The 65486-nt window shown below is 55.8% G+C and overlaps 1 long non-coding RNA gene across 1 annotated transcript; it reads right to left on the bottom strand.

The window, feature by feature from the left end:
• Nucleotides 1–4762: 4762 nt before the first annotated feature.
• LOC117310329 (uncharacterized) lies at nucleotides 4763–42878 on the bottom strand. The gene is made up of 6 exons (XR_004524499.2): nucleotides 42707–42878; nucleotides 33864–33937; nucleotides 26754–26827; nucleotides 19639–19712; nucleotides 12526–12599; nucleotides 4763–5489 (listed from the first exon to the last, which is right to left on the bottom strand). It is a non-coding gene; the product is annotated as an uncharacterized lncRNA (long non-coding RNA).
• Between the last annotated feature and the right edge of the window lie 22608 nt (nucleotides 42879–65486).

Here is a 65486-nt window from a genome sequence, read left to right as displayed (position 1 = left end):
TAGACCCTCTCGGGCCTGCTCCTGAGCCCTTAAGCCAGTTCACGTAGCGGGATGAGAACAGCAGAGAGGCAACCACGCGGGAAGACGAGGAACCCAGGTCCCTGTGCCACCTCTGGCTCTGAATCAATGTCCTGAGAGAGCCAGGGTTCTGCCCGACACGACCCAGGTGGATGCCCGTCCCCAGGTGTGCAGACATGACAGGGTCCCGGTCGCCAGGACCTGTGGGCCAGGCAACGTGGACTCCAGACCCCTCCCAGAGGGGTGTGGAGATGGACCCACCGAGGCACGGATTCCTTGGGAGGTCTTTACCTGTGCGCTCCTACTGCCAAGGAGAAGCCCCAAAAGGAAGAGACACCGCCTCCCCCAACACCCCAGTAGGTCCCCCCCCCCCCCACTCGGAAGGCTTGGGTGGCTCTTGGGCCTCCCTGGGCCTTTTTCCCTGGGCCTTTTTTGATCCGCAAAGGGCGGAGGGAGAGGCCACGCTCGCGAAGGCGCTGGGCATTTCTGGAGCAACAGTGCCATCAAGCGGAAGCTTTTTCAGCACGGCCTCCAGCCCCTGCCTGTGCATACCGTGGGGAAGGCCCGTGACGGGGAGGAGGGCTGGCTTCGGAGCACTGGGAGCATTCCGGGCCGAACCTGGCCGCCCGGCACGCCTCCGCGGTAGGTGTGGAAAGCCACACGCGGTGGGGTTCGGGGCCGGGCTCGCCCACGAGGAGCCCCTGGCTGCCAGGCCCGCCGCGCTCCCCACCCTCGGGGCCGTGGCCTCGGCAGCCGCCATGTTCAGGAACAGGGAGCTGAAGTTCCCACCCCAGGGCATCTGGCCCCTGGATCCTGGCCCTCCCTGCAGGAGCGAGGCCGGCCAGTGGGGTCCCTGGGGTCTCAGGGCCACCGGGGACCCAGGACCCGCTGCCGGTTGCCCCGGCGGAGGCCCCGGGCCCAGCCACCGTGGACCACGGGGAAAGGGGAGGAGGTGGCCGCCCGGTCCCCTGTCGGGGGCAGCACCCTGCAGACAGCCCGGAGAACGTGTCCTCGTTAGTGCTTGCTCCCAGACGCAGACGAGGAAGAGCAATGCAGGGGCGCTGTGCACGTTCCACCCTCTCGCAGTTGGATCTGGGTTTCGGTTTCTGTACTTCTTGCTCCCGCCATGGAGAGTCCCGATCCCAGGCCCCGCCGCATCCCGTGAGGCCCTTCCTGTGCCGCAGGACACAGGGTACCCAGGACCCACTGGCGATGGGACGCCAAGTGGGCCACGATCGATCGGTACGCAGAGAGGGACGGCACCGTCCGCAGCGAGGGGATCCAGGTCCGTTTTCCGCACCCGAGCTCACCTCGGGAACAGGAACTCTGCGGCCGGGGGACGCCCTATTCCTCGGCCTCCCTCCCCGTGGACGACCCGGGGGTCCTCTCGTTTGGGGAAGACTCCTGGGAGTTTTCACAAGCGGCTCCACGTTCTGCAGGTGCCGCCGTTGGCCCCGGCCAGAGGGGCACGCTGAGAGCACCTGCGGCGGGCCACCAGTCAGAGCGCCTAGCTACCTCAGGACCCTAGCTACCTCAGGACCCGGCCCCAAGGAAAGGCTCTGCCCACGTAAGATAGCCTGACAACGTGTCGGGCGACTCACAGGCGCGAAAGGAGAGGGGCGCGGGGAGGGTTTCGGCGCCCTTCCAGGAGGGGTACGTGTGGAGGGAGGGAGGGGTCCAGCCTGGAGACTTGCTCCCAGTCGGAAGCCCTCCCCCACACCGCACCCCGCCCCGGGACCGGACCCCCACACACACACCAGCCCACCACGCACCCCCGCCCCGGCAGATAAGAGCTGGGCCAAAGGGCAGGAACGGGCCACCGCACAGCTTGCTCCAGAAGCGGCCTATCGGGTCGGCCGGGGACTCGAAGGCACCGCCGCGTGCCCAGGAGTGTGCACCTCGTTCCCGGCCTTGGCAGACAAGCTGGACGAGTGGTGGTCATGGGGGAGAGGGTGGTCAAGGGGGGCGGGGGAGGCGTTCCTCTCAGTCCATCAGAGGTGAGCTTCAGGCAGCTTCTTCAGACCCCTTCCCCTTGATTCCCTGGCTGGCTGCAGGTGCAAGCACAGGGCCGAGACCCGGAGGGCCAGGCCGCAATGCAAGCCGGGGCCTTTCCTTCTCATCGCTGAACTGAGGCTCAGGGCCTCGTGGGGAGAAAGCTGAAGCCTGCTGCAAATGCACGGCCCGGGGGTCCACTCGGCGGGGCTCTGCTCAGCTCCTCTCCTCTCCTCTCGTGTCCTGCCCTCTCCTCTCCGGGAGCCCCGTCCGGGAGCCCTCGGGACAGGCCAGGTCAGGCCTGGGCCACCATCCCGGAGACCGCGCGAGACGGCAGCGCAGCCACCGACTGACTGGACTCTTCGGCTCAGGTGAAGGCCTCCTCCTGCGGTGGCTCCTGCGTCCCGCGAGCGCCGTCCCCTTCTGGACTCGGACTGCCAGCTCTCGCTGGGCCTCGGCCGCCCTCGGCACCGGGTAGCCAGGCTCCACGTGTCGTCTCTGAGCTGGACACAAGAAGGTCGGTGGGCCCGCCTCGGCCGCTGCCGCCAAGGGCGGCGGGACTCCCGTTGCCCGCGGTGGTCTCTGGCTGGGCCGCACCGCGGCCCAGAGAGGCTTCCGGGGCCCTGGGCCCGCCTAGGCCGAACCTCCTCTGGCGCCGAAGGGAAGGGGGACACGCGGCCAAATGCCCGCAGAACCGCGGCCCCGGCCTCCTTCGGAGCAGCTTCCTCCAGTCCCGCCCAGACGTGGCGGCCACCAGGGTCCACCGAGACTCCACTTCCTGTAGCCCCACACGCCAGGCGGCCGGGCTGTGCGCCTTGTGCCACTGCCCGTCTCTGGAGCGTCCTACTGGCACCGCCGGGCCTTGGGCCACGCTTCCCCCCCCTTCCCAGGCGGAGCCCTTGACTTCCCGGGGCCACTGTCCAGTGTTCCCGACTTCGATCCTTCGTCACTCCTCCCCAGGAAGGGACGGGTACAGGGTTCGCGGGATCGGCGGACCCGTTCCTCTTTGATGGCACTACTGCACCACGAATGCCAACCTGCCCTGCCCCTTCCCCTCCCCCAGGCCCTCTCCCTCTGCCCTTTGCCGAGGGAAAAACGAAATGCCAACCTCTGCCCAACCTGCCAAAGGCAGGATGGCTCATCAACCCGGCCACTTCAGAGGGGCGCGCCTCAAACTCTGGCCCTGCATCCTGCGGGGCCTCGTCTCTGTGGGGTCCTCTTAGCCTGCCGTTACGACTCCCCATCCAGGCACCCAGCCGTTGGACCGGCAGCTGTGTCTGTAGCAGCCCACATTTGCCTAACGCCTCGGGAAACACTCTGAGCGTGAGCACAGAGATCCAGTCACGTCTGGCCGGTGCCCGGCGAGGCACCTTCTCACCAGTCACCGAGGGGCAAGCAGCCCGAACGAAGCAAAGGGCCGGCAGCCCACAGGCACAGACGCGGTGCGGGACGAGCTCGGCCTCCTAGGCCAAGACGATGGACTTCCCCCGAGGACCTGGCTCTTCTCCCGCGGCGGCCCGGGGGCGGGAGGGTGGCAGTGGGGTTTGGTGTCCAGGCGTGGACGGTGGCACGCACGGGTCCGTCGGGAGGGCCGCCGGGCGCTGCCCCAGAGACGCCGGAGCGGGTCAGTCTCCTGACACCGCCCAGGGGAAGGCCAGGGATGGGAAGACACCCCCGGGGTGGGTGTGTGGGTGGGTGTAGGCTCCCGCCAACTCGCTGTGCTTTACACCTCGGAGCGACTGGGAGCCACCGCGGACTCCTCTTTAGTTTCTTTGCGGTGCACTGGCGAATGTGGTTTAGACACAGGTTCCTGCCCTTAAGCACCCTCTCAGCGCCTGCCTGGTCGCACTGACTTGGGTGGAGGGCGGGGTGGGCCACTGGGGGCACTGCCGCCACCGGCCCCACCCATGTTGGCTGAAGGAACACACTCTGGATGCCAAGTGCTCCGCGGACACGAGGCCTTGGAAAGAGAAGAGAGCTCTGGTCCACCGCCGCCTCGGGAAGCACCACGCCTCCTCCGTGCTGAAAAGAACCAGAGGGACGGGACGGGACGGGACGGGACGGGATCGCATCTTCTCTCCTTTTCCCTGGCTTTTGTCTCAGCACGCCTTCCTCTCTTTCTCTGACTCCGAATCTGCTGCGCCTCCGGGCCTTGGCAATTCTTTCAAGCCGCGGTACTGAGGTGCGTCGAGGAAAGAAAAGCCGCAAGAGCCCCGCCGTGCTGAGTGCACGTCTTCCGGGACCCACGCCCCACGCCGGAGGACTTGACTCGACGCCCAGATATTACCGTGAAGGGCTCTTGGGATGGCCAAACAGGGTCCTCTGGAAGGCAGTGTCACCCCAGAAATGCCACGCTGCCCTTGCTGCTCGAACCCTGCCTCCGCCCTTCGCTAACCACGGAACGTCAGCCGCGCCGCCGACCCCTCGCTAAACCACGGCGCCACACGCTCACCAGCCCGCCTGGAGAAGCCTTCAATTACTCTGAGCCAGGGTAGGAGGCGTCCTCCTCCCGGCAAGACTGTTTCAACAGAAGACAGGAAGGAGAAGGGAGAAACAGAGACAGAAAGAAAACACCTCCGGCTGCCGGTCACGCACCCACTCAGGCGACATGTCCCACACGGAAGAAGGGGACGTACACCTCCCGGAAGGCCCCACACTGTCAAGTTCCTTGGTTTGTCAAGAGGCAGACTTGGGGAGTGCAAGGAGCCCTACAGAGGGCTGCCCCGTGCCAAACCTCCACGCCGCCCAGCGGGCGCCCCCTCTTCATCATCCCGCAAGGGCACGTCCCCGAGTCCTTCCTGGCTTGGTGGAGGGCCACGGCGGAGAGAGCCGGGCCCAAGAGCGATCAGGAGAGGACGGGAGGAACGGCTATCACGGGCTCCACTCAGAGCACAGGAGGCAAAAAGCCCACGAGGCCTGGCTCCCCCTCAAAGGGTCTCCCCACCGCCGGCCCCCACGTCGGGCTGGGCTGGCACTGCTGCTTCTCGGGCGTGAGGTGGGGCGCCGAGTGATCACGTCACGGGCGGTTGGCTTCACGGAGGCTGGAGCCCAGACCGGGCCCTGGTGCCGGTGCAAGCGGCCCGGGCCCGATCCCTTTCCACTCTCCCCGCCCCCGCAGGGCACGGACCTCAAATGCTACGTACCGATCACCTAGGGTAACCGTACACAGATGCTCGTCCACGCACCTCTTCCTTCCGGCCCCCCAGTCAGGATCTGACTCGAGAGCCTTTCCTACCGTGGCCAGGAACTCCGGCACAGTACACCAGTGTCCCCGTGCCACGATCCCACCTGGGAGTCCCTCCTTCTTGAGCCTTGCTGAACTAGCAGAATCACTGACTTTTTCCTCTGATGAAATAGACTATCTCGGACGGGGGAAGGGGAGAGAACAAAAGAGCACGCACTCACCCAGAACACCAGCGCCTGGAGATGACCGACGTCCCCGGTTTCCCTCTTCCTCCTTTCCTCCCGCTCTGCCTCCTCTGCAACGAGAGAGAACCGAACGCCCATCACTCAGTGTGGGACCACCACGGTGCCGGTGAACGGGGGGCTGGGGGGGTCCGCGTACACCCCCGCCCGCGCAACCTCGAGAGAGAGTGCCTCCGGTTCCTACTCGAGTGTACCGGCACCCCCGGGCCAACCAAAAACTTCCGAACGAGGCGCAAGCGTGAAGAATCAACTCCACGCGTCCTTCGGAAATGGCACGGATGCCAGCCGGGGCAGGGGGGTCGTTAGACAGAAGCAGTTTGTACACAAAGAAGCGCGTCCAGTGAAAACCTTGATCCCGTCATTCCCCCTAAATCTCCTTCCGGCGGGAAGCACAGCCATCACACCCTGGCGTTGACAGGCGCGGAGCTTGTCTCCTCGGCTCTGCACACGTGGGACTATGGCGGGACACCCCCAGGTATCTTGGCAAGCCCGCGCGCGTCCTCCACAACTTCCCAGCAGTTCCTAGGACGCGTGGGTAAAGGGGCACCCACTCGTCTCCCCTCTGGCCACACAAAGGTCCACCGCACGTACTTTCCGGGCATAAAGGGCACGTGCTCTGGGACGTGGCCCACGTGAGATCTACCCTGCTCCTCTCCTCTGGGTGGACGCCGACGCCGGAGAACGTACCCTGGTCACGCTCACCCACACCCTGGTAACGACGGACTCGGTGGCCCGCGCCTCAGAGCCACTTCCGTGGGAGACAGAAGAGGAGAGGAAGGAACAAGGCGGAAGCCTAGCGTCCAAAGAGGAGGAGCACGTGAGACACCCTACGCTCCTGCCTCCGGGCACAGACAAGGGCACCCTACCCTGGGCAGCTGTCCGAAAAGAAACGGAGGGGACCTAGCAGGACGCGACGTCGACTCCGCACAGACGCGCCGACGCCACGGCACGCCTATAGCGCCGTGAGAGCAGCCGAAAAGGCAGAAGACTACCTATCGCTACCTGAGCCTGCTGGGGCCGGGGAGCAGGCGACATGCACACAGCCCTCTGCGGCCCGCTGCCCCCACCTGCATTCAACCCCGGGAGCACACATACGCACGCAGAAATGACGCGTGCTTCCCTCCGCAGACGGGGACAACTTGGGAGCGGCCATCGAGCAACGGCCAGGGCTTTGGCTTTGACCGGGAGAAAGTTCTATCCACAGCGGCACCCCCGAGGCGGTTACAGGGAGAAAGTACGAGAGAAGGGACCTTTTGTACACGCTCTGTAGGCGCACGTACACGAGCTTACGCACGACGCACACGTGATACGCACGCGCGCCCACGCACACGTTCGTGTACCTGCGTGCTTACGAATGAACGAGTGGAGCAGGGAACGAGTGAATGAACCGACGAACGAGTCCGGGGGGGTTTGAGGCGAGAGTACAGACACATTCCCATGGAGAGCTCCCCAGAAGGGTCTACTGAACTGATGGCCCTCCCCAGGGTCATCTGTCTGTGCGGATGGAGGGGAGCCGCTGGGATGTACACCTGTCCCAGCAACTCCAAACCACCTCCCTGCACCCCCGACCCCGGGCACTCCGTGGCAGAGTGACCGCCTGACGCCCCTGGAGGTGAGCAGGGGCAATGTGCCCCAGCTCCCTTGGGTCCCCGTCAGTGCCTCCCGCTGCCACAGTGGCCTAGACCCTCTCGGGCCTGCTCCTGAGCCCTTAAGCCAGTTCACGTAGCGGGATGAGAACAGCAGAGAGGCAACCACGCGGGAAGACGAGGAACCCAGGTCCCTGTGCCACCTCTGGCTCTGAATCAATGTCCTGAGAGAGCCAGGGTTCTGCCCGACACGACCCAGGTGGATGCCCGTCCCCAGGTGTGCAGACATGACAGGGTCCCGGTCGCCAGGACCTGTGGGCCAGGCAACGTGGACTCCAGACCCCTCCCAGAGGGGTGTGGAGATGGACCCACCGAGGCACGGATTCCTTGGGAGGTCTTTACCTGTGCGCTCCTACTGCCAAGGAGAAGCCCCAAAAGGAAGAGACACCGCCTCCCCCAACACCCCAGTAGGTCCCCCCCCCCCCACTCGGAAGGCTTGGGTGGCTCTTGGGCCTCCCTGGGCCTTTTTCCCTGGGCCTTTTTTGATCCGCAAAGGGCGGAGGGAGAGGCCACGCTCGCGAAGGCGCTGGGCATTTCTGGAGCAACAGTGCCATCAAGCGGAAGCTTTTTCAGCACGGCCTCCAGCCCCTGCCTGTGCATACCGTGGGGAAGGCCCGTGACGGGGAGGAGGGCTGGCTTCGGAGCACTGGGAGCATTCCCGGGCCGAACCTGGCCGCCCGGCACGCCTCCGCGGTAGGTGTGGAAGCCACACGCGGTGGGGTTCGGGGCCGGGCTCGCCCACCGAGGAGCCCCTGGCTGCCAGGCCCGCCGCGCTCCCCACCCTCGGGGCCGTGGCCTCGGCAGCCGCCATGTTCAGGAACAGGGAGCTGAAGTTCCCACCCCAGGGCATCTGGCCCCTGGATCCTGGCCCTCCCTGCAGGAGCGAGGCCGGCCAGTGGGGTCCCTGGGGTCTCAGGGCCACCGGGGACCCAGGACCCGCTGCCGGTGCCCCGGCGGAGGCCCCGGGCCCAGCCACCGTGGACCACGGGGAAAGGGGAGGAGGTGGCCGCCCGGTCCCCTGTCGGGGGCAGCACCCTGCAGACAGCCCGGAGAACGTGTCCTCGTTAGTGCTTGCTCCCAGACGCAGACGAGGAAGAGCAATGCAGGGGCGCTGTGCACGTTCCACCCTCTCGCAGTTGGATCTGGGTTTCGGTTTCTGTACTTCTTGCTCCCGCCATGGAGAGTCCCGATCCCAGGCCCCGCCGCATCCCGTGAGGCCCTTCCTGTGCCGCAGGACACAGGGTACCCAGGACCCACTGGCGATGGGACGCCAAGTGGGCCACGATCGATCGGTACGCAGAGAGGGACGGCACCGTCCGCAGCGAGGGGATCCAGGTCCGTTTTCCGCACCCGAGCTCACCTCGGGAACAGGAACTCTGCGGCCGGGGGACGCCCTATTCCTCGGCCTCCCTCCCCGTGGACGACCCGGGGGTCCTCTCGTTTGGGGAAGACTCCTGGGAGTTTTCACAAGCGGCTCCACGTTCTGCAGGTGCCGCCGTTGGCCCCGGCCAGAGGGGCACGCTGAGAGCACCTGCGGCGGGCCACCAGTCAGAGCGCCTAGCTACCTCAGGACCCTAGCTACCTCAGGACCCGGCCCCAAGGAAAGGCTCTGCCCACGTAAGATAGCCTGACAACGTGTCGGGCGACTCACAGGCGCGAAAGGAGAGGGGCGCGGGGAGGGTTTCGGCGCCCTTCCAGGAGGGGTACGTGTGGAGGGAGGGAGGGGTCCAGCCTGGAGACTTGCTCCCAGTCGGAAGCCCTCCCCCACACCGCACCCCGCCCCGGGACCGGACCCCCACACACACACCAGCCCACCACGCACCCCCGCCCCGGCAGATAAGAGCTGGGCCAAAGGGCAGGAACGGGCCACCGCACAGCTTGCTCCAGAAGCGGCCTATCGGGTCGGCCGGGGACTCGAAGGCACCGCCGCGTGCCCAGGAGTGTGCACCTCGTTCCCGGCCTTGGCAGACAAGCTGGACGAGTGGTGGTCATGGGGGAGAGGGTGGTCAAGGGGGGCGGGGGAGGCGTTCCTCTCAGTCCATCAGAGGTGAGCTTCAGGCAGCTTCTTCAGACCCCTTCCCCTTGATTCCCTGGCTGGGCTGCAGGTGCAAGCACAGGGCCGAGACCCGGAGGGCCAGGCCGCAATGCAAGCCGGGGCCTTTCCTTCTCATCGCTGAACTGAGGCTCAGGGCCTCGTGGGGAGAAAGCTGAAGCCTGCTGCAAATGCACGGCCCGGGGGTCCACTCGGCGGGGCTCTGCTCAGCTCCTCTCCTCTCCTCTCGTGTCCTGCCCTCTCCTCTCCGGGAGCCCCGTCCGGGAGCCCTCGGGACAGGCCAGGTCAGGCCTGGGCCACCATCCCGGAGACCGCGCGAGACGGCAGCGCAGCCACCGACTGACTGGACTCTTCGGCTCAGGTGAAGGCCTCCTCCTGCGGTGGCTCCTGCGTCCCGCGAGCGCCGTCCCCTTCTGGACTCGGACTGCCAGCTCTCGCTGGGCCTCGGCCGCCCTCGGCACCGGGTAGCCAGGCTCCACGTGTCGTCTCTGAGCTGGACACAAGAAGGTCGGTGGGCCCGCCTCGGCCGCTGCCGCCAAGGGCGGCGGGACTCCCGTTGCCCGCGGTGGTCTCTGGCTGGGCCGCACCGCGGCCCAGAGAGGCTTCCGGGGCCCTGGGCCCGCCTAGGCCGAACCTCCTCTGGCGCCGAAGGGAAGGGGGACACGCGGCCAAATGCCCGCAGAACCGCGGCCCGGCCTCCTTCGGAGCAGCTTCCTCCAGTCCCGCCCAGACGTGGCGGCCACCAGGGTCCACCGAGACTCCACTTCCTGTAGCCCCACACGCCAGGCGGCCGGGCTGTGCGCCTTGTGCCACTGCCCGTCTCTGGAGCGTCCACGGCACCGCCGGGCCTTGGGCCACGCTTCCCCCCCCTTCCCAGGCGGAGCCCTTGACTTCCCGGGGCCACTGTCCAGTGTTCCCGACTTCGATCCTTCGTCACTCCTCCCCAGGAAGGGACGGGTACAGGGTTCGCGGGATCGGCGGACCCGTTCCTCTTGATGGCACTACTGCACCACGAATGCCAACCTGCCCTGCCCCTTCCCCTCCCCCAGGCCCTCTCCCTCTGCCCTTTGCCGAGGGAAAAACGAAATGCCAACCTCTGCCCAACCTGCCAAAGGCAGGATGGCTCATCAACCCGGCCACTTCAGAGGGGCGCGCCTCAAACTCTGGCCCTGCATCCTGCGGGGCCTCGTCTCTGTGGGGTCCTCTTAGCCTGCCGTTACGACTCCCCATCCAGGCACCCAGCCGTTGGACCGGCAGCTGTGTCTGTAGCAGCCCACATTTGCCTAACGCCTCGGGAAACACTCTGAGCGTGAGCACAGAGATCCAGTCACGTCTGGCCGGTGCCCGGCGAGGCACCTTCTCACCAGTCACCGAGGGGCAAGCAGCCCGAACGAAGCAAAGGGCCGGCAGCCCACAGGCACAGACGCGGTGCGGGACGAGCTCGGCCTCCTAGGCCAAGACGATGGACTTCCCCCGAGGACCTGGCTCTTCTCCCGCGGCGGCCCGGGGGCGGGAGGGTGGCAGTGGGGTTTGGTGTCCAGGCGTGGACGGTGGCACGCACGGGTCCGTCGGGAGGGCCGCCGGGCGCTGCCCCAGAGACGCCGGAGCGGGTCAGTCTCCTGACACCGCCCAGGGGAAGGCCAGGGATGGGAAGACACCCCCGGGGTGGGTGTGTGGGTGGGTGTAGGCTCCCGCCAACTCGCTGTGCTTTACACCTCGGAGCGACTGGGAGCCACCGCGGACTCCTCTTTAGTTTCTTTGCGGTGCACTGGCGAATGTGGTTTAGACACAGGTTCCTGCCCTTAAGCACCCTCTCAGCGCCTGCCTGGTCGCACTGACTTGGGTGGAGGGCGGGGTGGGCCACTGGGGCACTGCCGCCACCGGCCCCACCCATGTTGGCTGAAGGAACACACTCTGGATGCCAAGTGCTCCGCGGACACGAGGCCTTGGAAAGAGAAGAGAGCTCTGGTCCACCGCCGCCTCGGGAAGCACCACGCCTCCTCCGTGCTGAAAAGAACCAGAGGGACGGGACGGGACGGGACGGGACGGGATCGCATCTTCTCTCCTTTTCCCTGGCTTTTGTCTCAGCACGCCTTCCTCTCTTTCTCTGACTCCGAATCTGCTGCGCCTCCGGGCCTTGGCAATTCTTTCAAGCCGCGGTACTGAGGTGCGTCGAGGAAAGAAAAGCCGCAAGAGCCCCGCCGTGCTGAGTGCACGTCTTCCGGGACCCACGCCCCACGCCGGAGGACTTGACTCGACGCCCAGATATTACCGTGAAGGGCTCTTGGGATGGCCAAACAGGGTCCTCTGGAAGGCAGTGTCACCCCAGAAATGCCACGCTGCCCTTGCTGCTCGAACCCTGCCTCCGCCCTTCGCTAACCACGGAACGTCAGCCGCGCCGCCGACCCCTCGCTAAACCACGGCGCCACACGCTCACCAGCCCGCCTGGAGAAGCCTTCAATTACTCTGAGCCAGGGTAGGAGGCGTCCTCCTCCCGGCAAGACTGTTTCAACAGAAGACAGGAAGGAGAAGGGAGAAACAGAGACAGAAAGAAAACACCTCCGGCTGCCGGTCACGCACCCACTCAGGCGACATGTCCCACACGGAAGAAGGGGACGTACACCTCCCGGAAGGCCCCACACTGTCAAGTTCCTTGGTTTGTCAAGAGGCAGACTTGGGGAGTGCAAGGAGCCCTACAGAGGGCTGCCCCGTGCCAAACCTCCACGCCGCCCAGCGGGCGCCCCCTCTTCATCATCCCGCAAGGGCACGTCCCCGAGTCCTTCCTGGCTTGGTGGAGGGCCACGGCGGAGAGAGCCGGGCCCAAGAGCGATCAGGAGAGGACGGGAGGAACGGCTATCACGGGCTCCACTCAGAGCACAGGAGGCAAAAAGCCCACGAGGCCTGGCTCCCCCTCAAAGGGTCTCCCCACCGCCGGCCCCCACGTCGGGCTGGGCTGGCACTGCTGCTTCTCGGGCGTGAGGTGGGGCGCCGAGTGATCACGTCACGGGCGGTTGGCTTCACGGAGGCTGGAGCCCAGACCGGGCCCTGGTGCCGGTGCAAGCGGCCCGGGCCCGATCCCTTTCCACTCTCCCCGCCCCCGCAGGGCACGGACCTCAAATGCTACGTACCGATCACCTAGGGTAACCGTACACAGATGCTCGTCCACGCACCTCTTCCTTCCGGCCCCCCAGTCAGGATCTGACTCGAGAGCCTTTCCTACCGTGGCCAGGAACTCCGGCACAGTACACCAGTGTCCCCGTGCCACGATCCCACCTGGGAGTCCCTCCTTCTTGAGCCTTGCTGAACTAGCAGAATCACTGACTTTTTCCTCTGATGAAATAGACTATCTCGGACGGGGGAAGGGGAGAGAACAAAAGAGCACGCACTCACCCAGAACACCAGCGCCTGGAGATGACCGACGTCCCCGGTTTCCCTCTTCCTCCTTTCCTCCCGCTCTGCCTCCTCTGCAACGAGAGAGAACCGAACGCCCATCACTCAGTGTGGGACCACCACGGTGCCGGTGAACGGGGGGCTGGGGGGGTCCGCGTACACCCCCGCCCGCGCAACCTCGAGAGAGAGTGCCTCCGGTTCCTACTCGAGTGTACCGGCACCCCCGGGCCAACCAAAAACTTCCGAACGAGGCGCAAGCGTGAAGAATCAACTCCACGCGTCCTTCGGAAATGGCACGGATGCCAGCCGGGGCAGGGGGGTCGTTAGACAGAAGCAGTTTGTACACAAAGAAGCGCGTCCAGTGAAAACCTTGATCCCGTCATTCCCCCTAAATCTCCTTCCGGCGGGAAGCACAGCCATCACACCCTGGCGTTGACAGGCGCGGAGCTTGTCTCCTCGGCTCTGCACACGTGGGACTATGGCGGGACACCCCCAGGTATCTTGGCAAGCCCGCGCGCGTCCTCCACAACTTCCCAGCAGTTCCTAGGACGCGTGGGTAAAGGGGCACCCACTCGTCTCCCCTCTGGCCACACAAAGGTCCACCGCACGTACTTTCCGGGCATAAAGGGCACGTGCTCTGGGACGTGGCCCACGTGAGATCTACCCTGCTCCTCTCCTCTGGGTGGACGCCGACGCCGGAGAACGTACCCTGGTCACGCTCACCCACACCCTGGTAACGACGGACTCGGTGGCCCGCGCCTCAGAGCCACTTCCGTGGGAGACAGAAGAGGAGAGGAAGGAACAAGGCGGAAGCCTAGCGTCCAAAGAGGAGGAGCACGTGAGACACCCTACGCTCCTGCCTCCGGGCACAGACAAGGGCACCCTACCCTGGGCAGCTGTCCGAAAAGAAACGGAGGGGACCTAGCAGGACACGACGTCGACTCCGCACAGACGCGCCGACGCCACGGCACGCCTATAGCGCCGTGAGAGCAGCCGAAAAGGCAGAAGACTACCTATCGCTACCTGAGCCTGCTGGGGCCGGGGAGCAGGCGACATGCACACAGCCCTCTGCGGCCCGCTGCCCCCACCTGCATTCAACCCCGGGAGCACACATACGCACGCAGAAATGACGCGTGCTTCCCTCCGCAGACGGGGACAACTTGGGAGCGGCCATCGAGCAACGGCCAGGGCTTTGGCTTTGACCGGGAGAAAGTTCTATCCACAGCGGCACCCCCGAGGCGGTTACAGGGAGAAAGTACGAGAGAAGGGACCTTTTGTACACGCTCTGTAGGCGCACGTACACGAGCTTACGCACGACGCACACGTGATACGCACGCGCGCCCACGCACACGTTCGTGTACCTGCGTGCTTACGAATGAACGAGTGGAGCAGGGAACGACGTGAATGAACCGACGAACGAGTCCGGGGGGGTTTGAGGCGAGAGTACAGACACATTCCCATGGAGAGCTCCCCAGAAGGGTCTACTGAACTGATGGCCCTCCCCAGGGTCATCTGTCTGTGCGGATGGAGGGGAGCCGCTGGGATGTACACCTGTCCCAGCAACTCCAAACCACCTCCCTGCACCCCCGACCCCGGGCACTCCGTGGCAGAGTGACCGCCTGACGCCCCTGGAGGTGAGCAGGGGCAATGTGCCCCAGCTCCCTTGGGTCCCCGTCAGTGCCTCCCGCTGCCACAGTGGCCTAGACCCTCTCGGGCCTGCTCCTGAGCCCTTAAGCCAGTTCACGTAGCGGGATGAGAACAGCAGAGAGGCAACCACGCGGGAAGACGAGGAACCAGGTCCCTGTGCCACCTCTGGCTCTGAATCAATGTCCTGAGAGAGCCAGGGTTCTGCCCGACACGACCCAGGTGGATGCCCGTCCCCAGGTGTGCAGACATGACAGGGTCCCGGTCGCCAGGACCTGTGGGCCAGGCAACGTGGACTCCAGACCCCTCCCAGAGGGGTGTGGAGATGGACCCACCGAGGCACGGATTCCTTGGGAGGTCTTTACCTGTGCGCTCCTACTGCCAAGGAGAAGCCCCAAAAGGAAGAGACACCGCCTCCCCCAACACCCCAGTAGGTCCCCCCCCCCCCACTCGGAAGGCTTGGGTGGCTCTTGGGCCTCCCTGGGCCTTTTTCCCTGGGCCTTTTTTTGATCCGCAAAGGGCGGAGGGAGAGGCCACGCTCGCGAAGGCGCTGGGCATTTCTGGAGCAACAGTGCCATCAAGCGGAAGCTTTTTCAGCACGGCCTCCAGCCCCTGCCTGTGCATACCGTGGGGAAGGCCCGTGACGGGGAGGAGGGCTGGCTTCGGAGCACTGGGAGCATTCCCGGGCCGAACCTGGCCGCCCGGCACGCCTCCGCGGTAGGTGTGGAAGCCACACGCGGTGGGGTTCGGGGCCGGGCTCGCCCACCGAGGAGCCCCTGGCTGCCAGGCCCGCCGCGCTCCCCACCCTCGGGGCCGTGGCCTCGGCAGCCGCCATGTTCAGGAACAGGGAGCTGAAGTTCCCACCCCAGGGCATCTGGCCCCTGGATCCTGGCCCTCCCTGCAGGAGCGAGGCCGGCCAGTGGGGTCCCTGGGGTCTCAGGGCCACCGGGGACCCAGGACCCGCTGCCGGTGCCCCGGCGGAGGCCCCGGGCCCAGCCACCGTGGACCACGGGGAAAGGGGAGGAGGTGGCCGCCCGGTCCCCTGTCGGGGGCAGCACCCTGCAGACAGCCCGGAGAACGTGTCCTCGTTAGTGCTTGCTCCCAGACGCAGACGAGGAAGAGCAATGCAGGGGCGCTGTGCACGTTCCACCCTCTCGCAGTTGGATCTGGGTTTCGGTTTCTGTACTTCTTGCTCCCGCCATGGAGAGTCCCGATCCCAGGCCCCGCCGCATCCCGTGAGGCCCTTCCTGTGCCGCAGGACACAGGGTACCCAGGACCCACTGGCGATGGGACGCCAAGTGGGCCACGATCGATCGGTACGCAGAGAGGGACGGCACCGTCCGCAGCGAGGGGATCCAGGTCCGTTTTCCGCACCCGAGCTCACCTCGGGAACAGGAACTCTGCGGCCGGGGGACGCCCTATTCCTCGGCCTCCCTCCCCGTGGACGACCCGGGGGTCCTCTCGTTTGGGGAAGACTCCTGGGAGTTTTCACAAGCGGCTCCACGTTCTGCAGGTGCCGCCGTTGGCCCCGGCCAGAGGGGCACGCTGAGAGCACCTGCGGCGGGCCACCAGTCAGAGCGCCTAGCTACCTCAGGACCCTAGCTACCTCAGGACCCGGCCCCAAGGAAAGGCTCTGCCCACGTAAGATAGCCTGACAACGTGTCGGGCGACTCACAGGCGCGAAAGGAGAGGGGCGCGGGGAGGGTTTCGGCGCCCTTCCAGGAGGGGTACGTGTGGAGGGAGGGAGGGGTCCAGCCTGGAGACTTGCTCCCAGTCGGAAGCCCTCCCCCACACCGCACCCCGCCCCGGGACCGGACCCCCACACACACACCAGCCCACCACGCACCCCCGCCCCGGCAGATAAGAGCTGGGCCAAAGGGCAGGAACGGGCCACCGCACAGCTTGCTCCAGAAGCGGCCTATCGGGTCGGCCGGGGACTCGAAGGCACCGCCGCGTGCCCAGGAGTGTGCACCTCGTTCCCGGCCTTGGCAGACAAGCTGGACGAGTGGTGGTCATGGGGGAGAGGGTGGTCAAGGGGGGCGGGGGAGGCGTTCCTCTCAGTCCATCAGAGGTGAGCTTCAGGCAGCTTCTTCAGACCCCTTCCCCTTGATTCCCTGGCTGGGCTGCAGGTGCAAGCACAGGGCCGAGACCCGGAGGGCCAGGCCGCAATGCAAGCCGGGGCCTTTCCTTCTCATCGCTGAACTGAGGCTCAGGGCCTCGTGGGGAGAAAGCTGAAGCCTGCTGCAAATGCACGGCCCGGGGGTCCACTCGGCGGGGCTCTGCTCAGCTCCTCTCCTCTCCTCTCGTGTCCTGCCCTCTCCTCTCCGGGAGCCCCGTCCGGGAGCCCTCGGGACAGGCCAGGTCAGGCCTGGGCCACCATCCCGGAGACCGCGCGAGACGGCAGCGCAGCCACCGACTGACTGGACTCTTCGGCTCAGGTGAAGGCCTCCTCCTGCGGTGGCTCCTGCGTCCCGCGAGCGCCGTCCCCTTCTGGACTCGGACTGCCAGCTCTCGCTGGGCCTCGGCCGCCCTCGGCACCGGGTAGCCAGGCTCCACGTGTCGTCTCTGAGCTGGACACAAGAAGGTCGGTGGGCCCGCCTCGGCCGCTGCCGCCAAGGGCGGCGGGACTCCCGTTGCCCGCGGTGGTCTCTGGCTGGGCCGCACCGCGGCCCAGAGAGGCTTCCGGGGCCCTGGGCCCGCCTAGGCCGAACCTCCTCTGGCGCCGAAGGGAAGGGGGACACGCGGCCAAATGCCCGCAGAACCGCGGCCCGGCCTCCTTCGGAGCAGCTTCCTCCAGTCCCGCCCAGACGTGGCGGCCACCAGGGTCCACCGAGACTCCACTTCCTGTAGCCCCACACGCCAGGCGGCCGGGCTGTGCGCCTTGTGCCACTGCCCGTCTCTGGAGCGTCCACGGCACCGCCGGGCCTTGGGCCACGCTTCCCCCCCCTTCCCAGGCGGAGCCCTTGACTTCCCGGGGCCACTGTCCAGTGTTCCCGACTTCGATCCTTCGTCACTCCTCCCCAGGAAGGGACGGGTACAGGGTTCGCGGGATCGGCGGACCCGTTCCTCTTGATGGCACTACTGCACCACGAATGCCAACCTGCCCTGCCCCTTCCCCTCCCCCAGGCCCTCTCCCTCTGCCCTTTGCCGAGGGAAAAACGAAATGCCAACCTCTGCCCAACCTGCCAAAGGCAGGATGGCTCATCAACCCGGCCACTTCAGAGGGGCGCGCCTCAAACTCTGGCCCTGCATCCTGCGGGGCCTCGTCTCTGTGGGGTCCTCTTAGCCTGCCGTTACGACTCCCCATCCAGGCACCCAGCCGTTGGACCGGCAGCTGTGTCTGTAGCAGCCCACATTTGCCTAACGCCTCGGGAAACACTCTGAGCGTGAGCACAGAGATCCAGTCACGTCTGGCCGGTGCCCGGCGAGGCACCTTCTCACCAGTCACCGAGGGGCAAGCAGCCCGAACGAAGCAAAGGGCCGGCAGCCCACAGGCACAGACGCGGTGCGGGACGAGCTCGGCCTCCTAGGCCAAGACGATGGACTTCCCCCGAGGACCTGGCTCTTCTCCCGCGGCGGCCCGGGGGCGGGAGGGTGGCAGTGGGGTTTGGTGTCCAGGCGTGGACGGTGGCACGCACGGGTCCGTCGGGAGGGCCGCCGGGCGCTGCCCCAGAGACGCCGGAGCGGGTCAGTCTCCTGACACCGCCCAGGGGAAGGCCAGGGATGGGAAGACACCCCCGGGGTGGGTGTGTGGGTGGGTGTAGGCTCCCGCCAACTCGCTGTGCTTTACACCTCGGAGCGACTGGGAGCCACCGCGGACTCCTCTTTAGTTTCTTTGCGGTGCACTGGCGAATGTGGTTTAGACACAGGTTCCTGCCCTTAAGCACCCTCTCAGCGCCTGCCTGGTCGCACTGACTTGGGTGGAGGGCGGGGTGGGCCACTGGGGGCACTGCCGCCACCGGCCCCACCCATGTTGGCTGAAGGAACACACTCTGGATGCCAAGTGCTCCGCGGACACGAGGCCTTGGAAAGAGAAGAGAGCTCTGGTCCACCGCCGCCTCGGGAAGCACCACGCCTCCTCCGTGCTGAAAAGAACCAGAGGGACGGGACGGGACGGGACGGGACGGGATCGCATCTTCTCTCCTTTTCCCTGGCTTTTGTCTCAGCACGCCTTCCTCTCTTTCTCTGACTCCGAATCTGCTGCGCCTCCGGGCCTTGGCAATTCTTTCAAGCCGCGGTACTGAGGTGCGTCGAGGAAAGAAAAGCCGCAAGAGCCCCGCCGTGCTGAGTGCACGTCTTCCGGGACCCACGCCCCACGCCGGAGGACTTGACTCGACGCCCAGATATTACCGTGAAGGGCTCTTGGGATGGCCAAACAGGGTCCTCTGGAAGGCAGTGTCACCCCAGAAATGCCACGCTGCCCTTGCTGCTCGAACCCTGCCTCCGCCCTTCGCTAACCACGGAACGTCAGCCGCGCCGCCGACCCCTCGCTAAACCACGGCGCCACACGCTCACCAGCCCGCCTGGAGAAGCCTTCAATTACTCTGAGCCAGGGTAGGAGGCGTCCTCCTCCCGGCAAGACTGTTTCAACAGAAGACAGGAAGGAGAAGGGAGAAACAGAGACAGAAAGAAAACACCTCCGGCTGCCGGTCACGCACCCACTCAGGCGACATGTCCCACACGGAAGAAGGGGACGTACACCTCCCGGAAGGCCCCACACTGTCAAGTTCCTTGGTTTGTCAAGAGGCAGACTTGGGGAGTGCAAGGAGCCCTACAGAGGGCTGCCCCGTGCCAAACCTCCACGCCGCCCAGCGGGCGCCCCCCTCTTCATCATCCCGCAAGGGCACGTCCCCGAGTCCTTCCTGGCTTGGTGGAGGGCCACGGCGGAGAGAGCCGGGCCCAAGAGCGATCAGGAGAGGACGGGAGGAACGGCTATCACGGGCTCCACTCAGAGCACAGGAGGCAAAAAGCCCACGAGGCCTGGCTCCCCCTCAAAGGGTCTCCCCACCGCCGGCCCCCACGTCGGGCTGGGCTGGCACTGCTGCTTCTCGGGCGTGAGGTGGGGCGCCGAGTGATCACGTCACGGGCGGTTGGCTTCACGGAGGCTGGAGCCCAGACCGGGCCCTGGTGCCGGTGCAAGCGGCCCGGGCCCGATCCCTTTCCACTCTCCCCGCCCCCGCAGGGCACGGACCTCAAATGCTACGTACCGATCACCTAGGGTAACCGTACACAGATGCTCGTCCACGCACCTCTTCCTTCCGGCCCCCCAGTCAGGATCTGACTCGAGAGCCTTTCCTACCGTGGCCAGGAACTCCGGCACAGTACACCAGTGTCCCCGTGCCACGATCCCACCTGGGAGTCCCTCCTTCTTGAGCCTTGCTGAACTAGCAGAATCACTGACTTTTTCCTCTGATGAAATAGACTATCTCGGACGGGGGAAGGGGAGAGAACAAAAGAGCACGCACTCACCCAGAACACCAGCGCCTGGAGATGACCGACGTCCCCGGTTTCCCTCTTCCTCCTTTCCTCCCGCTCTGCCTCCTCTGCAACGAGAGAGAACCGAACGCCCATCACTCAGTGTGGGACCACCACGGTGCCGGTGAACGGGGGGCTGGGGGGGTCCGCGTACACCCCCGCCCGCGCAACCTCGAGAGAGAGTGCCTCCGGTTCCTACTCGAGTGTACCGGCACCCCCGGGCCAACCAAAAACTTCCGAACGAGGCGCAAGCGTGAAGAATCAACTCCACGCGTCCTTCGGAAATGGCACGGATGCCAGCCGGGGCAGGGGGGTCGTTAGACAGAAGCAGTTTGTACACAAAGAAGCGCGTCCAGTGAAAACCTTGATCCCGTCATTCCCCCTAAATCTCCTTCCGGCGGGAAGCACAGCCATCACACCCTGGCGTTGACAGGCGCGGAGCTTGTCTCCTCGGCTCTGCACACGTGGGACTATGGCGGGACACCCCCAGGTATCTTGGCAAGCCCGCGCGCGTCCTCCACAACTTCCCAGCAGTTCCTAGGACGCGTGGGTAAAGGGGCACCCACTCGTCTCCCCTCTGGCCACACAAAGGTCCACCGCACGTACTTTCCGGGCATAAAGGGCACGTGCTCTGGGACGTGGCCCACGTGAGATCTACCCTGCTCCTCTCCTCTGGGTGGACGCCGACGCCGGAGAACGTACCCTGGTCACGCTCACCCACACCCTGGTAACGACGGACTCGGTGGCCCGCGCCTCAGAGCCACTTCCGTGGGAGACAGAAGAGGAGAGGAAGGAACAAGGCGGAAGCCTAGCGTCCAAAGAGGAGGAGCACGTGAGACACCCTACGCTCCTGCCTCCGGGCACAGACAAGGGCACCCTACCCTGGGCAGCTGTCCGAAAAGAAACGGAGGGGACCTAGCAGGACACGACGTCGACTCCGCACAGACGCGCCGACGCCACGGCACGCCTATAGCGCCGTGAGAGCAGCCGAAAAGGCAGAAGACTACCTATCGCTACCTGAGCCTGCTGGGGCCGGGGAGCAGGCGACATGCACACAGCCCTCTGCGGCCCGCTGCCCCCACCTGCATTCAACCCCGGGAGCACACATACGCACGCAGAAATGACGCGTGCTTCCCTCCGCAGACGGGGACAACTTGGGAGCGGCCATCGAGCAACGGCCAGGGCTTTGGCTTTGACCGGGAGAAAGTTCTATCCACAGCGGCACCCCCGAGGCGGTTACAGGGAGAAAGTACGAGAGAAGGGACCTTTTGTACACGCTCTGTAGGCGCACGTACACGAGCTTACGCACGACGCACACGTGATACGCACGCGCGCCCACGCACACGTTCGTGTACCTGCGTGCTTACGAATGAACGAGTGGAGCAGGGAACGAGTGAATGAACCGACGAACGAGTCCGGGGGGGTTTGAGGCGAGAGTACAGACACACTTCCCATGGAGAGCTCCCCAGAAGGGTCTACTGAACTGATGGCCCTCCCCAGGGTCATCTGTCTGTGCGGATGGAGGGGAGCCGCTGGGATGTACACCTGTCCCAGCAACTCCAAACCACCTCCCTGCACCCCCGACCCCGGGCACTCCGTGGCAGAGTGACCGCCTGACGCCCCTGGAGGTGAGCAGGGGCAATGTGCCCCAGCTCCCTTGGGTCCCCGTCAGTGCCTCCCGCTGCCACAGTGGCCTAGACCCTCTCGGGCCTGCTCCTGAGCCCTTAAGCCAGTTCACGTAGCGGGATGAGAACAGCAGAGAGGCAACCACGCGGGAAGACGAGGAACCCAGGTCCCTGTGCCACCTCTGGCTCTGAATCAATGTCCTGAGAGAGCCAGGGTTCTGCCCGACACGACCCAGGTGGATGCCCGTCCCCAGGTGTGCAGACATGACAGGGTCCCGGTCGCCAGGACCTGTGGGCCAGGCAACGTGGACTCCAGACCCCTCCCAGAGGGGTGTGGAGATGGACCCACCGAGGCACGGATTCCTTGGGAGGTCTTTACCTGTGCGCTCCTACTGCCAAGGAGAAGCCCCAAAAGGAAGAGACACCGCCTCCCCCAACACCCCAGTAGGTCCCCCCCCCCCACTCGGAAGGCTTGGGTGGCTCTTGGGCCTCCCTGGGCCTTTTTCCCTGGGCCTTTTTTGATCCGCAAAGGGCGGAGGGAGAGGCCACGCTCGCGAAGGCGCTGGGCATTTCTGGAGCAACAGTGCCATCAAGCGGAAGCTTTTTCAGCACGGCCTCCAGCCCCTGCCTGTGCATACCGTGGGGAAGGCCCGTGACGGGGAGGAGGGCTGGCTTCGGAGCACTGGGAGCATTCCCGGGCCGAACCTGGCCGCCCGGCACGCCTCCGCGGTAGGTGTGGAAGCCACACGCGGTGGGGTTCGGGGCCGGGCTCGCCCACCGAGGAGCCCCTGGCTGCCAGGCCCGCCGCGCTCCCCACCCTCGGGGCCGTGGCCTCGGCAGCCGCCATGTTCAGGAACAGGGAGCTGAAGCTTCCCACCCCAGGGCATCTGGCCCCTGGATCCTGGCCCTCCCTGCAGGAGCGAGGCCGGCCAGTGGGGTCCCTGGGGTCTCAGGGCCACCGGGGACCCAGGACCCGCTGCCGGTGCCCCGGCGGAGGCCCCGGGCCCAGCCACCGTGGACCACGGGGAAAGGGGAGGAGGTGGCCGCCCGGTCCCCTGTCGGGGGCAGCACCCTGCAGACAGCCCGGAGAACGTGTCCTCGTTAGTGCTTGCTCCCAGACGCAGACGAGGAAGAGCAATGCAGGGGCGCTGTGCACGTTCCACCCTCTCGCAGTTGGATCTGGGTTTCGGTTTCTGTACTTCTTGCTCCCGCCATGGAGAGTCCCGATCCCAGGCCCCGCCGCATCCCGTGAGGCCCTTCCTGTGCCGCAGGACACAGGGTACCCAGGACCCACTGGCGATGGGACGCCAAGTGGGCCACGATCGATCGGTACGCAGAGAGGGACGGCACCGTCCGCAGCGAGGGGATCCAGGTCCGTTTTCCGCACCCGAGCTCACCTCGGGAACAGGAACTCTGCGGCCGGGGGACGCCCTATTCCTCGGCCTCCCTCCCCGTGGACGACCCGGGGGTCCTCTCGTTTGGGGAAGACTCCTGGGAGTTTTCACAAGCGGCTCCACGTTCTGCAGGTGCCGCCGTTGGCCCCGGCCAGAGGGGCACGCTGAGAGCACCTGCGGCGGGCCACCAGTCAGAGCGCCTAGCTACCTCAGGACCCTAGCTACCTCAGGACCCGGCCCCAAGGAAAGGCTCTGCCCACGTAAGATAGCCTGACAACGTGTCGGGCGACTCACAGGCGCGAAAGGAGAGGGGCGCGGGGAGGGTTTCGGCGCCCTTCCAGGAGGGGTACGTGTGGAGGGAGGGAGGGGTCCAGCCTGGAGACTTGCTCCCAGTCGGAAGCCCTCCCCCACACCGCACCCCGCCCCGGGACCGGACCCCCACACACACACCAGCCCACCACGCACCCCCGCCCCGGCAGATAAGAGCTGGGCCAAAGGGCAGGAACGGGCCACCGCACAGCTTGCTCCAGAAGCGGCCTATCGGGTCGGCCGGGGACTCGAAGGCACCGCCGCGTGCCCAGGAGTGTGCACCTCGTTCCCGGCCTTGGCAGACAAGCTGGACGAGTGGTGGTCATGGGGGAGAGGGTGGTCAAGGGGGGCGGGGGAGGCGTTCCTCTCAGTCCATCAGAGGTGAGCTTCAGGCAGCTTCTTCAGACCCCTTCCCCTTGATTCCCTGGCTGGGCTGCAGGTGCAAGCACAGGGCCGAGACCCGGAGGGCCAGGCCGCAATGCAAGCCGGGGCCTTTCCTTCTCATCGCTGAACTGAGGCTCAGGGCCTCGTGGGGAGAAAGCTGAAGCCTGCTGCAAATGCACGGCCCGGGGGTCCACTCGGCGGGGCTCTGCTCAGCTCCTCTCCTCTCCTCTCGTGTCCTGCCCTCTCCTCTCCGGGAGCCCCGTCCGGGAGCCCTCGGGACAGGCCAGGTCAGGCCTGGGCCACCATCCCGGAGACCGCGCGAGACGGCAGCGCAGCCACCGACTGACTGGACTCTTCGGCTCAGGTGAAGGCCTCCTCCTGCGGTGGCTCCTGCGTCCCGCGAGCGCCGTCCCCTTCTGGACTCGGACTGCCAGCTCTCGCTGGGCCTCGGCCGCCCTCGGCACCGGGTAGCCAGGCTCCACGTGTCGTCTCTGAGCTGGACACAAGAAGGTCGGTGGGCCCGCCTCGGCCGCTGCCGCCAAGGGCGGCGGGACTCCCGTTGCCCGCGGTGGTCTCTGGCTGGGCCGCACCGCGGCCCAGAGAGGCTTCCGGGGCCCTGGGCCCGCCTAGGCCGAACCTCCTCTGGCGCCGAAGGGAAGGGGGACACGCGGCCAAATGCCCGCAGAACCGCGGCCCGGCCTCCTTCGGAGCAGCTTCCTCCAGTCCCGCCCAGACGTGGCGGCCACCAGGGTCCACCGAGACTCCACTTCCTGTAGCCCCACACGCCAGGCGGCCGGGCTGTGCGCCTTGTGCCACTGCCCGTCTCTGGAGCGTCCACGGCACCGCCGGGCCTTGGGCCACGCTTCCCCCCCCTTCCCAGGCGGAGCCCTTGACTTCCCGGGGCCACTGTCCAGTGTTCCCGACTTCGATCCTTCGTCACTCCTCCCCAGGAAGGGACGGGTACAGGGTTCGCGGGATCGGCGGACCCGTTCCTCTTGATGGCACTACTGCACCACGAATGCCAACCTGCCCTGCCCCTTCCCCTCCCCCAGGCCCTCTCCCTCTGCCCTTTGCCGAGGGAAAAACGAAATGCCAACCTCTGCCCAACCTGCCAAAGGCAGGATGGCTCATCAACCCGGCCACTTCAGAGGGGCGCGCCTCAAACTCTGGCCCTGCATCCTGCGGGGCCTCGTCTCTGTGGGGTCCTCTTAGCCTGCCGTTACGACTCCCCATCCAGGCACCCAGCCGTTGGACCGGCAGCTGTGTCTGTAGCAGCCCACATTTGCCTAACGCCTCGGGAAACACTCTGAGCGTGAGCACAGAGATCCAGTCACGTCTGGCCGGTGCCCGGCGAGGCACCTTCTCACCAGTCACCGAGGGGCAAGCAGCCCGAACGAAGCAAAGGGCCGGCAGCCCACAGGCACAGACGCGGTGCGGGACGAGCTCGGCCTCCTAGGCCAAGACGATGGACTTCCCCCGAGGACCTGGCTCTTCTCCCGCGGCGGCCCGGGGGCGGGAGGGTGGCAGTGGGGTTTGGTGTCCAGGCGTGGACGGTGGCACGCACGGGTCCGTCGGGAGGGCCGCCGGGCGCTGCCCCAGAGACGCCGGAGCGGGTCAGTCTCCTGACACCGCCCAGGGGAAGGCCAGGGATGGGAAGACACCCCCGGGGTGGGTGTGTGGGTGGGTGTAGGCTCCCGCCAACTCGCTGTGCTTTACACCTCGGAGCGACTGGGAGCCACCGCGGACTCCTCTTTAGTTTCTTTGCGGTGCACTGGCGAATGTGGTTTAGACACAGGTTCCTGCCCTTAAGCACCCTCTCAGCGCCTGCCTGGTCGCACTGACTTGGGTGGAGGGCGGGGTGGGCCACTGGGGGCACTGCCGCCACCGGCCCCACCCATGTTGGCTGAAGGAACACACTCTGGATGCCAAGTGCTCCGCGGACACGAGGCCTTGGAAAGAGAAGAGAGCTCTGGTCCACCGCCGCCTCGGGAAGCACCACGCCTCCTCCGTGCTGAAAAGAACCAGAGGGACGGGACGGGACGGGACGGGACGGGATCGCATCTTCTCTCCTTTTCCCTGGCTTTTGTCTCAGCACGCCTTCCTCTCTTTCTCTGACTCCGAATCTGCTGCGCCTCCGGGCCTTGGCAATTCTTTCAAGCCGCGGTACTGAGGTGCGTCGAGGAAAGAAAAGCCGCAAGAGCCCCGCCGTGCTGAGTGCACGTCTTCCGGGACCCACGCCCCACGCCGGAGGACTTGACTCGACGCCCAGATATTACCGTGAAGGGCTCTTGGGATGGCCAAACAGGGTCCTCTGGAAGGCAGTGTCACCCCAGAAATGCCACGCTGCCCTTGCTGCTCGAACCCTGCCTCCGCCCTTCGCTAACCACGGAACGTCAGCCGCGCCGCCGACCCCTCGCTAAACCACGGCGCCACACGCTCACCAGCCCGCCTGGAGAAGCCTTCAATTACTCTGAGCCAGGGTAGGAGGCGTCCTCCTCCCGGCAAGACTGTTTCAACAGAAGACAGGAAGGAGAAGGGAGAAACAGAGACAGAAAGAAAACACCTCCGGCTGCCGGTCACGCACCCACTCAGGCGACATGTCCCACACGGAAGAAGGGGACGTACACCTCCCGGAAGGCCCCACACTGTCAAGTTCCTTGGTTTGTCAAGAGGCAGACTTGGGGAGTGCAAGGAGCCCCTACAGAGGGCTGCCCCGTGCCAAACCTCCACGCCGCCCAGCGGGCGCCCCCTCTTCATCATCCCGCAAGGGCACGTCCCCGAGTCCTTCCTGGCTTGGTGGAGGGCCACGGCGGAGAGAGCCGGGCCCAAGAGCGATCAGGAGAGGACGGGAGGAACGGCTATCACGGGCTCCACTCAGAGCACAGGAGGCAAAAAGCCCACGAGGCCTGGCTCCCCCTCAAAGGGTCTCCCCACCGCCGGCCCCCACGTCGGGCTGGGCTGGCACTGCTGCTTCTCGGGCGTGAGGTGGGGCGCCGAGTGATCACGTCACGGGCGGTTGGCTTCACGGAGGCTGGAGCCCAGACCGGGCCCTGGTGCCGGTGCAAGCGGCCCGGGCCCGATCCCTTTCCACTCTCCCCGCCCCCGCAGGGCACGGACCTCAAATGCTACGTACCGATCACCTAGGGTAACCGTACACAGATGCTCGTCCACGCACCTCTTTCCTTCCGGCCCCCCAGTCAGGATCTGACTCGAGAGCCTTTCCTACCGTGGCCAGGAACTCCGGCACAGTACACCAGTGTCCCCGTGCCACGATCTCCACCTGGGAGTCCCTCCTTCTTGAGCCTTGCTGAACTAGCAGAATCACTGACTTTTTCCTCTGATGAAATAGACTATCTCGGACGGGGGAAGGGGAGAGAACAAAAGAGCACGCACTCACCCAGAACACCAGCGCCTGGAGATGACCGACGTCCCCGGTTTCCCTCTTCCTCCTTTCCTCCCGCTCTGCCTCCTCTGCAACGAGAGAGAACCGAACGCCCATCACTCAGTGTGGGACCACCACGGTGCCGGTGAACGGGGGGCTGGGGGGGTCCGCGTACACCCCCGCCCGCGCAACCTCGAGAGAGAGTGCCTCCGGTTCCTACTCGAGTGTACCGGCACCCCCGGGCCAACCAAAAACTTCCGAACGAGGCGCAAGCGTGAAGAATCAACTCCACGCGTCCTTCGGAAATGGCACGGATGCCAGCCGGGGCAGGGGGGTCGTTAGACAGAAGCAGTTTGTACACAAAGAAGCGCGTCCAGTGAAAACCTTGATCCCGTCATTCCCCCTAAATCTCCTTCCGGCGGGAAGCACAGCCATCACACCCTGGCGTTGACAGGCGCGGAGCTTGTCTCCTCGGCTCTGCACACGTGGGACTATGGCGGGACACCCCCAGGTATCTTGGCAAGCCCGCGCGCGTCCTCCACAACTTCCCAGCAGTTCCTAGGACGCGTGGGTAAAGGGGCACCCACTCGTCTCCCCTCTGGCCACACAAAGGTCCACCGCACGTACTTTCCGGGCATAAAGGGCACGTGCTCTGGGACGTGGCCCACGTGAGATCTACCCTGCTCCTCTCCTCTGGGTGGACGCCGACGCCGGAGAACGTACCCTGGTCACGCTCACCCACACCCTGGTAACGACGGACTCGGTGGCCCGCGCCTCAGAGCCACTTCCGTGGGAGACAGAAGAGGAGAGGAAGGAACAAGGCGGAAGCCTAGCGTCCAAAGAGGAGGAGCACGTGAGACACCCTACGCTCCTGCCTCCGGGCACAGACAAGGGCACCCTACCCTGGGCAGCTGTCCGAAAAGAAACGGAGGGGACCTAGCAGGACACGACGTCGACTCCGCACAGACGCGCCGACGCCACGGCACGCCTATAGCGCCGTGAGAGCAGCCGAAAAGGCAGAAGACTACCTATCGCTACCTGAGCCTGCTGGGGCCGGGGAGCAGGCGACATGCACACAGCCCTCTGCGGCCCGCTGCCCCCACCTGCATTCAACCCCGGGAGCACACATACGCACGCAGAAATGACGCGTGCTTCCCTCCGCAGACGGGGACAACTTGGGAGCGGCCATCGAGCAACGGCCAGGGCTTTGGCTTTGACCGGGAGAAAGTTCTATCCACAGCGGCACCCCCGAGGCGGTTACAGGGAGAAAGTACGAGAGAAGGGACCTTTTGTACACGCTCTGTAGGCGCACGTACACGAGCTTACGCACGACGCACACGTGATACGCACGCGCGCCCACGCACACGTTCGTGTACCTGCGTGCTTACGAATGAACGAGTGGAGCAGGGAACGAGTGAATGAACCGACGAACGAGTCCGGGGGGGTTTGAGGCGAGAGTACAGACACACTCCCATGGAGAGCTCCCCAGAAGGGTCTAGTGAACTGATGGCCCTCCCCAGGGTCATCTGTCTGTGCGGATGGAGGGGAGCCGCTGGGATGTACACCTGTCCCAGCAACTCCAAACCACCTCCCTGCACCCCCGACCCCGGGCACTCCGTGGCAGAGTGACCGCCTGACGCCCCTGGAGGTGAGCAGGGGCAATGTGCCCCAGCTCCCTTGGGTCCCCGTCAGTGCCTCCCGCTGCCACAGTGGCCTAGACCCTCTCGGGCCTGCTCCTGAGCCCTTAAGCCAGTTCACGTAGCGGGATGAGAACAGCAGAGAGGCAACCACGCGGGAAGACGAGGAACCCAGGTCCCTGTGCCACCTCTGGCTCTGAATCAATGTCCTGAGAGAGCCAGGGTTCTGCCCGACACGACCCAGGTGGATGCCCGTCCCCAGGTGTGCAGACATGACAGGGTCCCGGTCGCCAGGACCTGTGGGCCAGGCAACGTGGACTCCAGACCCCTCCCAGAGGGGTGTGGAGATGGACCCACCGAGGCACGGATTCCTTGGGAGGTCTTTACCTGTGCGCTCCTACTGCCAAGGAGAAGCCCCAAAAGGAAGAGACACCGCCTCCCCCAACACCCCAGTAGGTCCCCCCCCCCACTCGGAAGGCTTGGGTGGCTCTTGGGCCTCCCTGGGCCTTTTTCCCTGGGCCTTTTTTGATCCGCAAAGGGCGGAGGGAGAGGCCACGCTCGCGAAGGCGCTGGGCATTTCTGGAGCAACAGTGCCATCAAGCGGAAGCTTTTTCAGCACGGCCTCCAGCCCCTGCCTGTGCATACCGTGGGGAAGGCCCGTGACGGGGAGGAGGGCTGGCTTCGGAGCACTGGGAGCATTCCCGGGCCGAACCTGGCCGCCCGGCACGCCTCCGCGGTAGGTGTGGAAGCCACACGCGGTGGGGTTCGGGGCCGGGCTCGCCCACCGAGGAGCCCCTGGCTGCCAGGCCCGCCGCGCTCCCCACCCTCGGGGCCGTGGCCTCGGCAGCCGCCATGTTCAGGAACAGGGAGCTGAAGCTCCCACCCCAGGGCATCTGGCCCCTGGATCCTGGCCCTCCCTGCAGGAGCAAGGCCGGCCAGTGGGGTCCCTGGGGTCTCAGGACCACCGGGGACCCAGGACCCGCTGCCGGTGCCCCGGCGGAGGCCCCGGGCCCAGCCACCGTGGACCACGGGGAAAGGGGAGGAGGTGGCCGCCCGGTCCCCTGTCGGGGGCAGCACCCTGCAGACAGCCCGGAGAACGTGTCCTCGTTAGTGCTTGCTCCCAGACGCAGACGAGGAAGAGCAATGCAGGGGCGCTGTGCACGTTCCACCCTCTCGCAGTTGGATCTGGGTTTCGGTTTCTGTACTTCTTGCTCCCGCCATGGAGAGTCCCGATCCCAGGCCCCGCCGCATCCCGTGAGGCCCTTCCTGTGCCGCAGGACACAGGGTACCCAGGACCCACTGGCGATGGGACGCCAAGTGGGCCACGATCGATCGGTACGCAGAGAGGGACGGCACCGGCCGCAGCGAGGGGATCCAGGTCCGTTTTCCGCACCCGAGCTCACCTCGGGAACAGGAACTCTGCGGCCGGGGGACGCCCTATTCCTCGGCCTCCCTCCCCGTGGACGACCCGGGGGTCCTCTCGTTTGGGGAAGACTCCTGGGAGTTTTCACAAGCGGCTCCACGTTCTGCAGGTGCCGCCGTTGGCCCCGGCCAGAGGGGCACGCTGAGAGCACCTGCGGCGGGCCACCAGTCAGAGCGCCTAGCTACCTCAGGACCCTAGCTACCTCAGGACCCGGCCCCAAGGAAAGGCTCTGCCCACGTAAGATAGCCTGACAACGTGTCGGGCGACTCACAGGCGCGAAAGGAGAGGGGCGCGGGGAGGGTTTCGGCGCCCTTCCAGGAGGGGTACGTGTGGAGGGAGGGAGGGGTCCAGCCTGGAGACTTGCTCCCAGTCGGAAGCCCTCCCCCACACCGCACCCCGCCCCGGGACCGGACCCCCACACACACACCAGCCCACCACGCACCCCCGCCCCGGCAGATAAGAGCTGGGCCAAAGGGCAGGAACGGGCCACCGCACAGCTTGCTCCAGAAGCGGCCTATCGGGTCGGCCGGGGACTCGAAGGCACCGCCGCGTGCCCAGGAGTGTGCACCTCGTTCCCGGCCTTGGCAGACAAGCTGGACGAGTGGTGGTCATGGGGGAGAGGGTGGTCAAGGGGGGCGGGGGAGGCGTTCCTCTCAGTCCATCAGAGGTGAGCTTCAGGCAGCTTCTTCAGACCCCTTCCCCTTGATTCCCTGGCTGGGCTGCAGGTGCAAGCACAGGGCCGAGACCCGGAGGGCCAGGCCGCAATGCAAGCCGGGGCCTTTCCTTCTCATCGCTGAACTGAGGCTCAGGGCCTCGTGGGGAGAAAGCTGAAGCCTGCTGCAAATGCACGGCCCGGGGGTCCACTCGGCGGGGCTCTGCTCAGCTCCTCTCCTCTCCTCTCGTGTCCTGCCCTCTCCTCTCCGGGAGCCCCGTCCGGGAGCCCTCGGGACAGGCCAGGTCAGGCCTGGGCCACCATCCCGGAGACCGCGCGAGACGGCAGCGCAGCCACCGACTGACTGGACTCTTCGGCTCAGGTGAAGGCCTCCTCCTGCGGTGGCTCCTGCGTCCCGCGAGCGCCGTCCCCTTCTGGACTCGGACTGCCAGCTCTCGCTGGGCCTCGGCCGCCCTCGGCACCGGGTAGCCAGGCTCCACGTGTCGTCTCTGAGCTGGACACAAGAAGGTCGGTGGGCCCGCCTCGGCCGCTGCCGCCAAGGGCGGCGGGACTCCCGTTGCCCGCGGTGGTCTCTGGCTGGGCCGCACCTGCGGCCCAGAGAGGCTTCCGGGGCCCTGGGCCCGCCTAGGCCGAACCTCCTCTGGCGCCGAAGGGAAGGGGGACACGCGGCCAAATGCCCGCAGAACCGCGGCCCGGCCTCCTTCGGAGCAGCTTCCTCCAGTCCCGCCCAGACGTGGCGGCCACCAGGGTCCACCGAGACTCCACTTCCTGTAGCCCCACACGCCAGGCGGCCGGGCTGTGCGCCTTGTGCCACTGCCCGTCTCTGGAGCGTCCACGGCACCGCCGGGCCTTGGGCCACGCTTCCCCCCCCTTCCCAGGCGGAGCCCTTGACTTCCCGGGGCCACTGTCCAGTGTTCCCGACTTCGATCCTTCGTCACTCCTCCCCAGGAAGGGACGGGTACAGGGTTCGCGGGATCGGCGGACCCGTTCCTCTTGATGGCACTACTGCACCACGAATGCCAACCTGCCCTGCCCCTTCCCCTCCCCCAGGCCCTCTCCCTCTGCCCTTTGCCGAGGGAAAAACGAAATGCCAACCTCTGCCCAACCTGCCAAAGGCAGGATGGCTCATCAACCCGGCCACTTCAGAGGGGCGCGCCTCAAACTCTGGCCCTGCATCCTGCGGGGCCTCGTCTCTGTGGGGTCCTCTTAGCCTGCCGTTACGACTCCCCATCCAGGCACCCAGCCGTTGGACCGGCAGCTGTGTCTGTAGCAGCCCACATTTGCCTAACGCCTCGGGAAACACTCTGAGCGTGAGCACAGAGATCCAGTCACGTCTGGCCGGTGCCCGGCGAGGCACCTTCTCACCAGTCACCGAGGGGCAAGCAGCCCGAACGAAGCAAAGGGCCGGCAGCCCACAGGCACAGACGCGGTGCGGGACGAGCTCGGCCTCCTAGGCCAAGACGATGGACTTCCCCCGAGGACCTGGCTCTTCTCCCGCGGCGGCCCGGGGGCGGGAGGGTGGCAGTGGGGTTTGGTGTCCAGGCGTGGACGGTGGCACGCACGGGTCCGTCGGGAGGGCCGCCGGGCGCTGCCCCAGAGACGCCGGAGCGGGTCAGTCTCCTGACACCGCCCAGGGGAAGGCCAGGGATGGGAAGACACCCCCGGGGTGGGTGTGTGGGTGGGTGTAGGCTCCCGCCAACTCGCTGTGCTTTACACCTCGGAGCGACTGGGAGCCACCGCGGACTCCTCTTTAGTTTCTTTGCGGTGCACTGGCGAATGTGGTTTAGACACAGGTTCCTGCCCTTAAGCACCCTCTCAGCGCCTGCCTGGTCGCACTGACTTGGGTGGAGGGCGGGGTGGGCCACTGGGGGCACTGCCGCCACCGGCCCCACCCATGTTGGCTGAAGGAACACACTCTGGATGCCAAGTGCTCCGCGGACACGAGGCCTTGGAAAGAGAAGAGAGCTCTGGTCCACCGCCGCCTCGGGAAGCACCACGCCTCCTCCGTGCTGAAAAGAACCAGAGGGACGGGACGGGACGGGACGGGACGGGATCGCATCTTCTCTCCTTTTCCCTGGCTTTTGTCTCAGCACGCCTTCCTCTCTTTCTCTGACTCCGAATCTGCTGCGCCTCCGGGCCTTGGCAATTCTTTCAAGCCGCGGTACTGAGGTGCGTCGAGGAAAGAAAAGCCGCAAGAGCCCCGCCGTGCTGAGTGCACGTCTTCCGGGACCCACGCCCCACGCCGGAGGACTTGACTCGACGCCCAGATATTACCGTGAAGGGCTCTTGGGATGGCCAAACAGGGTCCTCTGGAAGGCAGTGTCACCCCAGAAATGCCACGCTGCCCTTGCTGCTCGAACCCTGCCTCCGCCCTTCGCTAACCACGGAACGTCAGCCGCGCCGCCGACCCCTCGCTAAACCACGGCGCCACACGCTCACCAGCCCGCCTGGAGAAGCCTTCAATTACTCTGAGCCAGGGTAGGAGGCGTCCTCCTCCCGGCAAGACTGTTTCAACAGAAGACAGGAAGGAGAAGGGAGAAACAGAGACAGAAAGAAAACACCTCCGGCTGCCGGTCACGCACCCACTCAGGCGACATGTCCCACACGGAAGAAGGGGACGTACACCTCCCGGAAGGCCCCACACTGTCAAGTTCCTTGGTTTGTCAAGAGGCAGACTTGGGGAGTGCAAGGAGCCCTACAGAGGGCTGCCCCGTGCCAAACCTCCACGCCGCCCAGCGGGCGCCCCCTCTTCATCATCCCGCAAGGGCACGTCCCCGAGTCCTTCCTGGCTTGGTGGAGGGCCACGGCGGAGAGAGCCGGGCCCAAGAGCGATCAGGAGAGGACGGGAGGAACGGCTATCACGGGCTCCACTCAGAGCACAGGAGGCAAAAAGCCCACGAGGCCTGGCTCCCCCTCAAAGGGTCTCCCCACCGCCGGCCCCCACGTCGGGCTGGGCTGGCACTGCTGCTTCTCGGGCGTGAGGTGGGGCGCCGAGTGATCACGTCACGGGCGGTTGGCTTCACGGAGGCTGGAGCCCAGACCGGGCCCTGGTGCCGGTGCAAGCGGCCCGGGCCCGATCCCTTTCCACTCTCCCCGCCCCCGCAGGGCACGGACCTCAAATGCTACGCACCGATCACCTAGGGTAACCGTACACAGATGCTCGTCCACGCACCTCTTTCTTCCGGCCCCCCAGTCAGGATCTGACTCGAGAGCCTTTCCTACCGTGGCCAGGAACTCCGGCACAGTACACCAGTGTCCCCGTGCCACGATCTCACCTGGGAGTCCCTCCTTCTTGAGCCTTGCTGAACTAGCAGAATCACTGACTTTTTCCTCTGATGAAATAGACTATCTCGGACGGGGGAAGGGGAGAGAACAAAAGAGCACGCACTCACCCAGAACACCAGCGCCTGGAGATGACCGACGTCCCCGGTTTCCCTCTTCCTCCTTTCCTCCCGCTCTGCCTCCTCTGCAACGAGAGAGAACCGAACGCCCATCACTCAGTGTGGGACCACCACGGTGCCGGTGAACGGGGGGCTGGGGGGGTCCGCGTACACCCCCGCCCGCGCAACCTCGAGAGAGAGTGCCTCCGGTTCCTACTCGAGTGTACCGGCACCCTCGGGCCAACCAAAAACTTCCGAACGAGGCGCAAGCGTGAAGAATCAACTCCACGCGTCCTTCGGAAATGGCACGGATGCCAGCCGGGGCAGGGGGGGTCGTTAGACAGAAGCAGTTTGTACACAAAGAAGCGCGTCCAGTGAAAACCTTGATCCCGTCATTCCCCCTAAATCTCCTTCCGGCGGGAAGCACAGCCATCACACCCTGGCGTTGACAGGCGCGGAGCTTGTCTCCTCGGCTCTGCACACGTGGGACTATGGCGGGACACCCCCAGGTATCTTGGCAAGCCCGCGCGCGTCCTCCACAACTTCCCAGCAGTTCCTAGGACGCGTGGGTAAAGGGGCACCCACTCGTCTCCCCTCTGGCCGCACAAAGGTCCACCGCACGTACTTTCCGGGCATAAAGGGCACGTGCTCTGGGACGTGGCCCACGTGAGATCTACCCTGCTCCTCTCCTCTGGGTGGACGCCGACGCCGGAGAACGTACCCTGGTCACGCTCACCCACACCCTGGTAACGACGGACTCGGTGGCCCGCGCCTCAGAGCCACTTCCGTGGGAGACAGAAGAGGAGAGGAAGGAACAAGGCGGAAGCCTAGCGTCCAAAGAGGAGGAGCACGTGAGACACCCTACGCTCCTGCCTCCGGGCACAGACAAGGGCACCCTACCCTGGGCAGCTGTCCGAAAAGAAACGGAGGGGACCTAGCAGGACACGACGTCGACTCCGCACAGACGCGCCGACGCCACGGCACGCCTATAGCGCCGTGAGAGCAGCCGAAAAGGCAGAAGACTACCTATCGCTACCTGAGCCTGCTGGGGCCGGGGAGCAGGCGACATGCACACAGCCCTCTGCGGCCCGCTGCCCCCACCTGCATTCAACCCCGGGAGCACACATACGCACGCAGAAATGACGCGTGCTTCCCTCCGCAGACGGGGACAACTTGGGAGCGGCCATCGAGCAACGGCCAGGGCTTTGGCTTTGACCGGGAGAAAGTTCTATCCACAGCGGCACCCCCGAGGCGGTTACAGGGAGAAAGTACGAGAGAAGGGACCTTTTGTACACGCTCTATAGGCGCACGTACACGAGCTTACGCACGACGCACACGTGATACGCACGCGCGCCCACGCACACGTTCGTGTACCTGCGTGCTTACGAATGAACGAGTGGAGCAGGGAACGAGTGAATGAACCGACGAACGAGTCCGGGGGGGTTTGAGGCGAGAGTACAGACACACTCCCATGGAGAGCTCCCCAGAAGGGTCTACTGAACTGATGGCCCTCCCCAGGGTCATCTGTCTGTGCGGATGGAGGGGAGCCGCTGGGATGTACACCTGTCCCAGCAACTCCAAACCACCTCCCTGCACCCCCGACCCCGGGCACTCCGTGGCAGAGTGACCGCCTGACGCCCCTGGAGGTGAGCAGGGGCAATGTGCCCCAGCTCCCTTGGGTCCCCGTCAGTGCCTCCCGCTGCCACAGTGGCCTAGACCCTCTCGGGCCTGCTCCTGAGCCCTTAAGCCAGTTCACGTAGCGGGATGAGAACAGCAGAGAGGCAACCACGCGGGAAGACGAGGAACCCAGGTCCCTGTGCCACCTCTGGCTCTGAATCAATGTCCTGAGAGAGCCAGGGTTCTGCCCGACACGACCCAGGTGGATGCCCGTCCCCAGGTGTGCAGACATGACAGGGTCCCGGTCGCCAGGACCTGTGGGCCACGCAACGTGGACTCGAGACCCCTCCCAGAGGGGTGTGGAGATGGACCCACCGAGGCACGGATTCCTTGGGAGGTCTTTACCTGTGCGCTCCTACTGCCAAGGAGAAGCCCCAAAAGGAAGAGACACCGCCTCCCCCAACACCCCAGTAGGTCCCCCCCTCACTCGGAAGGCTTGGGTGGCTCTTGGGCCTCCCTGGGCCTTTTTCCCTGGGCCTTTTTTGATCCGCAAAGGGCGGAGGGAGAGGCCACGCTCGCGAAGGCGCTGGGCATTTCTGGAGCAACAGTGCCATCAAGCGGAAGCTTTTTCAGCACGGCCTCCAGCCCCTGCCTGTGCATACCGTGGGGAAGGCCCGTGACGGGGAGGAGGGCTGGCTTCGGAGCACTGGGAGCATTCCCGGGCCGAACCTGGCCGCCCGGCACGCCTCCGCGGTAGGTGTGGAAGCCACACGCGGTGGGGTTCGGGGCCGGGCTCGCCCACCGAGGAGCCCCTGGCTGCCAGGCCCGCCGCGCTCCCCACCCTCGGGGCCGTGGCCTCGGCAGCCGCCATGTTCAGGAACAGGGAGCTGAAGCTCCCACCCCAGGGCATCTGGCCCCTGGATCCTGGCCCTCCCTGCAGGAGCGAGGCCGGCCAGTGGGGTCCCTGGGGTCTCAGGGCCACCGGGGACCCAGGACCCCCTGCCGGTGCCCCGGCGGAGGCCCCGGGCCCAGCCACCGTGGACCACGGGGAAAGGGGAGGAGGTGGCCGCCCGGTCCCCTGTCGGGGGCAGCACCCTGCAGACAGCCCGGAGAACGTGTCCTCGTTAGTGCTTGCTCCCAGACGCAGACGAGGAAGAGCAATGCAGGGGCGCTGTGCACGTTCCACCCTCTCGCAGTTGGATCTGGGTTTCGGTTTCTGTACTTCTTGCTCCCGCCATGGAGAGTCCCGATCCCAGGCCCCGCCGCATCCCGTGAGGCCCTTCCTGTGCCGCAGGACACAGGGTACCCAGGACCCACTGGCGATGGGACGCCAAGTGGGCCACGATCGATCGGTACGCAGAGAGGGACGGCACCGGCCGCAGCGAGGGGATCCAGGTCCGTTTTCCGCACCCGAGCTCACCTCGGGAACAGAACTCTGCGGCCGGGGGACGCCCTATTCCTCGGCCTCCCTCCCCGTGGACGACCCGGGGGTCCTCTCGTTTGGGGAAGACTCCTGGGAGTTTTCACAAGCGGCTCCACGTTCTGCAGGTGCCGCCGTTGGCCCCGGCCAGAGGGGCACGCTGAGAGCACCTGCGGCGGGCCACCAGTCAGAGCGCCTAGCTACCTCAGGACCCGGCCCCAAGGAAAGGCTCTGCCCACGTAAGATAGCCTGACAACGTGTCGGGCGACTCACAGGCGCGAAAGGAGAGGGGCGCGGGGAGGGTTTCGGCGCCCTTCCAGGAGGGGTACGTGTGGAGGGAGGGAGGGGTCCAGCCTGGAGACTTGCTCCCAGTCGGAAGCCCTCCCCCACACCGCACCCCGCCCCGGGACCGGACCCCCACACACACACCAGCCCACCACGCACCCCCGCCCCGGCAGATAAGAGCTGGGCCAAAGGGCAGGAACGGGCCACCGCACAGCTTGCTCCAGAAGCGGCCTATCGGGTCGGCCGGGGACTCGAAGGCACCGCCGCGTGCCCAGGAGTGTGCACCTCGTTCCCGGCCTTGGCAGACAAGCTGGACGAGTGCTGGTCATGGGGGAGAGGGTGGTCAAGGGGGGCGGGGGAGGCGTTCCTCTCAGTCCATCAGAGGTGAGCTTCAGGCAGCTTCTTCAGACCCCTTCCCCTTGATTCCCTGGCTGGGCTGCAGGTGCAAGCACAGGGCCGAGACCCGGAGGGCCAGGCCGCAATGCAAGCCGGGGCCTTTCCTTCTCATCGCTGAACTGAGGCTCAGGGCCTCGTGGGGAGAAAGCTGAAGCCTGCTGCAAATGCACGGCCCGGGGGTCCACTCGGCGGGGCTCTGCTCAGCTCCTCTCCTCTCCTCTCGTGTCCTGCCCTCTCCTCTCCGGGAGCCCCGTCCGGGAGCCCTCGGGACAGGCCAGGTCAGGCCTGGGCCACCATCCCGGAGACCGCGCGAGACGGCAGCGCAGCCACCGACTGACTGGACTCTTCGGCTCAGGTGAAGGCCTCCTCCTGCGGTGGCTCCTGCGTCCCGCGAGCGCCGTCCCCTTCTGGACTCGGACTGCCAGCTCTCGCTGGGCCTCGGCCGCCCTCGGCACCGGGTAGCCAGGCTCCACGTGTCGTCTCTGAGCTGGACACAAGAAGGTCGGTGGGCCCGCCTCGGCCGCTGCCGCCAAGGGCGGCGGGACTCCCGTTGCCCGCGGTGGTCTCTGGCTGGGCCGCACCGCGGCCCAGAGAGGCTTCCGGGGCCCTGGGCCCGCCTAGGCCGAACCTCCTCTGGCGCCGAAGGGAAGGGGGACACGCGGCCAAATGCCCGCAGAACCGCGGCCCGGCCTCCTTCGGAGCAGCTTCCTCCAGTCCCGCCCAGACGTGGCGGCCACCAGGGTCCACCGAGACTCCACTTCCTGTAGCCCCACACGCCAGGCGGCCGGGCTGTGCGCCTTGTGCCACTGCCCGTCTCTGGAGCGTCCACGGCACCGCCGGGCCTTGGGCCACGCTTCCCCCCCCTTCCCAGGCGGAGCCCTTGACTTCCCGGGGCCACTGTCCAGTGTTCCCGACTTCGATCCTTCGTCACTCCTCCCCAGGAAGGAACGGGTACAGGGTTCGCGGGATCGGCGGACCCGTTCCTCTTGATGGCACTACTGCACCACGAATGCCAACCTGCCCTGCCCCTTCCCCTCCCCCAGGCCCTCTCCCTCTGCCCTTTGCCGAGGGAAAAACGAAATGCCAACCTCTGCCCAACCTGCCAAAGGCAGGATGGCTCATCAACCCGGCCACTTCAGAGGGGCGCGCCTCAAAGTCTGGCCCTCCATCCTGCGGGGCCCCGTTTCTGTGGCGTCTCTGCGCAGTGTGCTTGGCATCTGGGAATGAGTTCCTCTTGATGGCAGTATTGCACCAGAAATGCCATCCTGCCCTTCCTCACCACTAGTCCCCCATCTCGTAAACCTGTTCTTGTGCCTTTTGTGAGGGGGAAAATACACCAACCCCTGTCCAACCTGCCTCCAACATGGCGGCTCACCATTTTGGCCAAATTTGGGTAGCACTTCCACATGTGGATGAGCAGAGCCTCATCCCTCTTTGGTCCTCTTAGCCCGCCTTCTGGCCAGAAAAGGAAAGGATCCTCATCCAGGTAGCTAGCAGTGGATCTGAACCTATTCCCTATCCGTTCCTGTGTCTTTAGCACTGGAGTAGGGCAAGAGACCTCAGCAGGTGCACCACACGTGGTCCTAGCCCCTGCTTACTAGTGCTAGCTGAGGTACAGTCTAGAGTCACAGAGAGGCCAGCCTGATGGTTTTACACACAGGTCAGTCTAGAGGAGGCAGATTCCATATCAGAGACACCAAAGTAACCAGTGTTGGTGGAGGGTCACTCTGTTTACCACTGTTTAACACAATGCCAGGAATTAAATATAAATTGCTCTAGAACAGTGTATAAAAAGCCCTATCTTCAGGTAATGCCAAGTCTAGCATTTCCTTTTTAAAAACATTTTATGGCTTCCACCACCCACCCATCCAATCACTAATGTAGAGTCTCTGCGTCATAAAAGAACAAATAATATCAGTGGAAGAAGTCTTTCCAGAAGAAAATCATCAGTATTTGGTAACCTTTTGTTTCAATAGAGAAGATGTTTATCCCTTTCACTAGGCAATGCAAAGGAAGGGTAATGCAAATATATTACAGGTGTTTTGTTTTGACCCTTTTAATAATGTCTGGGTCTTAATCTCCAGAGTTTCTTAAGCCCATCTTGTTATGTATTGGGAAGGATGTCTCTACCCTTTCATTATACATTTATTGAGATATTCATCCTCTTCTGGAATCACCAGATCAAAGTCTGTTTTCAATACTTCTTGTCCATAATAATCAACTGAGCCCCTAATTCCTTGTTTCCCATTGATTTCAAGTTCCTCCTGTTTGGAAAGACACCTGGGACCTCAAGCAGACAGGCCTCTTTATATGTCCAGGTGTTAACTTTGGTGAAAAGGGCACAGTTAGGGCTTCCCTGGTGGCGCAGTGGTTGGGAGTCCGCCTGCCGATGCAGGGGACGTGGGTTCGTGCCCCGGTCCGGGAGGATCCCACGTGCCGCGGAGCGGCTGGGCCCGTGGGCCATGGCCGCTGAGCCTGCGCGTCTGGAGCCTGTGCTCCGCAACGGGCAGAGGCCACAGCAGTGAGAGGCCCGCGTACCGCAAAAAAAAAAAAAAAAAAGGCCACAGTTATATCACCTTGCTCACAGCCTTGGGTAGGGAGTTTGTGTGGGTCAGGGCCTAGTCACTGGCTTAATAAACAGGAGGATCTCAGCATCCTTTCCACTTAACATTAACTTGCAAAATGTTTAGAAATCTTAGAAGTGTGTAGAAAAAGGGAAATCAAGGGTTTCGGTATCCCTATAACGAGGTGTTTTAAAAAATTAGTGATACTTGACTCTGCAACAGTGCGCGTAAGAGGGAAAACATTTCAGAGATGTTGATTTTTAACTTCTTTTCCCCCGACTTTACCCACCCAGTGCTCAAAAATCCAACACTCGGAGGGGTACGTTTCACAAAGTTCTAACCTTTCGAAGGGTTGATTAGAATATGGAAAATATACCATTCACTGAAACCGAGAAAATTAACGAAAGTCCTGACAATCAAGTGCTTTACGAATGCTTTTTATAAGCCAATTCCATAAATAAATATCCAGTTAGAAACAAAGTTTACAGGATTTTAAATTATCAATGATTAAAGATTATATGCTTAGGGTAATGTTAATACACACATGAAAATCTACAGGAGGAAAAGTTAAAAATTCCCGTAGCACAGACAAGTAGACTTAAACAAGATGAAAGATGTACTACATTCTCGGATAAACAGACTTAGACTCAAGAACATAACAATTCTTCATCAGTTAATCAATCAATCCATTCTAATCCCAAAGAAAATCCAAAAGGCTTTTGAACACTTTGTTATTTTCCACTGTTAATAAGGGAAAACAAACAGGCAGAGATATCCAAGAGCGTTATGACAATGAATAGCCATGTTGTGAGAGAACTAGTCATACCACATGTGAAAATATATAGAACACAAAGTTCAAGAATAGACCTGAAGACATACAAGAATTTAGTATACACTGAGGCAGCCTCCCAAATCAATGAGTATAGACAGCCTTGGGACAAAGTGATACCCATCTAGAATAGGCTCATAGTTCCACACCTCTCACAATAAACCACGATGAACTGTACAGGGATCCAAGAATTAAAGGTACAATGCACAGAAGCACACAACTACTAGAAGAAATAACAGGCAAGATTCCTTTATAGCTCGGGAGCAGGAAAAGCCTTTTGTACGTCTGACCCAAAAATCCATTAAAAAAAAAAGAGGATAAATGTGAACACCTAAAATTTACCATGCTAACGAAAAAAGCATAATCGAAGTTAGAAAAGCATTGATAAACGGGAAAAAATATTTAATTCACAGCAGTAGTCTTCCTAACACAGAGAGCAAGCTTCTAGATATCGTTTAAGAGTAACAACCAAGAGAAAGACATTACTAGTTCACAGAAAAAGAGCCACAAAAGGCCCTTAAATATACAAAAAGATTCCCCAGCCGCACATATAAAGGGAAATACAAACAAAAACTACTACACTACTGTATAATTTCATACAAAGTATGAGTTCCCAACCAAGACCTGCCCTTTCAGAGGGGCCTGTATTACCTACCATTTCCTCACCTCTCGAGTCTGACTTGTCTCAAATCCCCTTTACCCATGAAATGGTTATAATCGCACTGTAAACAAAGTACAGTCCTTTATATGAAAATCCCTAACCCTTTAATTTCGATTGCCCTCTCATGCCATCAAATCTCTACGGAAGTTCTTCGAATTTTTAAATTTTGGTAATAAGGCCAACCTGCTGCCAATTATCAGTAACAAGAAACAGGCATTTGCACGAACCCGCACCCTTAACGGTGTCATAAAAAAAACCTGCGGTTTTTTTCTTTTGGAGTTTTTTGTCCACATACAGCTTGCTCACCTTATTCACATTTTGTATTATTACCATGAACTTTTATCTTTGATAACCTGAAATTATTTCTTTAAAAAGCTTCATTGCTTCTTTCATTAATAAAAGGACTCCTGTTATTGCACAGAACTGTAAATAAATAAAAACATAAAGCACCAGTATTCCTATCACTTGCAGAGAGACCCTGAAAATTTGGGGGTTTATTCTTCCACGTGGTTAAATGCACACGTGAAAATGGAGCTAGAAGTTTTTTAGGTCAAAAATTCATGAAAGGAAATGTTACTTCTCTAGGGATACATTCCGGGGAGCCCAGTCCCTGTCGGCAGCGCACTCAATCCCACCCAACCAAGCCGACCCTCCTGCGGCCGCGTAAATGGGGAGGGAAGGGAGAAGGAGTTGGCGGCCCCGCACTCTCCTCCTGCCCGCCCCGCCCTCTGGCCACAGAGAACCGCTTCCCGAAGGGCTCTACTTGGACGCTCTCCCTACTGGCGCCAGGGCACAGAACTCAGGCGGCGGTACAATCCCGGCGCCCACGCTCAGCCAGCCTCGCCTAAACTCCAGACCCCGGCCGGGCCCACGCGGCGCCCCCTCGGCCCGTCCCCGCCTCCCCGCGAGCCGGCCAGGATGCAGCCACCATTGGCCGACGTCGCACGCCAGGCATAGGCTGCCCAGACGCTAGAGGACGGGGAGGGTCCCCGGGATCAGAAAGGCTGCCGGACGGTGCCCAGCCCCCGGCCCCGCGTCGCCCCGCGTCAGGGAAAGGAAACGAAGGAGGCTGAGGGGACCCACCTGGCTGAGACCACGCTCCAGCGGGAAACACCCGGTCAACTCTGAACTTCGCGCGGGGGCCGGCGGGACTCGACTGCGCCCCACGCCCACCCCTGCCGTAAAGCGGCGCCTGCGTGGCCCCGCGTAGACGACCCCCCGCCCCCTGTCGTCCGCGTCTCCTAGGAGAAGCCCGGGTGGTGGGGCGCGGCGGGAGGGGAGGGGGAGAGGAGGGGTGGGAATACGGGTTCCTCGGTGTTGGCCCCGCCCAGGGGAGGGGTGGGACATCCTCAATTGGTCCCAGGTGGCGAGAGGTGGGAGAGGTGAGCTTGGGAAAGTCTGAGAGGAAACCTCAGGCGTTTTGCTCTCTGCTCGGGAGAACCAACTTGTCCCCCTTGTAGGGTCCCTGCCGCCAACGATGTATGCGAAGGAACAGTAAAACGGAAATTTACCGTTCAACAGTCGCAAAACTATTTAGAGGAAAGAAGTTTAAGTACACTTGCAAACGACGTGACGAGTTTGTATCCTTCATATGCTTGAGGTTATTAATACTTGAATTGCTCCCTCCTCAGGTGAGGGGCAGAGTCCCAAGAGCAGGCACGCCCTGCGCCCCGTCACCTCCCGCTCTTTGCCAAGGACCTGCTAGGGAGCCAGCGCCTCTGAAGCGGTTTTCCGGGGCTGCTGCTGGTGGTGTCCACACCGCCTAGGTGGGTGGAGATGTGCTGGGTCCGAAGGAGTCGCAACGACTCGCAGGCTTCTCCTGCCTGGCGGGTGCCTTGACTTATTTTTTCCTGTTGAGAAAAGGAGCACGCTCCTCTAGAGAAATAACGTTCACATCAAGGAGACACACGTAGCATAGAGAGGAAGAGGAAGATGACAGGTGATGCCGCCACTCAGAGATGAGGGGTGTTAAATTGGGGCTTGTATCCACCCAGTACCTTGTTCCCTGCAGAGGGGTGCAGCGGAGGAGAGAGAGCACGGGAGAGAGATTCAAAGAAAGATCTTTAGAAACAATTGTCTCTAGGATCGTGGGTAACCGGCAGCTTTTTGGTGACTAAAACAGTCGAGGCTGTGAAGATGTTTTTGTTAACTCTTTATTTCCGTTGACAAATGTAATTCTTGCTTGGTTATTTCTTAAGAAAAAACATCTCCAGAAATACAGAAGTTTTTCAAGGGAGAACTGAAGTCAGCCCTGCCCAGATCTACTCCCCAGTGTAACCACCCTTCCAAGAAACACTTAAAAGAAATCCATGGGCTCTGCAACGACCCCAGGGCAGCACAACTGGCCTGCTGACTGCCCCTAACTCCTCAGGATTTCCTGCCTCCACTCTGCTCCCCCACCGAGGACCTGCACGGGCCCAGGCCCCCCAAGACAACCTGCTGTCCGGCTAGTCCCAGCCTTGGCTCAGGCTCTGACTCACAGCCCCTCTTCTCACCCATTCCCTGCTGTTTGGGCAGAGCTGGTGGGAATTTCCGGGGCAGAAGGGAGGAGGACAGTGAGGACCCTGAGGTGCCTAGTTCTGGCCAGGCAGCTGCCTTTTTGCATTTCAGGTCAACACAGGGAATCTCACAAAGCGCAGCTGCCTTCAACTCCTAGGGAGTGAGGGGAGGGCTTCATGCTCTGCCGCAACTTGCCCTCCTTCTTGAGGGTGGAAACTGAAGAGAGCTTCCACCTCCTCCCCACGCGGAATTACCTGACCAATCCCTGGGCTCTGGATCTCAGCTGGCCCTCTGGATTCCTCTGTCAGTTTCTTCTCCTTCACTCTGGGGAGCAGTGGCTGTTTCTCCATGCAGAGATGCAAGTCAAAGTCTTTTTTCTGTCTCCATTCCCTGGATGAACACAGATGCAATAACTACTCATTGTGCCAGGAAATCGAGGTCCAAAGAGGCTACGTGGCTTTGCCATTGTGAACCGGGAGTGGTTCACACACACAAGGGGCGGAGGGAGGGAGGGTGGGGATGGGGGGGGTCTTATGCTGCAAATCCATTGCTCTCTCCATGCAAATGGCCACTGAGGGCAAGAGAAGATGTCCAGCGTCATTAGTCATTAGGGAAATCAACATCAATATAACAAGAGACACCACTTCACGTCTACCAGGGCAGCTGTAATTTTAAAATGGAAAATAAGAAGTGTAATAAGGATGTGCAGGAACTGAACCCCTCATACACTGGCTGGTGGGAATGTAAAATGGTGCGGACATTGTGTAAAGCAGTTCGGCACTTCCACCAACAGTTAAACATAGAGTGACCACATGATCAGCAAGTCCACTCTATCCAGAAAATGGTCAATGTTATGTATTGTAAGAAAGGAAAACGTATTTTTTCATCCTTCCTAGGGTCCCTGTCTAGGTCTGAAAATGAAACTGATAAAAACAGATTAACAGAAGAAAGGTGTACAAATTTATAAGTTTTATGTGACATGGGATCCTTCATGAGCAAATGGTTAGACTTGTGTATCTTATGCTAGGTGTGATGAAGAGTGTACAGTCATGGAGGAATATGATAGATTAAGGAAAATAAGGTAATTGTAGTAAATGGGGAGTCATTTAGCAAGGCCTGTTTGTTTGGATTCTTCTTGGCGTCCCTTCTAATTCGGAGATAAAGAGGCTCCTTTCCTAATTCTTGTATGGACTAGTCAAATTGGAAGAACATAAAAACAGCAGTTGGAATTTTTTAAATGATAAGGATCATTAAATGTTCGATTAAAACAGTTTTTGGGGGTTTTTTTGTGGTATGCGGGCCTCTCACTGCTGTGGCCTCTCCCGTTGCGGAGCACAGGCTCCGGACATGCAGGCTCAGCGGCCATGGCTCACGGGCCCAGCCGCTCCGCGGCATGTGGGATCCTCCCGGACCAGGGCACGAACCCGTGCCCCCTGCATCGGCAGGCGGACTCTCAACCACTACACCACGAGGGAAGCCCAAAACAGTTTTAATTTAACCTCATATCCTCTTCTTTCTCTTTTGCAAAACCTTTTAAATACTGTTTCAATTATACACTACTTTATACTTCTGGACCCAACCCATAACCTCCGAAATTTCTTTTTCCTAATAAAGTAAACTTACTGTGTAATCTACTGTTCCTTCCTCTTCAGCCTTAATACATATTGAAGAAAAACACTAGCCATATTATATTAAAGTGACAAATGAAATGAAGTTAGATTAGATATGATTAGAAGCAATCAACCTCAATACATCCGCACTGGGTTCCTTCAACTTTCACTTCCTTACAGTGAGTAGTTCCTTGGAGATGTGTGAGATGGCTATCTAGTTCTACGTTCTGTGGTCTCTAAAGTCAGCCTTCTCGATAGCAACAAACACCAAGTCCCCCCACGCTCTCTGCTTAAAGTGAGCTCATTCAGCTTCTTCGGATTGTCTACTACACATTTTAAAAAGGATATTGCTAACTCATGTAGATTTGGTGAAAGTTGAGGTTGTCTTTTAATGTTAATGTCTTACACAAATGCTTTTGAGCAATTGCCAGCCTTTTTTTTTTAATTAAGTAATTTATTAATTTATTTTTGGCTGCGTTGGGTCCTCGTGGATGCGCGAGGGGTTTCTTTGTTAGTTGCGGTGAGCGGGGGCTACTCTTCATTGCTGTGCGCGGACCTCTCATTGCGGTGGCCTCTCTCGTCGCGGAGCACCGGCTCTAGAGCGCAGGCTCAGTAGTTGTGGCGCACGGGCCTAGCTGCTCTGCAGCATGTGGGATCTTCCTGAACCAGGGCTCGAACCCGTGCCCCCTGCATTGGCAGGCGGATTCCTAACCACTGCGCCACCAGGGAAGCCCCATTGCCAGCTTTGTAAATACCTAGATTGTCTTTTGCTTGTTTCATGAAAGCACAGCTACAGTTATACTAGGTGCTACCCAAAGTTTCATGCCTTTTCTTTTTACTATACTAAAGATTCATAGGATGTATTTCTTTCCTGTTGGTAGAAGGGAGAAGGATTGAAGCAGAAGCTCAAAACTCTAGTTTTCATCTGTCTGACAAGAAACTAAAGTGCTTTCATATTTCTTCAAAACTGTGTTTTCATGGAGATTAAATTATCCCTTTTCGTCTATCACTCCAGCATCACAGAGCAACACAGAGGTTACTTAAGGGTTTCTGAAGACATGCCTTTGCTTTTTCTGTCACTAGAATAGATTCTAACAACTTGAGCATCACATTTGCATGAAGCTTTCATTTACATTGGTGAAAAAAATGCATGCTTTGTGATTAATAGACCTTTATATATCCAATGTTCTTATTTTAAGTAGCACATTCAACACTCACTTTGAGAATCTTAGAATCCACTTAGTTTTAGGCACTTTGACCAGTCACACAGGACTGGAGCAAATTGTGACAATCTATCTGCGAAAATTTTCTGTAAGGATATATTTTGGGGAAAGGAGCACTGAAAAATAATAACAAAGTCATTGTAGTGTTTGTTTGATGCTTTATTCTCTTCACCAACATTTAGAATGAAACCATGTATGTTCTCCCAATGACTATTTGTATTCCTCTCTTGTTCTGTCATTTAAAGAAGCAATATAAAGCAAAAAAAAAAAAAAAAAAAGAGGGGCTTCCCTGGTGGCGCAGTGGTTGAGAATCTGCCTGCTAATGCAGGGGGCACGGGTTCGAGCCCTGGCCTGGGAAGATCCCACATGCCGCAGAGCAACTAGGCCCGTGAGCCACAACTACTGAGCCTGCGCATCTGGAGCCTGTGCTCCGCAACAAGAGAGGCCACGACAGTGAGAGGCCCGCGCACCGCGATGAAGAGTGGCCCCCGCTTGCCACAACTAGAGAAAGCCCTCGCACAAAAACGAAGACCCAACACAGCCAAAAATAAAAATAAATAAATTAAAAGAAGGCTCAACATTAAACAGAAAAAAAAGAAAAGAAGTTAGTTATAGAATGATAAGCAGTAAGATCTTATCTCAGCAATGCTACTACCTGGCTGTGGCTTTAAGTAAGTCACATCCTTGCATTTTAGCTTCTTCATCGTTAAAAGTGGAGGATAAGGATCAGTGGACTTCTACGAAGGCTCTTCCCACTCACATATTTCAGACCTGTGTGATTCCGATTCTATGTGTGGTTGATTTTAAATTACAAGCAGAAAGATTGTGTGCCTCTCTGCAAAGGTAGCAATGGAACATTTACATTAGGAAGTTCTGGACAGTGTGCTTGTGTAGGCACTATGCTGAAGAAGCCCACGAGGAGAAGCTAATTTCAGGAGGGAAGATGGGAATGTGGATTCAGAGAAATCATGACACGGAGAGTAGTGAAGCTGAACAAGCTGACTTCTCAGGGAACTAGGAAATCAGATCACTGATTGATCATGAAAGCTCTGGGGAGGGTTTGACATTTAATGAAACTAGAGAAGATTTGGATCAGCCACTTGTGGCACATTTTCCAGGGATTCGGGTATGAATGGATAAAACAATTATTAAGGAGTATTTCAGGTTTGACCCCGTACTGCTCACCCACTCTTTCTTCAGACTTGGATCTGAATGCCTTTTATAATTTCTGAAGTTCAAACATACTCTAAGAATGAACATTTACTAACAGTTAATGTAATTTTTATTGTTCCACATGATCTGTCACTCTTAGAAATAGAAGTAGCATTATTGGGATATGCTCCAGCTTTCTAAAATGACTTGAGGTGACCTTGCAGCAAAGGTGAAATAAGATGTCTTTCCTTAGCTGCACTTAAGAAGTGTTCATGCTAAGTATGCAGGCTTGTTTGGACTTGCTTAGAGGCTTGAATGAGATAGGAGTTTTGGTAGGGCACTGCAGAAGAATGTCCACCATTCAGCTGATGTCTCTGGCTTAACACTGGATTTTAACCTCTCACATTCCATCTCATAACATTTTAGACAAGTGTTTTGATTTGCCATCTCAAGGAGAATGCCGTTACGGCAAATATCCTTCTACTGTCTGATTTCGTGGTGCACATCTTTTAGGAAGCTAGAAAATTAAGAATGAAAAAGAATGATTATAATTTGTGTTAATGTGCATCGATTTGAATGTTCTAGAAGTGTGATCTCTTTTCAAGGTTAAATATATTTAAGAAGTCGAACTGACAGCTTATCCTTAGCCTTCATTTTCCAATTGATTAAACTTAAATACATGGTATATAACATGAAAAAACAGCATAAATTATTAAGATCTAATCTTCATCAGTAAACAATAAAAATGTCCATGATACTTGAAGAAAAACGTGGCCCACCCATTTAAAAATGTTTTATAATTTTTCTTTTCCAGCGCTGAAAATGGTGTTGTTTGCCTTGGGTTGAGGGCATATTTCTGCATTTCTACCACTACCACCACCAGCACTAGCCCCGTCCCCACACAGTGGTTTTAAATTTTCACGAAAATAATCATGAGTGAAAGGCTGGGAATTAAAGAAGCAAAGAATGTTCCATTTACTTTATACGTACTATTGTTTAATGCTTTCAGGAAATTATATGTTATCAAGTGTGTGTTTATGGTGATGATCGTTGCAGATAAATGAAGAATTCAGAGCCTGAACCTAAGCTCAAAATAAGATGCCAAAAAAGGAAGAAAAGATCAAAGAGCTTGGAACGGAATTCCAGCAAGCTGAACCCAAGTAATGAAACTAGATATATATTCTATCATGTCAAGATGTGATAGAAAATTACCTTTTAAATGGAAGGAAAACATGACCAGTAACAGACTTTCTTGTATATCAACATTTTAGTTTAAATAACTTTACAAATCTGATTTCCTAAGACAGATCATTTCCATGTGTGGAAAGACTCAAGCATTAGTTTTTTTAAATTTGCCTAAATATTTTGTGACAATGTATTATACAAGCAAAACTGTTTTTGAAAGGAAATTTTCATTTTAATTTGAAAACTTGCGTCCCCTTTTGTATTACTTTCAGTTCTCCATAGAAAAAGAACCAATAGGATTTATATATATATATATATATATATATATATATATATATATATGAATTGGCTCACATGATTATGGTGGCAGGCAAGTCCCAAGATCTGCAGGGTGAGTTGGCAAGCTGGGGACACAGGAGAGCCTTCGGTGTAGTTCTAGTCTGAATCCAAAGTCCTGAGAACCATGAAAGCCAATGGTTTATAGTTGGAAGGCCAGCACTCTTGAGACCTAGGAAGAGCCAATGTTTCAGTTCGAGTCCTAATGCATGAAAAAAGATGATGTTCTGGTTTAAAGGCAGTTAGACAGGAAGAATTCTGTCTTATTAGTTGGAGGATCAGTAATTTTGTTGTAATCAGGCCTTAAACTGATTGGATTAGACCCACCCACATTAGGGAGGGCAATCTGCTCTACTCAGTCTCCCACTTCAAATGTTAATCTCATTCATCCAATAACACCCTCACAGAAACACCCAGGATAATGTTTGATGAAACATCTGGGCACCCTGTTGCTCAGTCATGTAGACACATAAAATTAACTGTCAGAACTACATTTCCTTTCATGAAGAAAATCTTCAATTACTTTAATGATCCCAAAAGCTTTTGTAGACTTCCATAATCTTGACTACCATCATTTCAAAACCTATCAACTTTACATTCCCACCTACATTCTCTTTGAGGAAAGCTTTCATGTATACTTAAAATCTTTATTAAGTAGTCTACACTTTACAACTGATTAAGTACTCTCCTCAAGATGGCTTATGTTTGAAGAGAATATTCAGAATGTGATGATTGCATTTTTTAAAAACTTTTATTTATTTATTTATTTTTGGCTATGTTGGATCTTCGTTTCTGTGCGTGGGCTTTCTCTAGTTGTGGCGAGTGTGGGCCACTCTCCATCGCAGTGCGCGGGCCTCTCTTGTTGTGGAGCACAAGCTCCAGACGCGCAGGCTCAGTAGTTGTGGCTCATGGGCCTAGTTGCTCCGTGGCATGTGAGATCTTCCCAGACCAGGGCTCGAACCCGTGTCCCCTGCATTGGCAGGCAGATTCTCAACCACTGCGCCACCAGGGAAGCCTATGATTGCATCTTAACATAGTGGATCCTCAATCGGTGTTTGTTGCTTGAATTGGTCTGTTTCTACCATTCTACTGAAAGGTTATGTAAAAACTCAACAGTGAACTCCAAATGACCCAATCTGCTGGCCTTTTCCTGGCCTAACTCTGCTTTACTGTATCTGTAATATTTGTCAATTTTTCGGTAAAGCTTTCATTTTTTCCTCCACCTTCCTACTTCACTTTTCACATCTCTAAGAAGTCAGTTACTCTCCCTTTTTTTCACTTCCCAAATTAGGGCATTCACCTAGGTTCTTTCCTTAGCTCATGACAAATGACATACATTCATGGGCAGGTAGTCTGCTATAGTAGAAAGGGAACTGAATTAGGTATGTGAAGAACTGCATTCAAATCCTAATCATGTTTTACACTAAATTTGTGACATTTGACCAGTCACAAACTTTTGGAGTCTCAGTTTTGTCGTCTATAAACAGTAAAATGAAATTACTTGCCTTACCTACATTACTGGGTTATACTGAGGATTAAAAAGGATAATAGGGAATTCCCTGGTGGTCCAGTGGTTAAGACTCAGTGCTTTCACTGCCATGGGCCTGGGGTTTGATCCCTGGTCAGGGAACTAAGATCCCCCAAACTGTGCAGCATGGCCAAAAAGAAAAAAAGGATAATAGATGTAAAAACTTTGATAACATATAGTGCTATGCAAGGGATATTACTTATGTTATTAGAAGACAGCTAGATTATTGGCACTGTGAGACAGATACTTTGTGTAAAGCTAATTAGCCCTCAAAGGGATCAAACCATGACCTTCTATTAATTATCCATATTTGAACCAACTAGTCTAACAGGTCCAGGCCAGATAGAGTATTTCTTTGCATATGTTTATTATGAAATCTAATTTTTCAATTTTGGAATAGTATTTCACAAAGTTTTGATGAGGATGCCAACTCTCCTAGCATTAGAGTACTAGCAGAAGTAGTCATTGTGTAGAGTTTAGCATGTTAATCCAACATCTGTACAACTCTTTTGCATGTACTGTAAAGTCCTTGAATATTGATAAATTAATAAGTAGTGTAAAATCTCTGCATATTTTATTGCAAGCATTTGAACATTGGATTATTTATATTAGAGGAGTATGGGCCCTCAGGTTACCTATAAATTTCAGGACATCTTTTGCCACATCCACAGACAGATGGAGGGCCATCCCCACCACCAGCTCTACTAGTGCTACTTCTATCCGCAGGATTTGCTCCTTCTCCTCCAATTCCTTTGGTAAACCATCACCATCATCATCATTGTTCAAGGACCTCTTCCTCCATCACTACCTTTGTTTGGGGACCTCTTGCTTCAACTTAAGGAATGAAGTATAAATAAATGCATAAACCTGAACTCTATGGATTGATTCTTGAACCCTATGACATGATTCTCCATGAAGAGAATCAAATGTTCAAAGGTAAAACATTGACTAGGGTTTATGGCATCCTCTAGCCATTGGTGATTAATGTGCAAAATAACTGCATACCTGTCTATAGGAAAGAATAAAACTGCTGACTCATTTGCTTTCTTTTCTGAACTCACCATCTTATATTCCTTTTTCAGTATAGTATTTCAATAATTGGAAACTACATAGGGAATATGAAATTCATGTAGAAGGCAAAGAAGAAACAATAAAATTGTACAAGGATAATTGTACTACTTTCCTGAGGCTGCCATAACAAATTACTACAAACTGGGTATCTTAAAACAACAAAAACTTATCTCTCACAGTTCTGGAATACAGAAGTCCAAAGTCAAGTGTTGCATGATCCACATTCCCTCTGGAAGCTCTAGGGACAATCTCTTTCTTGGTTCTTCCAGCTTCTGATGGCTGTTGGCATTCCTTGGGTTGTGGCACCGTCTCTCTCTGTTCTACTTTCACATTGCCTTATCCGCCTTGTGTCTGTAAACTCCCTCTACCTCTCTTTAATAAGGGGATTGCATTTAGGGCTCACCCAGATAATCCAGAATAAGTGCCTCTTCTCAAGATCCTTAACTTAATCACATCTTTTGCCATATAAGGTAATCACAGATTCTGGGGATTAAGATGTGGACCTATCTTTTGGGGGGTCACCATTCATCCCACTACAGTAATATGGAAAACGCAACCTTAAATGAAAAGCAATTTTGATTCCATTATCATATTTAAGTACTATAATGTAAGTGCTTTTTTAAAAATTATTGACCCTTGTCATCTTAGTTATTTTTGTTCTTAAGATAATGCTGTTTACTATTGAGATTTAAATTTTTATAGTGTAGAATAGGTGACAACATTCTGTGGTGACAATAACCTAATTATTTTGTATATGGTATAGTAAAGTGCCTTTTTCGTGAGTATTGTTTTGCTTAATCATCATCAAACAATGTATTTTTTAAAAAGCTTACCACAGGAAGTGACCAAGATGGTGGAGTAGGAAGACCCTTAGCACACCTTCTCCCATAGGCACATCAAAATTACAACAATATACAGAGCAACTATTGATGAGAAAGACCAGAATACTAGTAGAAAATATCTTTTACAACTAAAGTTATAAAGAAGGAACCACACTGAGATGGGTAGGAGGAGCAGAGATGTGATATAGTCATGACCTGTACCCCTGAGTGGGTGACCCACAAGTGGGAAGATAATTACAATTGCAGAGGTTCTACCCAAGGAGCAAGAGGCGTGAGCCCAACATTGGGCTCTCCAGCCCAGGTGTCCTGTACCAGGAAGATGAGCCCCAAGAGCATTTGGCTTTTTTCTTTTTTTTCAGCATATTTTTATTTTTTATTTATTTTTGTTTTGTTTTACATCTTTATTGGAGTATAATTGCTTTACAATGGTGTGTTAATTTCTGCTTTATAACAAAGTGAATCAGTTATACATATACATATGTTCCCACATCTCTTTCCTCTTGCGTCTCGCTCCCTCCCACCCTCCCTATCCCACCCCTCCAGGCAGTCACAAAGCACCGAGATGATCTCACTGTGCTATGCGGCTCCTTCCCACTAGCTATCTACCTTACGTTTGGTAGTGTATATATGTCCATGCCTCTCTCTCGCTTTGTCACAGCTTACACTTCCCCCTCCCCATATCCTCAAGTCCATTCTCTAGTAGGTCTGTGTCTTTATTCCTGTTTTATCCCTAGGTTCTTCATGACATTTTTTTTCTTAAATTCCATATATATATGTTAGCATACGGTATTTGACTTTCTCTTTCTGAATTACTTCACTCTGTATGACAGACTCTAGGTCTATCCACCTCATTACAAATAGCTCAATTTCGTTTCTTTTTATGGCTGAGTAATATTCCATTGTATATATGTGCCACATCTTCTTTATCTATTCATCTGGTGATGGACACTTAGGTTGTTTCCATCTCCGGGCTATTGTAAATAGAGCTGCAATGAACATTTTGGTACATGACTCTTTTTGAATTATGGTTTTCTCTGGGTATATGCCCAGTAGTGGGATTGCTGGGTCATATGGTAGTTCTATTTGTAGTTTTTTAAGGAAACTCCATACTGTTCTCCACAGTGGCTGTATCAATTTACATTCCCACCAACAGTGCAAGAGGGTTCCCTTTTCTCCACACCCTCTCCAGCATTTATTGTTTCTAGATCTTTTGATGATGGCCATTCTGACTGGTGTGAGATGATATCTCATTGTAGTTTTGATTTGCATTTCTCTAATGATTAATGATGTTGAGCATTCTTTCATGTGTTCGTTGGCAGTCTGTCTATCTTCTTTGGAGAAATGTCTATTTAGGTCTTTTGCCCATTTTTGGATTGGGTTGTTTGTTTCTTTAATATTGAGCTACATGAGCTGCTTGTAAATTTTGGAGATTAATCCTTTGTCAGTTGCTTCATTTGCAAATATTTTCTCCCATTCTGAGGGTTGTCTTTTCATCTTGTTTATGGTTTCCTTTGCTGTGCAAAAGCTTTTAAGTTTCATTAGGTCCCATTTGTTTATTTATTTATTTATTTTTTTGCGGTACGCGGGCCTCTCACTGTTGTGGCCTCTCCTGTTGCAGAGAGCAAGCTCTGGACGCACAGGCCCAGTGGCCATGGCTCACAGGCGCAGCCGCTCCACGGCTGGTGGGATCTTCCCAGACCAGGGCACGAACCTGTGTCCCCTGCATCGGCAGGCCGACTCTCAACCACTGCGCCACCAGGGAAGCCCTATTTTTGTTTTTATTTCCATTTCTCTAGGAGGTGGGTCTTTCCTCCATTGTATATTCTTGCCTCCTTTATCAAAGATAAGGTGACCATATGTGCATGGGTTTATCTCTGGGCTTTCTATCCTGTTCCATTTATCTATATTTCTGTTTTTGTGCAAGTACCATACTGTCTTGATTACTGTAGCTTTGTAGTATAGTCTGAAGTCAGGGAGCCTGATTCCTCCAGCTCCGTTTTTCTTTCTCAAGAAAGAAAAAATTGCTTTGGCTATTTGGGGTCTCTTGTGTTTCCATAGTAATTGCGAAATTTTTTGTTCTAGTTCTGTGAAAAATGCCATTGGTAATTTGATAGGGATTGCATTGAATCTGTAGATTGCTTTGGGTGTTATAGTCATTTTCACAATATTGATTCTTCCAATCCAAGAACATGGTATATCTCTCCATCTGTTTGTATCATCTTTAATTACTTTCATCAGTGTCTTATAATTTTCTGCATACAGATCTTTTTTCTCCTTAGGTAGGTTTATTCCTAGGTATTTTATTCTTTTTGTTGCAATGGTAAACGGTGTTTCCTTAATTTCTCTTTCAGATTTTTCATCATTAGTGTATAGGAATGCAAGAGATTTCTGTGCATTAATTTTGTATCCAGAAGCAGTAATTTGAAAGGAGCCTAGGTCAGACCCACCTGCGGATCTTGAAAAGCCTCCCAGAGAGGCAGGAGGCAACTGGAGCTCACCCTGGGGACATAGAACCTGGCAGCAGCCATTTTTGGGAGCTTGTTCTACCACGTGGACACTGGTGCTGGCAAGCATCATTTTGGAATCCTCCCTCTAGCTTATTAGTGTTGGCACCCAGCCCCACCCACCCTCTTGAAGACAGCAATACCGGGACAGCTCAGGCCAAGCAAGTAGCTGGATATGGACACAGCCTTATGTACCAGCAGGCCAGTCACCTTAAGACCCCTTGAGCCCACATCCACCCCTGAAGCCAGAGACCCCAGGACCCAGCTCTGCCCACCAGAGAGGAGTATACTGCTGCCTGGCCCTAGCCCTGGGATCAGCCTCACTCATCAGTTGGGCATGCACGAGCCCCAGGACCACCTGATTCCCCAGCTCCGCCCACCCACAGCCTGACACCAATGTTGAGGACCCCAGGGCCTGCAGCCAGAGACCCTGGGACCTGGATCTACCCACCAGCAGGCCAACACTAGATTCGGAACCCCTGGCCCTGCAGCCACCCAACCTGGAACCTGTCTCTGGTCACCAGTGGACCAGCACTTGCCCTGGTACCCCTGGGGCTCTGAAGCCATCTGTCTCATTACTTGGCCCTGTCCACCAGTGGCTGGCAGCCTCTGCACAAGGTAGGGCCTGGCAACCAACCATACTTAGGGCCAGCCAAGTCTACCATATCTCACAGAGTAGTCAGCTCGCCACAACAGAAGGACCCACAGAGCCCACATAAGGGACACCCCTAGAGCATATAGCTCTGGTGACCAGAGGGGTGCACTGCTGGGATGCATAGAACATCTACAAAAGGCCACTTCTCCAAGGCTGGGAAATATAACCAACCTACCAAATAAATAGAAATAAAAACAGCAAATTAGGCAAAATGAGGCAACAGAGGAATATGTTCTAAACAAAGGAACAAAATAAAACCCCAGAAGAAGAACTAAGTGAAGTAGAGATAAGCAATCTATGCAGTAAAGAGTTCAAGATAATGAACATAAAGATGCTCAAAGAACTCAGGAGAAGATTGGATGAAAAGAGTGAGAAGTTAGAAGTTTTTAACAAAGAGAAAATATAAAGAAGAACCAAGCAGAGATGGAGAATACAATAACTGAAATTTTAAAATACATTAGAAGGAATCAACAGTAGATTAGATGATACAGAGGAATGGATCAAGGAGCTGGAAGACAGAGTAGTGGAAATCACTGAAGCTGAACAGAAAAAAGAAAAAAGGATGAAAAGAAATTAGGACAGTTTAAGAGACCTCAGGGACAACATCAAGTGTTGTCACATTATAGCATTCACATTATAGGGGGTCTCAGAAGGAGAAGAGGGAAAGGTGCAGAGAACATATTTGAAGCCATAATAGCTGAAAACTTCCATAACCTGGGAAAGGAAACAGACATCCAGATCCAGGAAGCACCTAGAGTTCCAAATAGGATCAATGCAAAGGTGACCACACCAAGTCACATTGTAATTAAAACAGCAAAAATTAAAGATTAAGAGAGAATATTAAAAGCCCCAAGGGAAAAGCAACAAGTTACGAACAAGGAAACTCCCATAAGGCTATCCTCTGACTTTTAAGCAGAAATTCTGCTGGCTAGAAGGGAGTGACACAATATATTTAAAGTGATGAAAGAGAAAACCTACAGCCAAGAATACTCTACCAGGCTGGCTTTCATTCAGATTTGATGGGGAGATGAAAAGTTTCATAGACAAGCAAAAACTAAGAGTTCAATACCACTAAACCAGGTGTATAAGATATGTTAAAGGGACTTCTCTAAGTGCAAAAGAAAAGGCCACACCTAGAAATATGCAAATTATTAAAGAAAAAAAGCTCATTGGTAAAGGCAAATATACAATAAAGGTAGTAAATAAACCATGTCCAAAGCTAGTAGGAAGTTTAAAAGACAAAAGTAGTAAAGTCATCTATATCCACAATAACTAGTTAAGGCATACACAAAACAAAATGATGTAAAATATGATGTCAAAATCAGTAATTGTAAGGGAGAGGAATACAAATACAGGGTTGTAGTTAAAATGCATTTGAAATTAAGAGGTCAACAACTTAAAATAATCACACACACACATGGTAACCACATACCAAAATCTATAATAGATAGACAAAAAAGAGAACAGAATCCAAACACAACACATTTGATAGTCATGAAATCACAAGGGAAGAGAGCAACAGAAAAAGAAAGGAACAGAAAAGAAATACAATAACAACCATAAGACAATGAACAAGTAGCAATAAATACATACCTATCAATAATTACTTTAAAAGTAACTGGACTAAATGCTCCAACAAAAAGACATAGAGTGGCTGAATGGATACAAAAAAAAAAAAAGGCCCATGTATATGCTGCCTACAAGAGACTCACTTCAGATCTAAAGACACACTGAAAGAGAGAGGATGGAAAAAGTTATTCCATGCATATGGAAATGAAAACAAAGCTGGGGTAGCAATAATTATATCAGATGAAATACACTTTGTTTTTTTATTATAAAGTTTTTTTGTATAAATTTATTTATTTATTTTTGGCTGCGTTGGGTCTTCGTCGCTGCACGCGGGCTTTCTCTAGGTGTGGCAAGCGGAGGCTACTGTTCATTGTGGTGTACAGGTTTCTCATTGTGGTGGCTTCTCTTATTGCGGAGAACAGGCTCTAGGTGTTCAGGCTTCAGTAGTTGTGGCACGTGGGCTCAGTAGTTGTGGCTTGCAGGCTCAGTAGTTGTGGTGCATGGGCTTAGTTGCTCCGCAGCATGTGGCATCTTCCAGGACCAGGAATTGAAGCTGTGTCCCCTGCATTGGCAGGTGGATTCTTAACCACTGTGCCACCAGGGAGGTCCCTGAAATACACTTTAAAACTAAGAATATTATGTAATATTCAAGGGATCAATCCAAGTAGAAGATATAACAATTGTAAATATGTAAGCACCTGACATAGAAGCACCTAAATACATAAAGCAAATATTAACAGACATAAAGGGAGAAATTGACAGTAACACAAAGTTACTAATAGTAGAGGACTTATCATCCCACTTACAGCAACGGATAGATCATCTAGACAGAAAATCAATAAGGACACACTGGCCTTAAATGGCATATTAGAGTTAATGAACTTAATAAATATATATAGAACATTCCATCCAAAAACAGCAGAATATACATTCCTTTCAAGTGCATATGGAACATTCCCCAGGATAGATCACATGCTAGGCCAAAAAATAAGTCTTGGCAAATTTAGAAAATTGGAATCATATGCAGCATTTCTCCTGACCACAATGCTATAAGACTATAAATCAACTAAAAGGAAAAAACTGCAAAAACACAAATACATGGAGGCTAAACAATATATTGGGTTGGATAAGAAATTTGTTTGGGTTTTTCCATAACATCTTAAACCTGAACAAACATTTTGTTCAACCCAACACTACTAAAACAACTAATGGATCACTGAAGAAATTGAAGAATAAAGTGAAAAATACCTGGAGAAAAATGAAAAGACATGATCCAAAATCTATAGCATGCAGCAAAAGCTGTGCTAAGAAGAAAGTTTATAGTGATACAAGCCTACCTCAGGAAAGAAGAAAAATCTCAAATAAACAACCTAACCTTACACTTAAAGGAACCAGAAAAAGAAGAGCAAGCAAACCCAAAATTGGTAGAAGGAAAGAAATCATAAAGATCAGAGCATAAATAAATAAAATAAAGACTAAGAAAATAATACAAAATATCAATGAAACTAAGAGCTGGTTCTATGAAAAGACAAAAAAAAAAAAATAATTGATAAACCTTTAGCCAGACTCATCAAGAAAAAAGAGAGAGGGCTCAAACCAATAAAATCACAGACAACTGATACAACTGATACCACAGACATACTGTGAACAGTTATTCACCAATAAAATGGACAACCTAGAAGAAATGGACAAGTTCTGAGAAATGTACAATATCCCATGACTGAATCAGGAAGAAATAGAAAATTTGGGCAGACCAATTTTGAGTAGTGAAATTGAATCAGAAATAAAACAACTCCCAACAAACAGAATTCCAGGACCAGACAGTTTCAAAGGGGAGTTCTACCAAACATTTAGAAAAGAGTTAACATCTACCTTCCTCAAATTATGCCAAAAAATTGCAGAGGAAAGAATGCTTCTGAACTCATTCTATGAGGCCAACATCACCCTGATACCAAAACCAGACAAAGATATCACAAAAAAGGAAAATTCCAGGCCAATTTTACTGATGAACACAGATGCAAAAATTCTCAACAAAGTATTAGCAAACTAAATTCCACAATACATTAAAAGGATCATATACCATAATCAAGTGGGATTTCACCTAGGGATGAAAGGATAGTTCAATATCTGCACATCAATCAATGTGATAAACCACATTAACAAATTGAAGAACAAAAATCATATGATCATCTCAGTAGATGCAGAAAAAGCTTTTGACAAAATTCGACATCCATTTATGAGAAAAACTCTCAACATAGTGCGTATAGAGGTAACATACGTCAACATAATAAAGGCCACATATGACAAGCCTACAGCTAACATACTCAGTGGTGAAAAGCTGAAAGCATTTCCTCTAAGATCAAGAACAAGGCAAGGGGCTTCCCTGGTGGCGCAGTGGTTGAGAGTCCGCCTGCCAATGCAGGGGACACGGGTTCGTACCCCGGTCCGGGAGGATCCCACATGCCGCGGAGCGGCTGGGGCCATGAGCCATGGCTGCTGAGCCTGCACACCCGGAGCCTGTGCACCGCAATGGGAGAGGCCACAGCAGTGAGAGGCCCACGTACTGCAAAAAAGAAAAGAACAAGGCAAGGATGCCCACTCTTGTCACTCCTATTCAACATAGTATTGGAAGTCCTAGCCACAGCTATTAGACAAGAAAAAGAAGTAAAAGTATTCCAAATTGGAAAGGACAAGATGCATGATACTATACATATCATGTACTACTAGAACATATCAATGAATTCAGAAATGTTGCAGGATAAAAAATTAATATACAGAAATTTGTTGCATTTCTATACACTAACAATGAACTAGCAGGAAGTGAAATTAAGAAACCAATCCTGTTTAAAATCACATGAAAAAGAATAAAATACCTTTGAATAAATCTAAGGAAGTAAAAGATATGTACTTGGAAACCCATAAGACACTGATGAAAGAAATTGAGGATGGAAAGATATACCTTGTTCATGGATTGGAAGAATTAATATTGTTAAAATGACCATACTACCCAAGGCAATCTACAGATTCAATGCCATCCCTATTAAAATACCAATGGCATCTTTCACAGAACTCAAACAAATAATTCTAAAATTTGTATGGAAGCATAAAAGACCCCAAATAGCCAAAAGAATCTTGAGAAAGAACAAAGCTGGAGGTATCACACTCCCTGATTTCAAACTGTACTACAAACTACAGTAATCAAAACAATATGGTACTGGCACAAAAACAGAAACATAGATTAATGGAGCAGAATAGAGAGCTGAGAAATTAATCCACACTTACATGGGAAATTAATCTGTGACAAAGGAGGCAAGAACATACAATGAGGAAAAGACAGCTTCTTCAGTAAATGGTGTTGGGAAAACTGGGCAGCTATGTGCAAAATAATCAAACTCTCACACCATGCACAAATATAAATTAAAAATGGATTAAAGGCTTGAATGCAAGACCTGAAGCCACAAAACTTCTGGAAGAAAACATAGGCAGTAAACTGTTCGACATCGGTCTTAGTAATATTTTTCTGGATATGTCTCCGCAGGCAAGGGAAACAAAAGCAAAAATAAACAAATGTGACTACCTCAACTAAAAAGCTTTTGCACAGCAACGAAAACTAACAAAACAAAACACCCATCTATTGAATTGGAGAAGATATTTTCAAACAATATATCTGATAAAGGGTTAATATCTAAAATATACAAATAATTCATACAACTCAATATCAAAAAACCCCAAACAACCAGAATAAAAGACAGACAGAGGAGCTGAATAGACATTTTTCCGAAGAAGACATACAGATGGACAACAGGAACCTGAAATTCTGTTCAATATCACTAACCATCAGGGAAATGCAAATCAAAACCACAGTGAGATATCACTTAATACCTGTCAGAATGGCTATTATCAAAAAGACAACAAATAACAAGTGTTGGCGAGGATATTGAGAAAAGGGAACCCTCGTGTACTGTTGGTGAGAATGTAAATTGATGCAGCTACTATGGAAAACAGTGTGAAGATTCTTCAAAAATTTAAAAATAGTACTACCATATGATCCAGCAATTCCACTCCTGGATATTTATCTGAAGAGAACAAAAACAGTAATTTGAAAAGATATACACATCCCTATGTTCATTGCACCATTACAATAACCAAGATCTGGAAGCAACCTAAGTGCCCATCAATGGATGAATGGATAAAGAAGATGTAGTATATATATAAAATGGAATATTACTCAGCCATAATAAAGAATGAAATAATGCCATTTGCCGCTACATGGATGGACCTAGAGATTACCATACTAAGTGCAGTAAGTCAGAAAGAGAAAGAAAAATACTGTATGATTTCACTTATATGTGGAATCTAAAAAACAAAATAAATGAACAAACATGACAAAACAGAAACAGTTATAGATGTAGAGAACAAACTGGTGGTTGCCAGAGGGAACGAAGCGTCCAGGAGGAAAGAAATTGGTGAGGGAGATTTAGAGGTCCAAGCTTCCGTTTACAAAATAAATGTCATGGGTATGAAATGTAACAGTGTGGGGAATATAATCAATAACTATGTAATATCTTTGTATGGTGACATTGTAACTAGACTTATCTTGGTGATCATTTTGAAATTTCGAATCACTGTGTTGTGTAACAGAAACTAACATAGTGTTATAGGTCAACTACACTTTAAAAACAAACAAACTCATAGAAAAAGAGATCATATTTGTGGTTACCAGAGTCAGGGTGTGGAGGGAGGGGGAATTGGATGAAGGTAATCAAAAGGTACAAGCTCCCAGTTATAAGATAAACAAGTACTGGAGATGTAATGTACAGCATGATAAATATGGAGATGTAATGTACAGCATGATAAATATAATTAACACTGCTGTGTGTTATATATGGAAGTTGTTAAGAGAGTAGATCCTGAGTTCCCATCACAAGGAAAAAATATTTTTTCTATTTCTTTAATCTCGTATTTATATGACATGATGGATATTCACTAAACTTACTATGATAATCCTTTCGTGATGTATGTAAGCCAAGTCTTTATGCTGTATACCTTAAACTTATATCGTGCTGGAGAGTCAAGGAAGGAGCTGGAGAAAGGAATTTTTCAACATATATATATATATATATATAGCATCCTGGTAGAACCCCCACATGACCTGTATAAGAAATTGAAATCCTGCCCAGGTTTTCAGATTGCCCTCTAGGTAGCAAACAGATGAAGCAGAGTAGAATAGCTTTTCAAGGCCTGTGAAAACCAAACTGCCATTTGAAACTTAGCCCACAAAAGTGGGCTATAACCAGAGGGCTAAATCTAAACTGCTTGCTAGAATATAAGATGTAAATGTGATCTGGACACTCAGAACATAACACCTGCATGTCCAGGTTACAATCATAAATCGCTTATCATATGAAGAATCAGAAAAACCTTGAATGAAAAAATACAACTAACAGATGCCAACATGCACATGAAGCAAATTAATTTGTTCTTTCTAATCAAGTATCTGTTCAAATATCATGTCAAAGAAGCCTTCCCTGATCACCTATAATCAGTAGCACCCTAGTTGTCACTCTAACCACTCAATATGATCAATAAAGTCCCAAGTAGATAGTAGAAGGCCCATACTCAAGAGCAGATTCTGTACCAACAGAGCATAGTGTTAAAGAAAATGTATTCTGACACTTGTTAAAATGGTGAGGAAGACTATTCAAAATTATTGCAGTAAGAGTATTGCAATAGGGGAGAGAGAGAGTGGGCTCATCTCTGACTATAAGAAGGACATGTGGGAATAGCCAAGGAGAAGGGTGAGAGGATCAGTGGATAGAAAATTACTAAGAGGCAGTATCAAAGTAGGGGCATTCTTGCTAAACAGACCTAACAGGATTCTTGCTAATGGCAGGCCAAGGACTTATACATCAAATGTGGGGGATGAGGAATTTGATCAGATATCAAGTGTGGGGGGATTCTCTCTAAACTGACTTAGCAGGATTCTTGCTAAAATTGGGCCAGGCAGGCCAAAGACAGGACTGGGGCCAAGGTCAAGGCATAGTTGAAAAGAGGGCTCAGAGGAACCTGACTAAGTTTGGCCAAGGGGAGAGTCTTTGTCAGTAACTCCCTTCATTTTGAGAGCCTGCTGAAGTTAGTTCTTAGGTCATAAGGAAATGATCAAAGGTAGGAACCCCAGAAGATAAAGTATTCTTCCATTGGCCTGCACACAGTGGTCAGTGCATTTGTGAAATAGACAGAGCGTAATGAACATTGTCCATCAATAGTAGGAACAAACTGAGAGACATGGTAAATAAACAAGGGGTTGACTTGCAGAAGAAGAAAGACTTCCGTGATAAAACAGGTAGCAGTGGAAGGTGTGAAAGGGGATGGAAAAGCAACTGTGGGGCAAATAATAAACTACAGGTGGTCACAACCTCTAATATGATGTCATGCATAGAGAAGCAGGCTTGAGTAAGTCAGAAATAAAAATTGTGACAATGCCTGTGATAAGTGGAATCATTGGTCCCAGTGCACAATACTGCCATCTGTAATCATAATTCATAGAGTGCATAGAGTCCCCAGATAGAGGAGGTTGATTAAAGTTAGGGCCCAGCATTAACCTTCTGCCCCACCCCAACCCCTACCACCAGTTGAAGGTGGGTGGGTTTTGTGAGATTTCCTGTGTCAACCTGAAATGCAGAAAGGAGCTGCCTGGCTAGGACAAAACACCTCAGTGTCCTCATTGTCTTCTTCCCACTTGATCATGGTGTATGATCCTTTTAATGTATTGTTGGATTTGGTTTGCTAATATTTTGTTGAGAATTTTTGCATCTATGTTCATCAGTGATATTGGCCTGTCAATTTTTTTTGTGTGATATCTTTGTCTGGTGTTGGTATCAGGGTGATGCTGGTCTCATAGAATGAGTTTGGAAGTGTTCCTTCCTCTTGTTTTTTGGGAAGAGTTTGAGAAAGATTGGTATTCATTTTCCTTTAAATGTTTGGTAGAATTCACCAGTAAAACCATTTGGTCCTGGACTTATATTCATTGGGAGGTTTTTGATTACTGACCTGACTCAATCTCCATACTAGTAAATAGTCTGTTCAGATTTTCTATTTCTTCATGATTCAGTCTTAGAAGGTTGTATGTTTATAGGAATTTGTCCATTTCTTCTAGCTTGTCCAATTTGTTGGTGTATAATTGTAGTCTTTTATGATCTTTTGTATTTCTCTGTTATTGGTTGTAACATCTCTTTCATTTCTGATTTTATTTATTTGAGTCCTCTCTCTGTTTTTCTTGGTGAGTATAGGTAAATGTTTTAAATTTTGTTTATCTTTTAAAAAACCAACTCTTGGTTTCATTGATCTTTTCTATTACCTTTTTAGTCTCTTTTATTTCTGCTCTGATCTTTGTTTCCTTCTACTAACTTTGGGCTTACTTTCCTTCTTTATCTAGGCCCTTGAGGTATAAAGTTAGGTTGTTCATTTGAGACCTTTCTTGTTTCTTTAGGTAGATGTTTACCACTAAGAATGTCCCTCTTAAAACTGCTTTTGCTGCATCCAATAAGTTTTGGTATGTTGTATTTCCATTTTCATTTGTCTCAAGGTATTTTTTGACTTCTCTTTTGTTTCTTCTTTGATCCATTGGTTGTTCAGTAGCATGTTGTTTAATCTCCATATATTTGTGAGTTTTCCAGTTTTCTTCTCATA

The sequence above is a fragment of the Tursiops truncatus genome, chromosome X (assembly GCF_011762595.2).
Source record: "Tursiops truncatus isolate mTurTru1 chromosome X, mTurTru1.mat.Y, whole genome shotgun sequence".
Classification (NCBI taxonomy): Eukaryota; Metazoa; Chordata; class Mammalia; order Artiodactyla; family Delphinidae; genus Tursiops; species Tursiops truncatus.
Note: the sequence above shows the minus strand (reverse complement) of the source record. Positions and strands in the feature narration are given on the sequence as shown.